We start from the raw sequence: 61,109 nt of genomic DNA, 5'->3' as shown, positions 1-61,109 counted from the left end.
TTTTTGGCCCACGGTATGACATCACAATCGGATCTGAGTATTCTGACCCATTAACAAAAATGGTTCGCTCCTACAGACATTGAATCCCGTGGCTGTGGCTTGCTATATAAAGCAGGCAGACAGGTTACTGGGTGTATTTGGTGTTATTTTCATGAAATAAAGTGATTTATTAAACAGATGATTTAAAAATGTAATAAAAAAAAGACTGCATGGGAGCTTTAATGTCTGAGGAAAGCAGAAACCCAGAAAGTCCAATACACTGCTAAAAAAAATAAAGGGAACACTTAAACAACACAATGTAACTCCAAGTCAATCACACTTCTGTGAAATCAAACTGTCCACTTAGGAAGCAACACTGATTGACAAATTGCACATGCTGTTGTGCAAATGGAATAGACAACAGGTGGAAATTATAGGCAATTAGCAAGACACCCCCAATAAAGGAGTGGTTCTGCAGGTGGTGACCACAGACCACTTCTCAGTTCCTATGCTTCCTGGCTGATGTTTTGGTCACTTTTGAATGCTGGCTGTGCTTTCACTCTAGTGGTAGCATGAGACGGAGTCTACAACCCACACAAGTGGCTCAGGTAGTGCAGCTCATCCAGGATGGCACATCAATGCGAGCTGTGGCAAGAAGGTTTGCTGTGTCTGTCAGCGTAGTGTCCAGAGCATGGAGGCGCTACCAGAAGACAGGCCAGTACATCAGGAGACGTGGAGGAGGTCGTAGGAGGGCAACAACCCAGCAGCAGGACCGCTACCTCCGCCTTTGTGCAAGGAGGAGCACTGCCAGAGCCCTGCAAAATGACCTCCAGCAGGCCACAAATGTGCATGTGTCTGCTCAAACGGTCAGAAACAGACTCCATGAGGGTGGACGACGTCCACAGGTGGGGGTTGTGCTTACAGCCCAACACCGTGCAGGACGTTTGGCATTTGCCAGAGAACACCATGATTGGCAAATTCACCACTAGCGCCCTGTGCTCTTCACAGATGAAAGCAGGTTCACACTGAGCACGTGACAGAGTCTGGAGACGCCGTGGAGAACGTTCTGCTGCCTGCAACATCCTCCAGCATGACCGGTTTGGCGGTGGGTCAGTCATGTTGTGGGGTGGCATTTCTTTGGGGGGCCGCACAGCCCTCCATGTGCTCGCCAGAGGTAGCCTGACTGCCATTAGGTACCGAGATGAGATCCTCAGACCCCTTGTGAGACCATATGCTGGTGCGGTTGGCCCTGGGTTCCTCCTAATGCAAGACAATGCTAGACCTCATGTGGCTGGAGTGTCAGCAGTTCCTGCAAGAGGAAGGCATTGATGCTATGGACTGGCCCGCCCGTTCCCCAGACCTGAATCCAATTGAGCACATCTGGGACATCATGTCTCGCTCCATGCTTTAGTCCAGGTCTGGGAGGAGATCCCTCAGGAGACATTACATTACATTTTAGTCATTTAGCAGACGCTCTTATCCAGAGCGACTTACAGGAGCAATTAGGGTTAAGTGCCTTGCTCAAGGGCACATCGACAGATTTTTCACCTAGTCGGCTCGGGGATTAGAACCAGCGACCTTTCGGTTACTGGCACTACGCTCTTAACCACTAAGCTACCTGCCGCCACCTCATCAGGAGCATGCCCAGGCGTTGTAGGGAGGTCATACAGGCACGTGGAGGCCACACACACTACTGAGCCTCATTTTGACTTGTTTTAAGGACATTACATCAAAGTTGGATCAGCCTGTAATGTGGTTTTCCACTTTAATTTTGAGTGTGACTCCAAATCCAGACCTCCGTGGGTTGATAAATTTGATTTCCATTGATCATTTTTGTGTGATTTTGTTGTCAGCACATTCAACTATGTAAAGAAAAAAGTATTTAATAAGATTATTTCATTCATTCAGATCTAGGATGTGTTATTTTAGTGTTCCCTTTATTTTTTTGAGCAGTGTATATTTTAGTGCTTCACTTCGAGAGTAGTTTTTACTTGATCAATGAAATTAGGTATCAAGATTCCAACCCCGTTGCCCTTCTGTAAATAAGCTGAATGAAATGAATAGAATAAGACACAAGAATCAAGCATAGATTAAAATGAAAGTTTTGTTTGAGGCGTTCTGTTCGTCAACAATTGATTCAATCTTGTAGGACTCGTAGGAAATTATTTAACTTGACATTTTCTAATAGTTGGTTTGTATCCAAATGGAAGTCAAATCATACTCCCTCCATTTTGCTAATTGCTGCCGAGTTGCCATGTATGGTGAAGGAGGGCGCCAAAAGGTGTAGGGTGAAGTTGCCCATAGACGCTGATCTTGGGTCAGATTTGCATTTCCCCTCTAATGATTAAGTTTAGGATTGTGGCAGAGGCTGATGCTAGATCTGTACCTAGGGGAAACATTATCCAGGAGTGCTCAAAAACAGAAACATGAAGCATGCTGGTCCTAACTAGCCTGAAATCCAAACTGACATTCTGTTTATCAGTTTGTTTTGCAGTCTAGATTCTAACTGCTCACTGAAGACTAAAACTTGTTGGTGGTAGCTTGAAAAACTCAAATGCTGGTCTGCTGTTTGAATGGAGTGCTTTTATATGCACCGAGAGTGTGTAGTCTTTATATCGAAGATATATATTTTATAGAATGTAATGTAACATTTTATTTTATTTATCTTAATACACTTAAATGAAGTTCTCGATGGATTTTATTTTATTATTGTTGTCTACTGTTTTCATTGTGTTGTGCAATAAAGTGGTACTTCTGCTAAATTAATTCCAAGAGCACAAATCTCACAAGATGAAAGGGTGATTCCAAAATTATATTTAGAGTTATTTAGCACAAACTTTCCTGTTTGTTGTATTTCTTATGATTAATAGAATGGAGGTTGGGGCGTCTGCGATTTGACCCTTTTATCAAAGGGGTTCATCACCAGCTCTGTAGCTCAACTAGTGGTATAATAAAACAAGGCACTGGAATAATACATGCGTCATTTGGCAATATAAAACATGGACTGGACTGGTTCTCAACATTACATCACAAAACATAGAAAACAGGACATTGTTCATTAAAAAGCAATGTTTCCAGTTGTATGCGTTTTGGTAAATGGACTGAATTTGAATTTAAAATATTTTGACCTGAAGGGGACCATGATGCAAGGGAAGTTGAGGTGCAAACTAGTGTGTTTGTCTGTTTTGTAGATATTAATTTACCTCTGACATTTGCACTAAAAGAAGAGTACCATATTTCCCTGCAGCACCATCTTTATTCTGGTTTTAAAAAACGACATACAGTATCATTAGCAAACATAACCAATGACAGAAACAACAATTTTCTTGATTTTAAACATATGGCCTCAAAGTGCACATTTCCATCCGCCCGGGGCTTAATTTCGATCTTCAAACTGTGATTTGTTCTTGAGAAGGAAGGCTGCTAAGAATTCAATAGGATTTGCAGGTCTGAAAGAAGACAACATGGAGAAAGGCACATCTTTAAAGTCTGGTAGCTTGACAGTTACTTGAAACTCAAATGCTCTTCCCTTTTCATAGTACTGCCTGTTCTATACATTTTTGACAAATGCATTGCCAAACATGTCACTCAGAAATGTGAATGGGGAAAAAAATCTGAACCCCTGCACAGACATTTTCAACATACCTTTCCTTGGCCAGCACAGATAAGCCTTGAAGAAGAATGGGCACCACTGTCTGATCCAAATATGCCCTGGTGGGGAGCGACTGCAGATCCACCTTCTGTTTGGAGACCTTCTCTGTGTTGGCTTTCTCATTTTCAACTATTCTCTACACAATGAGGTGGTGAAAGAGGAAGCAGAGATACAGAAATGTCAACAGTTACCACTACTCAAGCCACTATCCATGTATGTTAGCATCTTAAAAGTGTACTGTAGTGTCTAAACAATGTATGACTTTGCTGATGTTTGCAAATGGTGTGTTAGAGGAAGTTGACTCAGCTTGAGGAAGCATCTGGAGAGCATTTCTATAGGGGCACCCTAAAACAGAGGAAGTCTGTTAGGTGGCGTCCTGGGATTGGTCTGTAGGGGAAACCACCCATATCATGTCACAGATTATAAATACTATGGTTGGGACAAAGGAGGGGGGTAACAACATATTAGAGATTGGGCCAGTTGTTCTCCAGATGTCTGCAGAAGTCTGTAAATTGGCGCTGAAATCTTCAAATGTAAATAAACTATTATAATCGAGGACAGTGTCAGCGGATTCCTTGTCATCACAGCATAATTAGCATCATTATTTAGGTACCACAGAATGGCGACGAGGACCTTTGGGACGTGTTGAGTCTCTCCAGCGTTCCATTCATGAGCTACGAAGTGACACCCGCTCAAGACGCCGGCACATAAGGTGAGATTTCTCACAATTTTGTGCGCTGGTCGGTTCGTTTGCTTATGTGGGTGTGTGCGCTGAGGAGATGTACCGTTTGAAAGACTTATGTGTGCACTTTGCTGTTATTTGCTGTGGGATAAGAGTCCGTTCTAAATTTGTTTGCGCTGGAAACAACGCAAACAGGGGGGAGTGTCTATAGGTATTGATAATACTGGACACAGGGATATTTTGCTTGAATAAAATTCAAAAAGAATACAATGAAGGAATAAGGCCAAGGAAAATGTATACAAATTAGGACGTCGTTGATCTATGGTAAGCCCTCAAACGAGGCGATCATTAGGATGGGCCGAAAATCCTGAAAACTCACTAGGTTAATTTTTGAGGTCAGTTCTGGGGACTGGTGTTTGTGGTAGATACATTCGGTTGCAAGTTACCTCTCGACTTATAGTTGACGAGGTATATGTTCGATGTAACCTCTCATTTGAATATCTGCAAACTCGAGGTAGCATAAATTTGGGAAGGAACAATGAGAAATAAGGAACGACGGTAGCATGCTTTAGAGGACCGTAGGAACGGATACAAGACTCTTGAATTGTGTGTGTGGAAGAGAGCCTGAGTGTGTGTGAAAAAATAATAAAAATAAAGACGTCTCTGTTGTGTTTAAACTGTGTGTCGACTCATGTTAGGATAAGATTTATGTTAGAGATATATACATATATATATTTTGGTTGAGAACAGGGTTTTTTGTTTTTTGTAAGGAAATATGTAAGTTAAGGTTAAAATCTTATGAGTCTCCGTTGGTGAGAACGTTAATAATTGTTAACTATATATGAGCCCCCTGGAAGGATGTTAAGGTTAAAATATTAGGAGTCTCTATAAAAAAGAGAACGTTTAATAACTGTTAGAAGATCATGAGCCTACAGGGAGGAGTTTAAAGAGTGTATAGAGATGTTTTGTAATGGATAAGAAAATAACTATAAATCTGCAGATTAGGATAAGTGAAGTTAAGAAACTTCAAAGTAGGATTTGTGTTCTGTTTTGTGTTGGTTTGTGAGTTCTGTGAAGTGTTACTGTTTGTCTGTGTTGGGGAAATAACGGAGGGACAGCTGGTCTGTCTACTTTCTGTTGTTTAGCTTGGAGAGAGCTGCTTGGGAGCTCTTCTCACTCTGAAATCGCACTGGTGAATGAACTGCGCATGTGTGGGATTTTATGAGTTTAGAGTTACGTAGAGCAAATATGCCACTCCCCTGCCTGCACTGAGCTGCTGTGACATGCAGACAGAGAAGAAGGGGGAGACTTACACACAAATAAAGTATTCTGTTTGTTAAATCGGTTGTTGCTTAACGATGAAACTATTTGATTGAGATCTATTGAATTGATAAATGAGAGATATGTTGACGGATTAAAAATAAATAAAATAAATGTTATTGAGCTATTTATAATATTCCTGAGTTAAGCTGTTTGCTTATTTCTTAGCGCGAATGTGAACAAAGGGTATTGCATGGTTGAAATAACCCAGTGAGTGCATAAAATACTAAATTCTTGTCTGTTCCTTTGTTCTTCTGTCATATGAGAGACGAGAAGGAGGAGACAGAGAGAGAGAGAGGAGGTGCTGACAAGTGCGTCACGCGACAGTGTGGGCTGCAACGGATCCAGTCTAATTAAGGCCAGTACTGTTCTGTTTACAAAACTTACCTTCCCATACAGGATATTTTGTGTGCCTAGCATATTTCATGTTGTGACAATTTGACAGAGACTTGGCAACAGACTGATCAATTGATGTAATTGAGAATTGCATATTGGAGTTTTTTGTGCATGAGTTGGTTTGATTAGAGTTGTGTTGGAAATCCAGCACTGACATTATTCTGTAAAATTAAGGTAAGTGGGTGCTTATTAAGCAATTGGTTTGTGAGTGCTGTAGTGTTGCTGGATTAGAGGTCTTTCTTTTTTGGATTGCTCTGAAGTTGACTACTTTCCTTTACTTTTCCTGATCGGATGTGGTAAGATTGCCACTAATTAATAATTTGGTAAAATAAATAAAAAATAAATACATATATTGATTGATTAATTAATTAATAAAAAAAATAAAAAAAGGGGGAGGGAACCATAAGCTACATAGTCTAAAATAATACAATAATTCACAAGAAGATTTTTTGAAGCAGGCTAAGAGATGGGAGAAATTTATTGTGGCAAATATGCCAGATGTGAGGCTTCCGGAATATTCATTTCATTGTACGCTCAAGTATTTCAAGAATGCTGCCCATTCGAACTCAGAGGAATGGTTGAGTCATCAACCAAAGAAAGTTCAACTCAGCTCATGTTGCATAATTTTAGGACCACAATGAGCAGCTATGAAGATAAACACAGACGATTATAGGCCACATGTGACCTAGTTGGTTTCTGAAGGCTATGAGCAGAAGCAAATAGGAGAAATTATGACAGAAGCAGAGAAAGCTGTTTTCGTACCGATGAAAGAGAATTTGGGGGATTTGGAGGAGTGAAGATCAGCGATTTCTCAAAATAATGATTTCGGCTCAAGGAGAGCCACAAGCTGTACGGATGACACATGAATCTATTTGCAGTGTGAAGATGGATTCAGACCCTATGAAAGAGGAGATGTTGCAACAAGTTCAAGAATGTTTGTTGTCTTTGGAGAAACCATGAGGGGTTGATAGTAGCGCCTCTAGACCTATTAGGTCTGATGATTTAGGAAGCTATGGGTTAGCTCATCTTGCAAGGGGGGAGGTTAGGAGAAAGATCACAAAGGAGTATGGTTTTTGGGCACCATATTTGCTTGAACAGGTTGACTATGTCATAGGCAGGTGCACAATCTGTCTAAAAAAATAATGTTTACAGGGGTGTGACTATTATTCTTGGTTACATTCCTACACCAAGAGGTGCATAGGATGTCAAACTAAGCTAAAATATGCTCAATCGTTTGCCAAGTTCTTGTGTAAAGAAGTCATAAGGGCGGCAGGTAGCTTAGTGGTTAAGAGCGTTGTGCCAGTAACCGAAAGGTCGCTGGTTCTAATCCCCGAGCCGACTAGGTGAAAAATCTGTCGATGTGCCCTTGAGCAAGGCACTTAACCCTAATTGCTCCTGTAAGTCGCTCTGGATAAGAGCGTCTGCTAAATGACCAATTATTATTATTATTTTTATAAGCAGGTGGGGATTATCCGATCGAATATCCTCAGATAATGGGAAGGAATTTGTGGATAAATCAGTGAAATTGATGTTGCAAAAATTGGGAATTAAGCAACGTCTTGGAGCAGTTTATCACCCACAAAGTCAAGGGATTTGTGAAAAAATGAACGGTGTCTTGAAAAATCGCATTGTCAATTTGTCAGCATACGGGTCTAAACTGGATAGCGCCGCTTCCTTTAGCATTAATGGTGTGTCGCTCAAGTGAGTTGCGTGATCTACGTATGACACCCCATGAACTGGTAACAGGAAGAAGGATGCCTACGCCTTGTTTGCGAACAAGCGGAAAGGGTCCAAGCTTGGCTCTTTTGGAAGATGAAATGAGAGCGTACGTTACATATATGGCCAATTTCCATAAAAAGTTGTCCACATATGTTTCTGACAGGCAAAGAAAAGAAGAGGTGCAGGAGGAGCTTGATGAGCAAAAAAGGAGTACAGTGCAACCTGGGGACAAGGTGTTCGTGAAGGTATTTAGAAGGAAGTGGTATAACGAACGTCGTGAAGGACCATTTGAAGTTGTTCTTAGTACTGGAACAGCTGTCCAGGTTAAAGGGTCTCCAACGTGGTATCATTTGTCACATTGTGTTAAAGCGCCTGGAGAAGAGGTGCCACGCGCAGAGAGACAGGATGTTGAAGGCTCAAGAGAGCAGGATGGAGATAGGGGAGAACAGGCAGAAGGTGAGATGCATGACAATATCCAGAGTGAAAACCCAGAAGGAGAGATTGTCCATGTTGTGGACAACGTTGATGATAATGTTTACACTTCTGATGATGCCAGAGATGACTCTGCAATGGATGGAAAGGAAAGGAGATTTGGGGACATTGATTTTCAATACGTCCCAGAAACAACAGGGAATATTTCAGTGGAATGTGAAGCAGCGGAGATCACCAAGGGCAACTCTGTTACAGGAGAAGCTGGTGATTCGGTTAGACAAAGTAGGCCCAGACCAGTTAGAAGAAAAGTCAGACCAAAACGTTACGAAAACTAGGGTTGAAGTAACTCTAGGACGGTCAGCTCAGCTCCCATGTAAGTGCACGAGAGAGAACAGTGGTGAAGGGAAATTTAGAGTTCAGTGGGAAGATAGATATGGCAGGAGTTTAGATCTGTTAGGAGCAGTTGCATTGAGAAAGTATGCGTTGCTGAATGATAAGAGAAGAATGAAGATTGAGGGTGATTGCAGTCTCTATGTGTACAATTCCCAGCAGGAGGATCAAGGTGATTATAAATGTATTTTTTATAATCAACAGTTTGAAAGTGAGGGATTGGAGTTGGGACTGAGAGTTAATGTAGTGACACTAGTGGTGATAGATGGAAATATAAGTAAAGAGTTCAAAGCTTTAGGGAAAATAGATGAATCAACAACAATGACATCAACACTTCAGCCTATTACAACAACAGTGAGAAGCAATTCAACTCTTTCAACATTGACAGTTATTAAAGCTATAAATGTATCACATTTGATTATAATGGAGCCAATCGCTCCAACACCAATTTTAGAGGAAAAGACTGTCATTAGGGTTAGGATGGGTGGTACAGCTCATCTTCCTTGTGAGAGGAGGAGGGTGGGTGGTGACATTCCTCCCACGTGGAGAGATAATTATGGAGAAGTAGAAGCTGTGCCCCCTAGTCAGAGGAAGTATATTTTGTACAACGATATGAAGTGGAAGAGGGTTATGAGTGATTGCTCACTTATTTTGCGTAATGTTACATGGAAAGATCAGGGAGAATATATGTGTACTTATTTGGTGCAAGCATTAAAATTTGTTCTGGTTAAGAATTATTGGTTAAAAGGCTATGTAACTCGTAAGGTGACGCTTAAGTCTGTTGAAGCTTCCACAGTCACCAAAGGAGTTAAGGAGCAATATATTACAGTAGCCACTCCAACAGTAAATAATACACAGAGGACATCTGTCACTTTCCCACTGGAAATAATCAAGAGTGTTAATACATCAACTAAAGCAACTATTTTAACAGTAACTTTGAAAGAGATTAATGTTACGACGGCAATAACAAATTTAGGGAATGTGAAACAGACACCAACAACAACTTTTCTGAAAATAAAGGATGTAGTAAGAGTGACTCAGGAGTTTATGATACGGATGGAGAGTGCTGTGAATGGTAGTAAGGATAGTGTTGAAATAGGAGAGCAGATGGTAGTAGAGAATGATGTAGATTCATCTGAAATAGTGCAGAATACTATCATGGAGGTACAGGATGAGTTCTTTGATTTTGATGGAAGACAAGAAGATATATCTGATCAATACCGCTCGTTAGGGAAGAGAGAAACTAAATGGAAGGCATATGGATTTGATTCTTCTGTTTTGCAAATTAAAGATGGATGGGCAGGTAGGAATCTATGGTTCCAGCAGTTAACTCATTCTGTAAGATCAGTGAGGAATCTTGAGGGTCCATGTCTGTTGAGAATTCCAGCACCAGGCACATGGGGTTCAATCTTAGAGACGGTGGCTCAACCTCTATCATGTCCGTGTCAATCTTATGCTTTATCATGGCTGTTGTATCAGCAACAATCATTAACAGATACAATAATGTCGTTGTCGAAGCATTTGTTTAGGCCTAGGTTTAAGTGTTCTTGGTTAAATGAATTACCCTATGTGAATTAGTTAGATCGGAAGGAAAATCAGTTAACAGCGATTCCTGAAGCATTGGAGGTGAAACCTGTGAGGGCTAAAAGCTGTTTTTGTTCAAATAAAACATATGATGGAAAGGGTATGTTTATGGGAATATCAGATTGTGATGATTATATGATGACTTTGGGTAAGCATGAACATAAGGTTAGTAATGAGAAATATAATGTAACTTTTTATGTTCCAGTTAGTAAGAAGAGCAGGACTTTGATGGTGAAAGATCAGCTTTTGCCTGGTAATGTGACTATTGGGAATTTTAGAGATATTTGGTGGGTTTGTGGTGATAAAGCATATATATTCTTACCCTATGGATGGACAGGATGTTGTTACATGTCGACGTTGAAGCTTCCATATTAGGTTTTTACCATTAAAAGAGGGGAAGCACCGGACACAGATAAATCGGATTCTAGATTTGGAAATAGGGTGAAAAGAGACATGGCGAAGTTTCATAGTCTGGAAGCCTACCATTGGAGGATAAGTCTAGGAGAGAAGTGGGGACTTGGACTTTTTCCATGGTATGGTGTAACATTTTTGGCAGATCACATTGATAATATTACCTATACCTTGCAGGGTTTTACAAATGAAACGATAAGAGGGTTTAACCTTCTGTCAAATACTCAAAGAAGTCACAGACTGACGCTGTTGAAACATGACATGGCTCTTGACTATATTTTTAGCAAAACAAGGTGGCTTATGTTTGGCTATGAATTTGACGGGGGATGATTGTTATACTTTGATCCCCGATAGTTCCGATAATATCACTAGTGTTATAGATGCATTGAAGAATATAAGGGATGCGTTTGGTAGATCTGAAGGAGCTGGATGGTCAGCGAAGGCTTGGTTGCAAGCTCAGTTAGGCCCAGTGGGAGCAGTGATAGTTCAGATTTTAGTAGCAGCTCTTATAGCGCTGTGTGTGATGTTTTGCTTTTGTACTTTGTTATTGACTTTTACGAAGGCTATGATATTGAGATGGGTTGGGGTTGTGATGCCTGGAGAAAACACTCAGATGCCGTTGTTAACTGTTACTGATCTAGATGGAGATGAACAAGTGGGACTGGATGGAGTATTGATGGATAGATATCCATTTTGAATATCCGATCATTTTCCACATGTTTTTACATATATTTTGCATATATTACATATATTTTACATATATTTTGTTATGAATCAAAGGGGGGAAATGGAATGTGATTCATTTTATATATAATTTTTATATTATTGTTTATATTGATGTTTTAATTTGCATGTGTTGTTTTGCAAAAGATACTGGTTGGTGTTTTCTTTTCTTCCAGAAGCATATGGGGGAATGTGTAGAGGGGATTCAAATACTCAAACATGGACAATATGAATGGACTGGAGGAAGTGGAACAAGGAAGGTGTGGAAATGTTCAGATTACATCATCGACGTTTCATTGAAAGTCGACACTGCTGAGGAGATGCAGTGTAGTGGACTACATTCCAGTGTCTGCAATGATATAGACATATTTGCATGTGTAATACATAATTTGTGTCATATTCTTTCTGTATTAATTTTTGAAGAATTATATTTGCTGTTGTTGGGTACATGTGGGGATCTCAGATGTTTTTGTTTATTTCGTGGATGCTTAGGGATATTGGGTCTAGGCAGGGACAGAGAGAATCCACAGGAGGGTCCGATGGGTCGACCAGCCTGAATGTGGACATTTTTTGATTGTATTTTGTTTTCTGAGGCTTTCATGTGTATTCAATTGTATCATAGTTAAAAATGCATTGATAAAGATTTATGAATTGATCTGGAGTACTTAGGTGGTCGCCTGGGGCAGAGGGGCCGTGAGAGAATTTTACTGTCTTGATTGATTGATGGATATTTGGAAAGAAAGCTGCCAGACAGGTTTTTCGCTCTCACACTCCATAAAGATTTGTTCATATTTCATAGAAATGTATTTACACTCCATAGAAAAATGTGTTTACTCTCCATACATTTTGGTTTATTGTTAAAGTTACTCAATAAGAAAAATTGTTACTTGTCATAATCCTATTCTTTTTGTTTTCGAGACTTAATTAGTCTCGAAGGGGGGAAATATGTAGTGTCTAAACAATTTATGACTTTGCTGATGTTTGCAAATGGTGTGTTAGAGGAAGTTGACTCAGCTTGAGGAAGCATCTGGAGAGCATTTCTATAGGGGCACCCTAAAACAGAGGAAGTCTGTTAGGTGGCGTCCTGGGATTGGTCTGTAGGGGAAACCACCCATATCATGTCACAGATTATAAATACTATGGTTGGGACAAAGGATTGGGCCAGTTGTTCTCCAGATGTCTGCAGAAGTCTGTAAATTGGCGCTGAAATCTTCAATGTAAATAAACTATTATAATCGAGGACAGTGTCAGCGGATTCCTTGTCATCACAGCATAATTAGCATCATTATTTAGGTACCACAGTACTCTGAATTGCAATCTCATGCTTTTGTACCAAAAAGCAGAGTTTCACACATTAGTGCCTGCTATGTTAGAGAACTGTGCATAAATTGCTTATTCAGTAGACAATCAAGGTTACCATAACTCTCACAATTCAGTGTGATAGTTTGAGTCTTTGAAAGGACCCCCTTTTCATGGACATGATTTTCTGAAAGGCACATTTTGCATCCAGAAAAATAATCGTATTGATTGTCATACCTGGATGTTTTCTGTCAGTCCAAATTCAGAATGTGGGTTTTCAGCAATCTAAAAAGGAGCAGGAATATGTATTTATTTAAATTAGTGTAACTATCAAACACGACATTTAAAATCAAGAGAACCACTTAAAATCCCTAACTACATTTGTATTAGACTTACTGGAGTGTGCCCCTCCATAGATTGGTCTGCGTCCGTGTGATCTGAGAGAAACATACATTAATGTCAGCTACCTACATTCTAGGCAACATGAAGAGGATAGTCAGTCAGTTAACGTAAATGTCTTCAGAATCATTCGGAGACAGATCAGCAGCAATATCAAAACGTCAACAACCGCAAGGACGGTGGTTCTGCCATCGTTTATCTATAACGTAAAATACACACACTTACTCCAGATTAAGTTCAGGTAGCTAACTACATAGTATGACCATCCATTCTTCAAGTCCATCCATTCTTCAAGTCAAATAAGGTACCCTACATGTAGGCTAGCTACAGTAATGTCGAATGAATATATGAATTCAAGTGGCGGGTTAACGAACGTTACTTTAGCTACTTGACTAGCTAACGTTATCATGTTAGCAACGACCTTCCACTGTTAACCACGGACTGTTACCGAGATAACAGACTGGATTAAACTAATTGTTGGGATATAAGAAAATATTTCAAGCTAAATGTACCACTAAAATTGACAACAACTATACTAGAACGTACAAAAGTGCCAATAAACGAACCACATTTCACTTACCATCCGCCATGTTTGTTGTTAGTATTTACGCAATGTGCGTGGTCTCTACGTAAAATCTTGGTTGCAGTTACGTACTGTCTCTGATAGGACAAGAGTGCGAGTGCCCCTCCTCTCTTACCCTTTTGTTAATTTGGTAATCGCCCCGTCCAATTTGATCAACATTTGGACCACCATGTCGGAGAATATGTGGCAATTGTAGACGCTGCAAAAGTTGAGAGGCAACCCAAGCAAAAGGCAAGACCGTTATGTTATGGATACGATAGCGAGTCGTCGGGTGAATGAGTTCTCCAGGAGGAAGAGGCAGCAGAAAGAAGCGAGGCCCTGCAGGGTCCCCGCCCGACGGAGGGGACACCTGCGACCAGGTTACACGATATAAACGAAATTTGTACTACTTCTCCTACCCACTGCTGGCGTTGTTTGCAGTGCTCCGTGTCCTCGTCTTGCATTTTGGCGTACTCTTCGCCTGGCTGTGCGAGCGGCTGTCTCGTGCTATGGCTGCGAGACACAAACAACGGGCAGCAGACGAGCATGGGATCAAGGTGTGCGAGCAGGACAGCGGCGAGCAGATCCAAAACCACCACAAACAAGCATTCGAGTACATCTCAGTGGCTCTGAGAATTGACGAGGATGACAAAGGTATGCTATTTGCAGCAGCACCACTGACTGTTGGCTAGCTGGGCTTAGCTTTAGTCACTTTACCTCTACCCACATGTACATATTACCTTGACTAACCTGTGCCCCCGCACATTGACTCTGTACCGGTACCTCTTGTATATAGCCTCGCTACTGTTATTTTACTGCTGCTCTTTAATTATTTATACTTTTTCTTATATATATATATATTTTTTTTTTTTACTTAACACTTTTTTTTTTCTTAACTGCATTGTTGGTTAAGGGCTTGTAAGCATTTCACGGTAAGGTCTACCTAGACCTGTTGTATTCGGTGCATGTGACAAATACAATTTGATTTGATTTAACAGCAGTTGTCAAGCTATCAACTGTTATACACCCATGTGTGGATAATGCAAACAAAGATACTACTGTCAATACAGATTGAAACAAAACTTGTTCAATTTAACTAGGCCTATTGCTTCAAACACAGGCTCTGTACCCAAACAGCAAAGCAATGGAGCATGTCAAAATATTATGACGTTCTAAATGCAAACCAGGAAGTAAAGAAAGAGAGAGGTCTGTTTTCTTACTAGTTCAAGTTGTGATTTTCTGCATGATGAAAGGTGTGGTTGTCAAAATTGTCAGACTTCAGCCACCCTAGTCATAGACTGTTCTCTCTGCTACCACACGGCAAGCGGTACCGGAGTGCCAAGTCTAGGTCCAAAAGACTTCTCAACAGCTTCTACCCCCAAGCCATAAGACTCCTGAATAGCTAATCATGGCTACCCAGACTATTTGCACTGCCCCCCCACCCCATCTTTTTACGCTGATGCTACTCTGTTAATTATTTATGCATAGTCACTTTAACTCTACCCACATTGTGACGACCCTCCCACTCTGTCTGCCGTATTCTCTCTTTGTTCTTGTTTCCTTGTTAGGATGCCGGTGGGCGGAGTTGGGAGGGTCGTCAGCTACATGGGAAACACCTGGGCCGGGTGTGTCCCAGGATAAATGGACCTCTTCCACATTCATTAGAGAGACTCTCTCCAGGCAGTTACTTTGATTTTGGTTGGGATATTTTTGTGGCCTTTTTTGGGTTGTTTGCTTTGGCACTTATCAACACTTTTCTATATTACATTTATGCAAGCAAACACTCACTTACACTACTGATTACTGATTACACACCCCATTGTTATTTCAGTTAGTTACTTTAATTAATAAATATATACTTTGAGTACTCCTTGTCTCCACGTGTCTCCCTTTTGTTACGAACTTGAGCCGGTTCGTGACAACATGTACATATTACTTCAACTAGCCGGTGCCCCCCTGTATATATAGCCTCCCAACTGTTATTTTATTTTACTTCTGCTCTTTTTTTCTCAACACTTTTTTGTTGTTTTATTCTACTTTTTTATTAAAAATAAATGCACTGTTGGTTAAGGGCTGTAGTAAGCATTTCACTGTAATGTCTGCACCTGTTGTATTCGGCGCATGTGGCCAATAACATTTGTTTGATTTGGTGCTGAAGTGTTGATCCCATGACATGTTGTGTATTTATGGGGATTTCCATAGAAACCACCACATAGTTTTTATAAAGTCATCATGCAGACAAAGAGAGAAAAGTTGTTCTGTCAATGACATTCAGTCTGCAATCACATACCGATATTAGCTTATTGGACTACAGATACATATCTGTCCATTATACCGCCACACTATTACTACAATAGCTTACTGTTGAGCTGGTTGACAGAGTTATGCAGACTGTTCAATATGGCTAGGATAATGTGCCTGCCTACTCAAGCTAGGTCTCAGACTGGCTGAATGCAGTCAGGCATATGGTAGGCCCAGGGGCGAAAGGGGCCAATAAGTTAGCGGCTAAGTGCGGGGGACAGCCACCAGTAGACCCAGCCCACTATTTTTTTTTTGTTATCATGATGATCTAGTCTAACTAGCCTGCATAAATTAAGGTGCCAATGAATATTTTACAGTTTGTTAAAAAAGGAAAATAAGAAAGATGGGCAATAATGGATATGCAAAAACCAGCAAATAAGTATGGTTGGTCCTCCTTCGTGCCACCGTGTTTTGGAAACCAGGACGGTTCACATTCCCAATATACTGTTCACACACACACACACACTGTAGCCTATACAATACAACAGCAGAGCTACTGCCTATCTGCATGTGCCTTGCTCCAATCTGTGTGATCCCAGGGGATCAATAGACATGTGCTGGGATGATGTGAGCCGACATTAATTGGTATCGTCAGCAGGGTGGAAAATGCCATCCGATTCCCTCTCCTCTCAGAGTTGGCCGTGTCATCATGCATGGGTGAACAGAATGAATCAAGTTCCTTACTGACTATTTACAATGTTCCAATGTACTGTAACTGGGGTGTAATCATTAGTCCAAACAGTTGGAAAAAGGAAGGTTTTGCAACTAAAACAAGAGTTTCTATTGGACAAATTCAGGTAGGTCCCTCCCCGTTCCGTTTGTTTGCGTTTAAGAAACTCTTCCCCTCAATACACAGGGGCCGGATGGCAGAGAGTAGGAAAACAGGCTACAGTCAGTGGGGCCTCTTGCTATGTTTTGAAAGGCCTAGGCTATTCTTTCGTCAAGTTGGTGAGTTTGGTTAGTTAGACCCACGTTTTCAATGCACACACCCAAAATGTATTGATTATGTTTCTCCCAGACTCCTAGGTCTGTCATAAGCTAACCTCGTCCCCTATTGAGCACAGCAGTGTATTGAGTCAGGCTATAGATAAGCCAAACCCTTACTGTGCTGAAGGCAGAATTTTAAGACATCTGATCATCTGCTTTAGCATAGTAGTTGGAGTCCAGCCTAATCTTCCAGCCCTGGAAACCCCCTACATCTGCATCCTCGTCTTCTCTGCCAATGTTCGATTGACCTTCTGAACTGTCTGGAGCGACGTGCCAAGGGGCTTACTGTACTCTACCGCTATACTGTACATCCTCAGGTTTAGCCTAGTGCACACAGTCACACCAGTCCCAAACCATTGCATACATTCAGGGGTTGACTGTATATTGTATATTTCTACCACTCAGTGTTTTTTTCGAGTAGGCTTATACTGCAGTGTTGGAAGCCTCTTGTGCTCTTTTCCAACTAGACCACTCCTGTATCAGACATCCAGTTTCCCTGTGTAGCACCATTGTGATGGCATGGGGAGAGAAAATGGTTTTGGGATCACGGAACAAAGGGCCCGATTCAACCGAGGGCCTTGGACTCTTTTGTGAGGCTTTTGTACGCTTAGCTCTCCCTCTGCCATCACTTTGAACACGAGTCCCCCAGTATGCCGCACTGTTGGCCCACATCTTTTGAAACAAACGAAATTTAGGTTTGTTGAAATCTAGGTTTGTTGGTTTGTCTCACTTAAAGATGGGGCATTCCCAGTCCCTGTCTTGGTCTATCTAAATGTCCTACTTTGTTTTTACCATGGTTGGACATTAGCTTATATATGGAATTAGATCTGGAATCTTTTCATATCTTATCATGAGTCATGACCTTTTCAATGAAGGCTAAGCTTATATCACATCCATCTATTTATTAGCAATAAAAGGCTCTGGCCTATATCATGCCCCTAAGTAACCTAAATCTGTAGAGATGAGTGGTGATTTGAAGTGAAAGTCGAAAATCCATCTTAATTATTTATTTATATATTGACATGGGGAGGGCCAGAGTGGCAGCTATCATTGTCCTTAAATGGCTAGAGAGGATACAATGACAGTTCGCATATTGCTAAGATCCCAATAGAAGCAATACATAGGCCACAGCAGAGTCTTGTTCATCAGGGCATACAACTTAATAAAAAACCAAAACATTTTGCAATGGAAAAACTAAAATCAGCGATTCTTATTCGACAATTCCTCCCTGTTTCAGCCTGTTTTCTCATTTTAGTGCCTAATGAACACAACTCAGCTGAACCCAGTTGAATTTTAGGGCCTGTCTGACTGCCTTGGGGATTAGGGAGCCCCGGTCTCAAAAATACTCAGAATCACTCATGAGGAGTGGATATCCTGTATATTCTCACAGCTATGAAAATCAGTCCCATGACTTGACACTGCTCCAGGCCAGGGGGGTTTAAGAGACTGGGTCAGTCATGTGAAATGATTCATTATAGTTCACTTCATTATGGTTTACACACTGATTGATCCATGAGTCTCTGTCGCTTTGTTTGAGGTCATGACTGTCTGTTATGCCATGCAAATGTCTGTTTTTACTACACTTCCCATGCCTCTTGAGATGCTATACCTTTAGGCAACACATAAAGCATGTAAAATATGTAGCCTAAAACATGAAGGCCTAATGCATGGCAAATATGTATTGTAGACTAAAGGATGCTTAGCCTACTGCAAAAGTACTAAATAGCCTATCTCATGCTTTTACATTGGCTTTTGTTGGATCTTATTTGACTGTGAGCAATTTCTTTGTATGTACTCTAACCTCCAAATGCTATTTTTCTGGGCCTGTCTGACCTTGTGGTTTGTGTGTTACTAGTGCACAAGGAGCAGGCAGTCCAGTGGTACAAACGCGGAATCGCAGAGCTCGAGAGGGGCATCGCGATCGAGGTAGCTGAAAGCGGTGAGTGACTGTGCATACTTTGCTGTATTTTGTATTTCCTAGGACCTATAGTGCAGATTTCTTCAACAACTCTGCTCCTGGAGAGCTAGTGATGTAAAGGGTTTTGTTTCAGGCTAGCACTAACACACATTGTTCAGCTAATCGTGGTCCTGATTGAAAACCATGCTCAGCTGATTATTTGAAACAGCTAGTGTGTGGCTGCTGGGCTGGAACAAAAACCTGCATACCCAGTAGCTCTAGGACCGGAGTTGGAGACCTCTGCTATAGCAACAAAAAAAAACAGAAGTGGAAAACAAGGATGAAAACTGCTATTTTACTTATTGATTTGTTTTTAATCTCTCTTCTCTTCCAGGCGAGAAATGTGAACGTGATAAACGTCTACAGGCCAAGATGATCACCAATCTGATCATGGCAAAGGATCGCCTGGAGCTTTTAGGTGAGAATCATTAGGACAATTTTCGAATGTCTTGCCTCCGTGTCCGCATTGATACCGCATGGCACCTTCTGACCGGCTACATGCATGTTGAATGCGTGGCAGGACATTGTTTGATTGTGTGACATAATGTTTGATTGTGTGAAATTTGTTGCTTTTCATGCTAGCTTAGATACAGTACATCTGTTAGCTTTGTATGGAGTGATTTCAGTGCCAACAGAAATTGTATTTGAAATCCATAATTTTGAATTTGTAATGCACAAATTTAATCATTGAATTCATAAATTGAACTTGTATTTCAGGATTTGAAACTGAATTGAATGAATATTGCATTCAGTTTTAAAATTCAATTTCAATTTGATTTAATATTAAAATTCAATATTTTAATCAATTTTTAATTGTCACATGGTTCGTATACAGGTGTAGACTAACAGTGAAATGCTTACTTACGGGCCCTTTCCAGCAATGCAGAATACAATAAAAAAATGTTAGAATGATAGCTCAATTGGTAGAGCACGGCGCTTGTAACGCCAGGGTAGTGGGTTCGATCCCCGGGACCACCCATACGTTAAAATGTATGCACACATGACTGTAAGTCGCTTTGGATAAAAGCGTCTGCTAAATGGCATATTATTATATTATAATTTATTTTGTAAACGAGGAATAAATACACAATGAGCAATGATAGCTTGGTATATACGTGGGGTACCAGTACGAGTCGATGTACAGGGTTACGAGGAAATTGAGGTAGATACTGTATTTACATATAGGTTTGGGTAAAGTGACTAGGCAACAGGATAGACAATAGACAGTAGCAGCAGCGTATGTGATGAGTGTGGAAGTGTGTGTGTGTGGGGCGAATGTGTGTACGTGTTATGTGTGAGGTGAGTGTGTGTGTGTTGGAGTGTCAGTGTAAGTACTGTATGTGTGAGTGTGTGGGTAGAGTCCAGTGTGTATGTATAGAGTCAAAGTTAGTGCAAAAAGGGTCAATGCAGATAGTCTGGGTAGCTATTTGGTTAACTATTTAGCAGTCTTATGGCTTGGGGGTAGAAGCTGCAGGAGGCTTTTGGTCCCAGACTTAGCGCTCCGGTACCGTTTGACGTGTGGTAGCAGAGAGAACCGTCTATGACTTGGGTGGCTGGAGTCTTTGACAATTTTTAGGGCCTTCCTTTGACACCGCCTGGTATAGAGGTCCTGGATGGCAGAGAGTTTGACCCCAGTGATGTACTGGGCCGTACGCACTACCCTCTGTAGCGCCTTGCCGTCGGATGCCGATGCAGCCAATCAAGATGCCCTCAATTTGAGGATCTGAGGGCCCATGCCAAATCTTTTCAGCCTCCTGAGGGGGAAGAGGTTGTCGTGCCCTCTTCACGACTGTGTTGGTGTGTTTGGACCATGATAGGTCCTTAGCGATGTGGACACCGGGAAACTTGAAGCTCACGACCCGCTCCGCTACAGCCCCGTTGATGTGAATGGGGGCGTGTTTGGCCCTCTGTTTCCTGTAGTCCACTATCAGCTTCTTTGTTTTGCCCACATTGAGGCAGAGGTTGTTGTCCTAGCACCACACTGCCAGGTCTCTGACTTCCTCCCTATAAACTGTCTCGTTGTTGGTGATCAGTCCCACCACCGTTGTCTGTGGATTAATCATCGGAGTAGTGCGCTCCAAAATTATTTGGACAGTGATATTTATATATATATTTTGGGCTCTGTACTCCAGCACGTTGGATTTGAAATGATACAGTGACGGAGGTTAAAGTGCAGACTGTCAGCTTTAATTTGAGGGTACAGTGAGGGAAAAAAGTATTTGATCCCCTCCTGATTTTGTACGTTTGCCCACTGACAAAGAAATTATCAGTCTATAATTTTAATGGTAGGTTTATTTGAACAGTGAGACAGAATAACAACAAAAAAATCCAGAAAAACGCATGTCAAAAATATTATGAATTGATTTGCATTTTAATGAGGGAAATAAGTATTTGACCCCTCTGCAAAACATGACTTAGTACTTGGTGGCAAAACCCTTGTTGGCAATCACAGAGGTCAGACGTTTCTTGTAGTTGGCCACCTGGTTTGCACACATCTCAGGAGGGATTTTGTCCCACTCCTCTTTGCAGATCTTCTCCAAGTCATTAAGGTTTCGAGGCTGACGTTTGGCAACTCGAACCTTCAGCTCCCTCCACAGATTTTCTATGGGATTAAGGTCTGGAGAGTGGCTAGGCCACTCCAGGACCTTAATGTGCTTCTTCTTGAGCCACTCCTTTGTTGCCTTGGCCGTGAGTTTTGGGTCATTGTCATGCTGGAATACCCATCCACGACCCATTTTCAATGCCCTGGCTGAGGGAAGGAGGTTCTCACCCAAGATTTGACGGTACATGGCCCCGTCCATCGTCCCTTTGATGCAGTGAAGTTGTCCTGTCCCCTTAGCAGAAAAACACCCCCAAGGCATAATGTTTCCACCTCCATGTTTGACGGTGGGGATGGTGTTCTTGGGGTCATAGGCAGCATTCCTCCTCCTCCAAACACAGCGAGTTGAGTTGATGCCAAAGAGCTCGATTTTGGTCTCATCTGACCACAACACTTTCACCCAGTTCTCCTCTGAATCATTCAGATGTTCATTGACAAACTTCAGACGGGCATGTATATGTGCTTTCTTGAGCAGGGGGACCTTGCGGGCGCTGCAGGATTTTAGTCCTTCACGGCGTAGTGTGTTACCAATTGTTTTCTTGGTGACTATGGTCCCAGTTGCCTTGAGATCATTGACAAGATCCTACCGTGTAGTTCTGGGCTGATTCCTCACCGTTCTCATGATCATTGCAACTCCACAAGGTGAGATCTTGCATGGAGCCCCAGGCCGAGGGAGATTGACAGTGTTTCTTCCATTTGCGAATAATCGCACCAACTGTTGTCACCTTCTCACCAAGCTGCTTGGCGATGGTCTTGTAGCCCATTCCAGCCTTGTGTAGGTCTACAATCTTGTCCCTGACATCCTTGGAGAGCTCTTTGGTCTTGGCCATGGTGGAGAGTTTGGAATCTGATTGATTGATTGCTTCTGTGGACAGGTGTCTTTTATACAGGCAACGAGCTGAGATTAGGAGCACTCTCCTAATCTCAGCTCGTTACCTGTATAAAAGACACCTGGGAGCCAGAAAAATCTTTCTGATTGAGAGGGGGTCAAATACTTATTTCCCTCATTAAAATGCAAATCAATTTATAACATTTTTGACATGCGTTTTTCTCGATTATTTTGTTGTTATTCTATCTCTCACTGTTCAAAGAAACCTACCATTAAAATTATAGACTGATCATTTCTTTGTCAGTGGGCAAATGTACAAAATCAGCAGGGGATCAAATACTTTTTTCCCTCACTGTATTATCATCCATATTGGGTGAACCGTTTAGAAATGATAGCACTTTTTCTACATAGTCGCCCTATTTAAGGGGACCAAATGTATTGGGACAAATTAACATATGTGTATTAAAGGAGTACAACATTTTGTATTTGGTCTCATATTCATAGCACACAATGACTACAGCAAGCTTGTGACTCTACAAACTTGTTGAATGCATTTGCTGTTTGTTTTGGTTGTGTTTCAGATTATTTTGTGCCAAATAGAAATTAATGGTAAATAATGTATTGTCATTTTGGAGTCACTTTTATTGTAAATAAGAATAGAATATGTTTCTAAACACTTCTACATTAAATGTGGATGCTACCATGATTACGGATCATCCTGAATGAATCGTGAATATTGATGAGTGAGAAAGATGGAGGCACAAATATCATACCCCTAAGACATGCTAACTTGTCACCATTACAATAACAGGTGAGGTTAGCAGTTTTGAGGGGGTACAATATTTATGCCTCTAACTTTCTTGGTAACACCAAATGGTTAAAACGCTAGAGCCAAATTCATAGGAAGAAAATAAATTAAACATGCCACACTGGCTTTAGAAACAACCAGACGTTTCTATTTTCCACAGAGAGCGTTTGATTCTATCTGTTCTCCTCTACCATTCCTGGCTGGCAAAGTACCATGATGTTGTCTCTGGTTTTGAATTTTAATTTAGAGGGCTGAATAAAAAAAAAGGAATCTGAATGCATCTGAGAAGTTGAATATCTGAAACTTTGATAAACTTGAAATGATAGTTTGTAAACTTGATATACAAGATAATGAATGCAATATTTACCACATTGAAACTGAATGTATAAATATTGAATTTGAACATTCAATTGAATTTTAAAATAATTAATTACATTAGGGGCGGCAGGTAGCTTAGTGGGTAGGAGCGTTGTGCCAGTAACCGAAAGGTCTAATGACTAAAATGTACATTTGTGATGTACAAATTGACAAATTCAAAATGATTTAACTGAAATTAAATGTCCAAATACAAATTAAAAATGATGGAATTCAAATACAGTTGCTGTTGGCACAGAAATCATTCCATAGCTTTGTATCTCTTGGAGAAAAAAAAACATGTAGGGCCTGTATACACTGAGTGTACAAAACATTTCCATGACATAGACTGACCAGGTGAATCTGGTGAAAGCTATGATCCCTTATTGATGTCATCTGTTAAATCCACTTCAGTCAGTGTAGATGGAAGGAGGAGACAGGTTAAATAAGGATTTTTCAGAGAGACATGGATTGTGTATGTGTGCCATTCAGAGGGTGAATGGGCAAGACAAAATATTTAAGTGCCTTTGAACGGGGTATGGTAGTAGGTGCCATGCGCACAGGTTTGAGTGTGTCAAGAACTGCAACGCTGCTGGGTTTTTCACGCTCAACAGTTTCCCGTGTGTATCAAGAATGGTCCACCACCCAAGGGACATCCAGCCAACTTGACACAATTGTGGGAAGCATTGGAGTCAACATGGGCTAGCATCCATGTGGAATGCTTTTGACACCTTGTAGTCCATGCCCTGATGAATTGTGGCTGTTCTGAGGGCAAAAGGGTGTGCAACTCATAGTATATTTCCGCATACATACTTTTTGTATTGACATTACTTGACTTCCAAACTACAATGTACTTTATGCAATAAAGTGATTAGGCCATAAATACTCCAGTGCCCCCCAAAAAAAAATATTAATATAAAATGTCATCCTTTAAATGACAGAATTAGTAAGTTATGGTATAAATCCACTCAGTGGTCCCCCAAAGCTGTTTCAGAAGCTTCTCATCATTCCACAGCTGGCTGCAACATTATCCTGAGTCATGTTCATTAGGCACCAAACCTAAGATAACAAACCTAGACTTGTCCAATAAGAAACGCTCATTTTCCTTTTGCGTTGCAGAATGTTTTAAATCATTTCCCTAATGAACACAACCCTACTCTTTGTGTTTGATTCATCCTGGTTAGAAATGGCTGCTATGTTTGGCTTTGCTGCCTAAGAAACTGAAATGTTGACAATCCTCTCTGTCCTACCCTATATGCCTCATTCTTGGATGTGGCATGACAACTTAACTTAGGATCCATCCCAAAACATTGCTGTTCATCCCCCATTCAAAGAATCCTGGCGTAGGCACCCCTTATTTTATTTGTTTATTTTAAGCATAATTTCCTTTTCTTCTTTTCCCTCCCTTCTCCGATTCTCCTATTCCCTTTCCCAACCTCGTTTTGTTGTTGTCGTTGTCATTCCTGTTGTGTAGCAAAGCTGCGTTCAGGGCCAGCTCAGAGAGACATCTATACAGAGAGCTCAAACCAGTCGTACCATAACGGGCATCTACGCTCAGGTGGGTGCTACCGGGAATCTTAAAAGTGTTTTCAGGGGTGTCATTGTTCCTGAATATTCAGGAAGTATTCTCTTCATACATCATTGAAATTGATCTACCTCCAAACCAATATCCTACTTTTCCTGACCTTTCCTGGTTTTTCCATTTAATCTCTGAATGCCTATGTACAGTAAGCTCCCTTCAAGTTGTGTTACCGATTTTTATTTATTTTACTCTTTCTGCTGCTTTGTCTGTGTATTTATCAATATGTTATTCACACTGACACTGATAGCTACCTCAAACTACAGTCATATTTCTCACACATAGAAACACTGCTGGCGGATGTTTATCCAGCTTTGTCCAGTGACTACATGGACTTGAAGTGTATTTAACCTGTTCAGATTCACACAGTCTAAGACTAAATCAGGCCTGGAGAATCATATGCCTCTACTGAAGGGACACTAGCTCACACACAGCTTAATTAAATGTCCTAACCTACCATACTGATAAATAATCGATAATGTATCTTGATGGTTCTAAATGTCTCCTTGCTCTTGGCAGTAAGTGGAGCCGTACCCAAAAAGAGGGACTCCCTGACTACTCACTCCAGTCACTCCCTCCCACGACCAAAGCATACGCCAAAAAAAACCTTGACGGCAGGCCACAGGGGCCACCAGCACTCCCTCAGCTTCAGTGGGCCCTCTAGTAGTCACACACAGCACAGACCGGCCCCCCAGTCCAACAGCAACAAGGTGAGACCCAGATTGTCTTTCCTCAACTAACTCCACATCTAGCCAAGAGTCCAGGGCCCATATTGATAGTGTATCAGAGTAGGAATGCTGATCTAGGATCAGTTCCTCCCTGTCCATGTAATCTTATTAATTATGCTCTAAAAGGAATAGCTAGACTAGCACTATAGCCATGGACTATAAAGGAGCTGGAATAAAAAACGTAATGCTAATAGAATCTCTCCAGACTATATCCATTTTTAATGAAGGGAAGACAAAATAGGAGAATTTCCAATCATCATTCCAAGAGATTAGCTTGTTTAAAATCGTAACCAAATCTGATGTCATTGTTCTTTTGTTATAGGGTAAAGTGGGCAACCGGCAAAACTGTAAACCCACCACTCCCACATCCATGTCCCCACTGAAGAAGAGGGACGTGAAGAACTTGAAGAATGTGGACAGCAAGCTTGCCAACCTCATCCTCAGTGAGATCATAGACAGGTGAGAGACAATAATTTGGAGTGTCTTATAAATAAATTCAAGGTGTCTCAGTTTGGAACACAATAGATGTTGACTGCTTGACCTGGGTTGTGTTGAATAGGGCACACCGATGCAACACTTTTTATAACGTTCTGACATGGAAAAGTCCTGCCTGCCTGTTTCAGTCTATCTTTGCTGCCTAATGAACACAACCCAGGCAGAGTTGAGTATGTCTATATTTCTGTATGGGAATGACCACTCAGACCAGTCTCGTGTGTGTGTTTCAGTGGCTCATCAGTGAGGTTCGAGGACGTTGCTGGCCAGGAGCTGGCTAAGCAGGCCCTACAGGAAATAGTCATCCTGCCTGCACTGAGGCCAGAGGTGAGATTGGAGAGGAACAGCAACTCAATGGATCATGGAGTGATGTGAATATGGCAGTCTTTTCACAGGCTACAAAGTATCACCTGTCAGTAACGTCGTCAGTAAAAAATTTGAGCAGCAACTGTTCATGTGGGCAGTCCTAACATAATGGTCTGTATTTTTTTTATTTAACCTTTATTTAACTAGGCAAGTCAGTTAAGAACAAATTCTTATTTACAATGACGGCCTACAAAAGCGTAGGAGTGCTGATCTTGGATCAGTTTTGCCTTTTAGATCATAATGAATAAGAGGGGGAACCGTGGATACGAACACATGTGTTCAAGCTTCATAGGAGAGCCTATTTTGCTGTTCAACATGTAATGTTTATATTGGAGCACCAGTGCACCTAGAAAAATAGCCACCCGAGCCACGGCCTGTTCACCCGCTACCATCTAGAAAGCAGAGACTGTACAGGTGCATCAAAGCTGGGGCCGAGAGACTGAAAAACATGTTCAATCTCCAGGCCATCAGACTGTTAAACAGTCACCACTAGCCAGCCTCTGCCCAGTACCCTGCCCTGAACCTTAGTCACTGTTCAAGCCGGCTACCACCTGGTACTCTACTCTGCACCTTAGAGACTGCTGCCCTATGTACATAGTCATTGAACACTGGTCACTTTAATAATGTTTACGTACTGTTTTACCCACTTTATACTGTATGTATACAGTAAATGTTAAATAGGCTATGTATTGCTCTGTAATTTTGAACTTCAGGACTATGTACTATGAAACATAAGTGCTGAGTAGATGTTGTTTTTTTCCAGTTGTTTACAGGCTTGAGGGCTCCAGCACGAGGCCTTCTCCTCTTCGGTCCTCCTGGCAACGGAAAGACGATGCTGGTGAGTGTGGTGCAGTACCATTTGGTAGTGGCAAGAGACCAAATGAGAAATGACTAGTTGGAGTGGGTCTTGGTTAGGCTCACAAAGACCACAAGTGATCATGAAATAGATTAACAATTTTCATAGAAAAACGCACAAAACGAAACATTTGTATTGTAAAATCTTTATAATACAAGACTAATATAATACTTATAATATAGACAATGGACAGTCCTTTCACTGGATTTGCTGGTTTTGACATCCTCTAACTGTGATGCTTTGTTCAAGAGTAGAATTGGTTTAGGTCTTATAAGTATTTTATGTTTTTACATGGTGGTACTTTGACTGTAGAGTACTATGACCGATGACACAGAATGTATGGGTAGGCTAAATCCCGGGGAATTTATATTTAGTGTTTTTCTGTCATACAAAATTGCATTATCCATCATGAATGTAGTTTAGCCATCATTAATGTACTCAATCTCCCAAAATGTGTCTGAACTGCATTAAAAACAAATGGTGATTCTATAGAGCAGGAATATGGGTATGCTGTAATCAAATGTAAAACAAAGCGAACCAACAAAAAAAAAAGTGAATTTAAGGATTATAGAGCATTTAGTTGAAAGTATCTCCAAAATAAGGATAATGTTCTGCATTTTAAATTTTAGCTCATCTTTTTTTACTGATAGGCTAAAGCAGTGGCCATGGAGTCCAACGCCACGTTCTTCAACATAAGTGCAGCCAGCTTGACCTCGAAATATGTGAGTACATTATTAGCGGAACGATCTCTTTACACTTTAATTTGTTCCATTTTACATTTCTTTGTATGTTAGTTATTTAGCAGATGCTCTTATCCAGTGCGACTTAGTCAGTGCATTCAACTGAGTTTAGTAGAAAAACATATATCAGTCATTTCAAGTAGACCCTTGTAGAAAAAGAGTAAACTCACTATATTCAGAGTAAACTCACTATATTCAGAGTAAACTCTCTATTCAGAGTAAACTCGCTATTCTTTTGGTCTTTCCCTGTAGGTGGGGGAGGGAGAGAAGCTGGTGCGAGCTCTGTTTGCCGTCGCCAGAGAACTGCAACCCTCAATCATCTTCATAGGTAACTTTTACTTTGTTAGATAAACCAAGAAGAATACGTAACTGCAATGAACTGGTCAAGGAAGCACATAACGATAATGTTTCATTACCTGCAATCTAATAATAAGCACAGATATTGTATGCAAGAAAGTTGCATTATAGCATGTTGGGAAGAATTTTCTATTTAATAACTGATGGAAACAGAGAGTGCGACTATGCATAGACTACTAGGATAATGGGACCCTTCCATTCAGATTGTGACTACTGTTACTTACCCCACACAGATGAGATCGACAGTCTACTCTGTGAAAGGAGAGAGGGAGAGCATGATGCCAGCAGACGTCTGAAGACTGAGTTCTTGATTGAATTTGATGGGGTAAGGAGGTCTCCCCCGTGTGTGTTTCTACGCATGCACACGTGTGTTCCAGTGTTAATTCTGTCACCTGTTTTTAATTTTCTTTTATTGAGTTAATGAGCGCGTGTACACGTGTGTGCAATGTTTGTCCCTGGAGGGATTCTGTCTGTTTTGGCCACATCCTGCATCCTGCCATGTCTTTTTAGGAGCTAGTAACACAAGAATTTCGCTGCACCTGCTATAACATATGCTAAACTGTGTACGCGACCAATAAACTTTGATTGGATTTTTTGTCTTGTCCATATCCTGCATGAAGATTTGGCCTCTTCCACATTAAATCTGTCCAAGAGATACAGCGCCTTCAGAAAGTATTCAGACCCATTGACCTTTTCCACATTTTGTTATGTTAGCAATCTACACACAATACCCAATAATGACAAAGGAATTTTTTTTTTTTTAGAAATGTAAAAACAGAAATACCTTATTTACATAAGTATTCAGACCCTTTGCTATGAGACTCGAAATTGAGCCCCGGTGCATCCTGTTTCCATTGATCATCCTTGAGATGTTTCTATAACTTGACTGGAGACCACCTTAAATTCAATTGATTGGACATGATTTGGAAAGGCACACAACTGTCTATATGAGGTCCCTCAGTTGTTAGTGCGTGTCAGACCAAAAACCAAGCCATGAGGTCGAAGGAATTGTCCGTAGATGCTCCGAGACAGGATTGTGTTGAGGCACATAACTTGGGAAGGGTACCAAAAAATGTCTGCATTATTGAAGGTCCCCAAGAACACAGTGGCCTCCATCATTCTTAAATGGAAGAAGTTTGGAACCACCAAGACTCTTCCTAGAGCTGGCCACCTGGCCAAACTGAGCAATCAGGGGGAGAAGGGCCTTGGTCAGGGAGGTGACCAAGAACCCGATGGTCACTCTGACAGAGCTCCAGAGTTCCTCTGTGGAGATGGGAGAACCTTCCAGAAGGACAACCATCTCTGCAGCACTCCACCAATCAGGCCTTTATGGTAGAGTGGCCAGACGGAAGCCACTTCTCAGTAAAAGGCACATGACAGCCCGCTTTGAGTTTGCCAAAAGGCACCTAAAGACTCTCAGACCATGAGAAACAAGATTCTCTGGTCTGATGAAACCAAGATTGAACTCTTTGGCTTGAATGCCAAGCGTCACATCTGGAGGAAACCTGGCACCATCGCTACAGTGAAGCATGGTGGTGGCAGCATCATGCTGTGGTGATGATTTTCAGTAGCAGGGACTGGGAGACTAGTCAGAGACGAGGGAAAGATGAATGGAGCAAAGTACAGAGAGATCCTTGATGGAAACATCTCTGGAGAGACCTGAAAGTAGCTGTGCAGCAACGCTCCCCATCCAACCTGACAGAGCTTGAGAGGATCTGCAGAGATGAATGGGAGAAACTCCCCAAATACAGGTGTGCCAAGCTTGTAGCGTCATACCCAAGAAGACTCAATGGTGTAATCGCTGCCAAAGGTGCTTCAACAAAGTACTAAGTAAAGGGTCTGAATACTTATGTAAATGTGATATTTATTAATCTGTAATACATTTGCTAACATTTCTAAACCTGTTTTTGCTTTGTCGTTATGGGGTATTCTTTGTAGATTGATGAGGGGGAAAAAACAATTTAATCAATTTTAGAACAAGGCTGTAACGTAACAAAGTGGAAAAAGTCAGGTCTGAATACTTTCCGAAGGCACTGTCTGTGTTGCTGCCAATAATATTTATTTTGGTGTGTGTTTAGGTGCAATCTGGTGGTGATGAGCGGGTGTTGGTGATGGGTGCCACCAACAGGCCTCAGGAGCTGGACGAGGCTGTTCTTAGGTACTGTAGGCCAGTGTGGTTGGGGCAGGGGATGCCCAGTTTGTACCTCCCTACCTGTTTCATACATTTTTGTGTGCCTACTGAACACAACCCAGGTTTACTTTTCAGTGAGGTCTCTCTGCCAAAAGGTAGCACTGTTAAAGGGCAACTCCGCCACATTTAACATTTGGTTTGTTATTATGAAGTATTTAGTGATGTCATACATACCGTTTTAGTGTAATTTGATGATTTCATGGCTATTGACTGTTTAGTGATGTGCAAAACTGGAAATTGCTTCTCAAGTAGGATGCCTGAGAGAACTAATAAAATAAATGATGGAAAGTCATTTTCAGCTATCTATATAACATGTCTATAGTTTCCTGATCATATTGGAATTCCCTGCTATATGTTGCTCTGGTTGTCTTCGTCTAATACAGCGATGGGCAACTGGCGGCCCATGCCCCCCCTTTTGTAGGCCATCGGACCAATACATTTTTTATTTTTTTATATATAATATATTTTGGGGGGTCTCAACTCACTGTTGAGAGTTAGAATAATATACTTTTTTTATTTGGTTGTGCATCAGCAGTCACTCAATTAGTCCATGTCAGCTAAAATGTTTTAGATTGGTAAGTTAGGATACAAGTTAGGATACAAGTTAGGATACAAGTTAGGATACAAACTAAGGATACAATATGATTAACAACAGCATGGCTAACACTCGCATAGAGTTCTCCTTCATGCTCGCTAGCAAGTTAGCTAGATAGCTTACTGGCAAAAGTGAAAGCTAACTGGCTATCTTCACAATTCAGCAATAAATACTTACTTTTTGTTGTCCGTAAAGAACCTTGTTTGTAACTGAGACATGTCTCTTCTGATGTTGAATACTAACTCTTTAAAACTGCTTCCTAGACTGCGTTGCTATACACATCAAGCAGTACGTCATGCCATGTGGTTCAGAATCAGCGTGCCTGCGTGAGCTGTGGCAGACATATTAGTGGATCACAGAAAAGTCAAAACTCCTACTCCTCTAGTAATGTATTGGGGGGTGGGTAGGCCTAAACATAAAATAGTTTTTTTTGTCCTGAAAGCAGCCATCGAGCACCCCTTAGCATATTTAGGGACATTTTCTGGCCATACACCTTATATTATAGACGAGATGATAGCCAGCAATGCATGTTAAAAGGCCTTTTCACACTGCATTGTTCCTAACCCCAGGCTATCTAAGAATGGCTCTACGCTAGCATATCCAGTGTTCACACAAGCGTTTGTTAACCCTGGGCTAAACTCAGCCCTCAGCTGATGATTTACACTTGTATTCCAAAGCCCTGGGCTTACGGACAAACAGATTTGTGACCAATGTTAAGCAATAAGGCATTCATTAACATTCTTTCCTCTTGCTTCTAAATCAAATCAAATGTATTGGTCACATACACATGGTTAGCAGATGTTGAAAAATGCATGCACTCACTAAAACTGTAAGTCGCTCTGGATAAGAGCGTCTGCTAAATGACTAAAATGTAATGTAAATGTAAGTTATTATTATTATTATAAGTTAGTCTAGCAGCCAGCTATCTAAACTTGTAGTAAGCATGATCAAATTACCGACCGGGGTGCGGCCCATTGATCATCAGTTATCATATTAAAAACTGCAAACATTTGCCTCCACCCTATGGCAAAATGTGTAGAATTGAAGGAATTTAGCTGTAAAACTGCACATTTTTCTCTCCGCCCCATGGCAAAATGAGTAGAATTGCATGAAGTGAGTTACAAAATTGCAAAATCTTCTCTCCTCCCCATTGCGAAATGTTTAAAATAGCAGAAAATGAACTTTAAAACGTAAATGTTTCTCTTCGCTGTCATGAGCGAGGCTGCTAAAATGTTTTGCTCGCAAGGTGACGCTCAAAAACCTATAGAATGATATTTATAGTCTGCGTACTCCAATATTTTTCTGTTGTTCAAGGCTCATTCGGCAGAACCACTCCCACCATCACTGATGAAGTTGCAGCTCCGGCGGCCATTGCGCCCTTTCCAAATAGCCTATATTTTCGTAGTGAATTACTTGTAAACTTCATACTTTTTATTAGTTCTAATAGGTCTACAGTGTAGCTGGATGGTTGCTTGGACAGTCGCTAAGGCTGTATTTTGCTGTTAATGTTGAAAAACACTTTTTCAGATGCAGCAGGGTTAGCTACTTAGCTAGCATTGCTAATGTTTGCACCAAAGATACAGGCTTCAATCATGAGACTAGGATTCCATAGTGATTTGCCTGTAAATGTCATAATAAATGTTGTTCTAACAGGCCTACATGTTGTTTGGACATTTGTTTAAGACGGTCGCTAAGATTATGACAGCTGGTAGAGCACGGCGCTTGTAACACCAAGGTTGTGGGTTCGATCCCCGGGACCACCCATACACAAAAAAAAAATTTATGCACGCATGACTGTAAGTCGCTTTGGATAAAAGCGCCTGCTAAATGGCATATTATTATTATATTATTAAACTTGACTGTTATTGTTGGAAACACTTATTTTGGATGTAGAAGTCAGGCTAGCTAGCATGCTAGCTAACCATCAGATACAGTAACTTATGGTTAGCATTCGTTGGCATCTAAATTAGAATATATTTTGAGTGTAATGCAGTTGATTGGTGATAATAACATTAACATATATTCAGAATGATATTCCAGGAAGCATTACAATATATGATTACAACCCAAAAGGAATGGGAAATGCACTTAACTTATGACATAAGCTTCGTCTTGGCTTGCTAGCCAGCTAAGCTAACTGCAGACTGGGCAGAGCATTGCATCGTGGGAGGTGAAATGTACCCTGGGAATTGTTTACTTTTTTTCGTACTTTAGTTTATTTCTATATTTTTTAGCAAATATTTTCTTACTTACTTTAAAATAAATTCTGCGTTGTTGGTTTAGGGCTTGTAAGTAAGCATTTCACTGGAAGGTTGTATTTGGCACATGTGACAAATAAAATGTGATTTGAGTATACTGTAGACTAGGGCAATGCAGAAGCTTAAAAAATGACAAACTAGGAATCGTGCAGTATGACTAACAAAAACTATAAAACATCAAAATGTGTATCAAATCGTACAGTAGTTCATATACACCGAGAGTCCTTTGGTCTAAGTTGCACACACTTTTGCCCTCAGAACAGCCTGAATTTGTCAGGGCATGGACTCTATAAGGTGTTCCACAGGGATGCTGGCCCATGTTGACTCCAATGCTTCCCACAGTTGTGTCAAGCTGGCTTGATGTCCTTTGGGTGGTGGACCATTCTTAATACACACGGGAAACTGTTGAGCGTGAAAGACCCAGCAGCGTTGCAGTTCTTGACACAGACAAACCGGTGCGCCTGGCACACACTACCATACCCCATTCAAAGGCACTTAAATATTTTGTCACCCTCTGAATGGCACACATACACAATCCATGTATTTTTTTGTCTCAAGGCTTAAAAATCCTTCTTTAACCTGTCTCCTCCCCTTCATCTACACTGATTTTAAGTGGATTTAGCAAGTGACATCAATAAGGAATAAAAGCTTTCACCTGGATTCACTATGTCATGGAAAGAGCAGGTGTTTCTAATGTTTTGTACACTCAGTGTATCCTAGCAGCATAATAACTGGTTATAAAGTGGTGGAATTGTCCTTCAAATCTTCAAGGCCTACCCAATGGCAACACGTTCTCAAACTGTTTCTATTCACAGACGTTTTGCAAAACGGGTGTACGTGGCTTTACCAACAGAAGAGGTATGTTAAGAAACCTATTAATTCCATTTACAATTGTAGCCATACAGTAAACAAATCACATTCCCCAATGCAATTTCCCTGCAAAAATGTATATAATTGTGTGTCGTGTATAGACACGGCTAAAACTGGTCAAGAACCTTTTGGGGAAGCACGGGAATCCTCTCGCACAGAAAGAACTGTCCCAGCTCGCCAGGTAAATTGAATTGGAAACCTACCTAATATGTTATGTACTTTTAGATATCCTTTACCATGGTTTGAATGAACTTTGTACAATAGGTAGTTGATCGAGCTATAGATAATGATATCCATCTATCTTTATAATTATATAATGTTTTGTCTCTGTAATCCTTTCAAAATGATGGATAAATAAAGAGATACCAATAGATATATTGATATATAGAGATGAATAGAGACATAATGCTCTTTATGCTTTCAGAATGACATACAGATAAAGAGTTAGTGATAGGTATAGAGATATACAGTCACGTCTAAAATGATTGGCAACCTTGATAAAGATGAGCAAAACTATATTATTGTATACTAATACAATTACTCAGAGAAAGAGATTTTATTTAACAAGTAATCTAAAAAAGAGACACTACCGGTCAAAAGTTTTAGAACACCTACTCATTCAAGGGTTCTTCTTTATTTTTACTATTTTCTACATTGTATAATAATAGTGAAGATGTCAAAACTATGAAATAACACATGGAATCATGTACTAACCAAAAATGTGTTAAACAAATCGAAATATGTTTTATATTTGAGATTCTTCAAACAGCCATCTTTTGCCTTGATGACAGCTTTGCATACTCTTGGCATTCTTTCAACCAGCTTCACCTGGAATGCTCTTCCAACAGTCTTGAAGGAGTTCCCACATATGCTGAGCACTTGTTTGCTGCTTTTCCTTCACTCTGCCGTCCGACTCATCCCAAACCATCTCTATTTGGTTGAGGTCGGGGGATTGCGGAGGCCAGGTGATCTGATGCAGCACTCCATCACTCTCCTTCTTGGTAAAATAGCCTGGAGGTGTGTTGGGTCATGGTCCTATTGAAAAACAAATGATAGTCCCACTAAGCCCAAACCAGATGGGATGGCATATCGCTGCAGAATGCTGTGGTAGCCATGCTGGTTAAGTGTGCCTTGAATTCTAAATAAATCACAGACTGTGTCACCAGCAAAGCACCCCCACACCATAACATCTCCTCCTCCATGCTTTACGGTGGGAACTACACATGCAGAGATCATCCGTTCACCCACACCGCGTCTCAGAAAGACATGGCGGTTGGAACTAAAAATCTCAAATTTGGACCCCAATATTGGACCCCAATCAATAGTTACATATCGGGATATTATTTTTGACGATATATCATATTGTACCGGTTTGACAATGTCGCAATATGTTTGTGCTAGTTGGCTGTAACTGCACCAAAACTCCAGTATTTTTCCTTCATAGCTTGTTCTCCATCTTCTTTTTAAATAGGGAGCCAATTTGTTTTCAGCACTTTTATTTCCATGACTGATCAAAATGTGTTTTCTCATGGCTATCTCCTGTCACTCTGCAGCAGACATGTGGTGAGCAATATGTTTGGACCATGGAATCTCAATAAAATCACAGTATTGAATCGCAATACATGTAGAATTGTGACAATCGCAATACATATCGTCGACACCTAATTATCGTGATAATATCCTATTGTGAGGTGCCTGGCAATTCCCAGCCCTAGTAGGTATGAAGTTATTTTCTTCATATGCATCCTTCTTTCAACGCCAAGCTCTATTTTTGTGTCATCTGACCAGAGCACCTGTTCCAATCCAAGTGCCAATGCCGTTTAGCAAACTCCAGGAGTTTACATTAGTTGGTTGCTCTTTCTGGCAACCCTTCCAAAGAGCCTATTGGCATGGAAGTGGCATCTAATTGTAGATTTGGAGACTTGGTGACCCCAAGATGTGACCAAGTTCTGTAATTTTCCAACTTTGGCCCTTGAATATTCTTTGCCTCGCAAACTATCTTCCTTACTGTGTGTGGGGACAATATACACTTGTGTCCAATACCAGGCAAGTTTACCACTGTTCCAGTGGTTTGAAACTTCTTAATTGATGCCCTAATAGTTGTTCTTTTTTTAGCAATTTCTTTGTACCCATTGCCTGATTTATGATGTTCAACAACCATTTGTGGCTTTTTGTTTGCGAATTTTCCCATGGTGATGGATAACTGTCACAAGTGTAGAGAGGAGTAGGCAGGAGGCAGTCGCAGGTTTAGAACTACTGAATTTATTAAAGCACCATAGCTTAAAGCGGGACGAAACCCACAGTGCAAAATATAAAGTACTCAGGAAATAGTAGGAGAGATTCCTCTCAGGAAAACAAGCAACATATACAATGACCGACCGACAAAGACAAATGACAGAGGGGGTATATATACACAGTGATAGCGTGGGGATTGGAACCAGGTGTGTGTAATGATGACAAGACAAGTCCGGGGTTGATGAGTGAAGGGCGTTTGCCAGCAGCAGGTTCGGCCGAAGCTAGAAGGCCGGCGACGCCGAACACCTGAGCTGGACAGAAGGGGGAGCCAAAGCGAAGGCTGGTCTAACAATAACAAAGGGATTTTACATGCGTGTTACCTCATTGTTATACCCCAGTGAAACAGGAAGCCAGGGAAGGCAACAATACAGTTCCTTAAAATGAGATCAACTTAAAATAGTAGAATGTAAATGCAGATAGAATATTTAGGGTTGCCAATCATTTTGACACCTGTCTTAAAAATTATATATATATTACTTGTATGACTTGTTAAACAAAATCTATTTATCTGAGCAATTATATTAGTATAATATAAATAAATAACAATTGGAGCATACAATATAGCTCAGTATTTGTATTATTTATTTTAGTCGTTTTTGCTCATCTTTATCAAGGGTGACAAGAATTTTGGACCTGACTGTATAGAGATCTAAGAGATGTAGATAAAGATATTGTGGTATAATGGAAATGCTTGGTATATGTGTAATCCTTGCAGAATGACAGAAGGCTACTCTGGCAGTGACCTGACCTCACTGGCCAAAGATGCGTCCCTCGGTCCCATCAGAGGTAAGCGGCACAATTAATTCAAACCTTTTGGATCGGAACAGTAATTGGTCTCTTTACAAATGTGTCTATTTGTTTCCTAATGCAATCTCTTTCAATTCTCAGAGTTGCGTCCAGAACAAGTCAGGAATATGGCCGCAAACGAGGTACGTTTACACTATTCACTGTATACATCACACTAAAGCTGAATAATAAACCAAACGCTTTGACCAATCGACCGCTTGTCAATATTCCAAACCCATTTGCGAGCATTGTCTCCTTCTGCGACCTGTTTTAGTACACTTATAAAAACTAAACGGCATCTCTCTACTCCAGCACAAAAAAGCACCAAAGGAACTCGCCAGTGACTTCATAAGCTGAACTTAGCCTGCCTGTTCATAGTGCCTGCTAGCTAGTTCTAACAGCTAGCTTCACTGACAAACACAGGGATGGAACTTAACAAGCTAGTGATTTTGGGCACTGATAAACAGCGTGTAGCTTGTCCTTTATTTACAGCTTGCTGATGAAGTTGTGTTCTCATAAATCAGTCTGTAGAACCGCATGTTTCTCTAAACAGTGTCGGGTCAGCTGAACGCAACAGCTGCTGACTCTATACTGCACTGACTAGTTTTCATGCACTTTTCATGCACTAAAAGCATACTACTCTTTCAAGCACAAAATACCTTAAGTAAAATTGCACGACTAAGACCTCAGCAAATAATTAAACATAAATGATTATCTTAGATTTGTTATGACTATTTTGAGGGCAAAGTAGTAGTGGCCATGTTGTTGCTAGGTAACGGGTTAAGATTCATGGGTAGAAGTTGCTGCCAGGGGCGCCGAGTCGGCACAGGATGCCCACTCGGTTAAGAGGCTGCTGAAGGGTGCAGTGGAGGCCTCATAGACTTGACAACTAGCCATTGAGATTGACTCGTGAACGCGCATATTGAGTGATAGTGTTCGGTTTGAGATTCAATGGCTAGTTGTTGAGTTGTTGACTGCACCCTTCGGCAGCCTGTCTACAGAGTGGTCATCCTGTGGCAACTTGGCGCCCTTGGCAGAAAGTTCTACTTATGAATCTTGGTGTGTTATTTATAAGAGCATATTTGGGGTTGGGCGATATTAAACACTAAACAACCTTAATACAACATCTAGAGATCTCACCTTAACCTTTTGGTATACTAATTTTTGAATTAGTCGCAGGGACTAGGGTTTGAGTTAATAAATGCTGGGGTTGAGTGTGCTGACTCTTTGACACAGACGCGACCAGAGCAGACGGAGCGTTTGATAGATTTCCCTCAAGTTGTTAGATGCAGGGGCTGGGGTGGGAATTGACCCTTCACTAAGCCCGCCCCAGAATTTTGTGCAACCAATCGCAGCTATCCATTGAATAGCAACCGTCACTAACCAGACTCCAGTCCGACCATTTCACATTTGAAATCCAAGGAAACCGATGACGGCAGTGGCAAAATCAGAGTTTTCATGAAAAATGTATGGTTTAAATGGCTAAATAATTGATCAGTGCACCAGGGGTGATTCCTGAAATGCAGAGCCTGTTGGACTAGTTTTCGAATCCAAAAGTATACCTTTGTTCCATTGTTTGCTAGCTGGTTAGCTAGCTGCACTTGCCACCATTGAAAACACTGCTAACGCTAGCTAGCCAGTTAATTATAACTTGTTTTCTCCAAATGTATGTTAGCTAGCTAAGTTAGCTATATTATGAATATGCTTTGAAGTGCTTTGAACGGCTGGTCATGGCTCACATCAACACCATTATCCCAGAAACCCTAGACCCACTCCAATTTGCATACCGCCCCAACATATTCACAGATGATGCAATCTCTATTGCACACTGCCCTTTCCCACCTGTACAAAAGGAACACCTACATGAGAATGCTATTCATTGACTACAGCTCAGCGTTCAACACTATAGTGCCCTCAAGCTCATCACTAAGCTAAGGACCCAGGGACTAAACACCTCCCTCTGCAACTGGATCCTGGACTTCCTGACGGGCCGCCCCAGGTGGTAAGGGTAGGTAACAACACATCTGCCACGCTGATCCTCAACACTGGGGCCCCTCAGGGGTGCGTGCTCAGTCCCCTCCTGTACTCCCTGTTCACCCATGACTGCATGGCCAAGCACGACTCCATCACCATCATTAAGTTTGCCGACGACACAACAGTGGTAGGCCTGATCACCGACAATGATGAGAGCCTATAGGTCAGAGACCTGGCTGTGTGGTGCCAGGATAACAACCTCTCCCTCAACGTGATCAAGACAAAGGAGATGATTGTGGACAACAGGAAAAGGAGGACTGAGCATGCCCCCATTCTCATCGACAGGGCTGTAGTGGAGCAGGTTGAGGGCTTCAAGTTCCTTGGTGTCCACATCACCAACAAATTATCATGGTCCAAATGCACCATGTCAGTCGTGAAGAGGGCACGACAAAGCCTATTCCCCCTCAGGAGACTGAAAATATTTGACATGGGTCCTCAGATCCTCAAAAGGTTCAACAGCTGCACCATCGAGAGCATCCTGACTGGTTGCATCACCGCCTGGTATGGCAACTGCTCGGCCTCCGGCAAGCAGTACCGGAGTGCCAAGTCTAGGTCCAAAAGGCTTCTTAACAGCTTTTACCCCAAGCCATAAGACTCCTGAACAGCTAATCAAATTGCTACCCGGACTATTTGCGTTGTTGGAGATTTTTGGTTCCAACCGCCGTATCTTTGTGAGACACTGTGTGGGTGAACGGATGATCTCTTCATGTGTATTTCCCACCGTAAAGCATGGAGGAGGAGGTGTTATGGTGTGGGGGTGCTTTGCTGGTGACACTGTCTGTAATTTTATTTAGAATTCAAGGCACGCTTAACCAGCATGGCTACCACAGCATTCTGCAATGACATGCCATCCCATCTGGTTTGGGCTTAGTGGGACTATCATTTGTTTTTCAACAGGACAATGACCCAACACACCTCCAGGCTGTGTAAGGGCTATTTTACCAAGAAGGAGAGTGGAGTGCTGCATCAGATGACCTGGCCTCCACAATCCCCCGATCTCAACCCAATTGAGATGGTTTGGGATAAGTCGGACCGCAGAGTGAAGGAAAAGCAGCCAACAAGTGCTCAGCATATGTGGGAACTTCTTCAAGACTGTTGGAAAAGAATTCCAGGTGAAGCTGGTTGAGAGAATGCCAAGAGTGTGCAAAGCTGTCATCAAGGCAAAGGGTGGCTGTTTGAAGAATCTCAAATCTCAAATATATTTTTATTTGTTTAACACTTTTTTGGTTACTACGTGATTCCATATGTGTTATTTCATAGTTTTGATGTCTTCACTATTATTCTACAATGTAGAAAATAGTAAAAATAAAGAAAAACCCTTGAATGAGTAGGTGTCCAAACTTTTGACTAACCTGTGCCCCCCGCACATTGACTCTGTACAGGTACCCCCTGTATATAGCCTCGCTACTGTTATTTTATTGTTGCTCTTGAATGATTTGTTATATATTTTATTTTATATATATTTTTTACTTCAGTTTATTTTAGTAAATACTTTCTTAATACTTATTTTTCTTAACTGCATTGTTTGTTAAGGGCTTGTATGTAAGCATTTCACTGTTGTATTTGGCGCATGTAACAAATCAAATTTGATTTGATTTGAACTCTCATCTGCTGTCGACATCAGGATATAATTTGAACTGGAGATAGCGTCCAAGATGGCCGACCGTTGTTTTCAACGTAATCTACTCCCGTTCGCATATGCCATTTCGTGGTCGCTGCCATCTGTTTTACAGAGCCGATAACACCTGCGCATTAACACTCAGTGCGCACTCAGTGGTGGAAAAAGTACTTTACTTGAGTAAAACTAAAGATACCTTTATAGAAAATGACTCAAATAAAAGTGAAAGTCACCCAGTAAAATACTACTTGAATAAAACTTTTAAAGTTTCAAACATAAATGTAATTGCTCAAATATACTTAAGTATCAAAAGTATTCAAATTCCTATATTAAGCAAACCAGACAGCACCATAAAATAAAAAATAAAATAAAACGGATAGCCAGGGGCACACTCCAACACTCAGACATAATTTACAAACGAAGCATGTGTGTTTAGTGAATCCGCTAGATCAAAGGCAGTAGAGATGACCAAGGATGTTCTCTTGATAAGTGTGTGAATTTGACAATTTCCCTGTCCTGCTACAGTGAGGGGAAAAAAGTATTTGATCCCCTGCTGATTTTGTACGTTTGCCCACTGACAAAGAAATGATCAGTCTAATTTTAATGGAAGGTTTATTTGAAAAGTGAGAGACAGAATAACAACCAGAAAATCCAGAAAAACACATGTCATGAATGTTATAAATTGATTTGCATTTTAATGAGGGAAATAAGTATTTGACCCCCTCTCAATCAGAAAGATTTCTGGCTCCCAGGTGTCTTTTTTATACAGGTAACGAGCTGAGATTAAAGGGAGTGCTCCTAATCTCAGTTTGTTACCTGTATAAAAGACACCTGTCCACAGAAGCAATCAATCAATCAGATTCCAAACTCTCCACCATGGCCAAGACCAAAGAGCTCTCCAAGGATGTCAGGGACAAGATTGTAGACCTACACAAGGCTGGAATGGGGTACAAGACCATCGCCAAGCAGCTTGGTGAGAAGGTGACAACAGTTGGTGCGATTATTCGCAAATGGAAGAAACAACACAAAAGAACTGTCAATCTCCCTCGGCCTGGGGCTCCATGCAAGATCTCACCTCGTGGAGTTGCAATGATCATGAGAACGGTGAGGAATCAGCCCAGAACTACACGGGAGGATCTTGTCAATGATCTCAAGGCAGCTGGGACCATAGTCACCAAGAAAACAATTGGTAACACACTACGCCGTGAAGGACTGAAATCCTGCAGCGCCCGCAAGGTCCCCCTGCTCAAGAAAGCACATATACAGGCCTGTCTGAAGTTTGCCAATGAACATCTGAATGATTCAGAGGAGAACTGGGTGAAAGTGTTGTGGTCAGATGAGACCAAAATCGAGCTCTTTGGCATCAACTCAACTCGCCGTGTTTGGTGGAGGAGGAATGCTGCCTATGACCCCAAGAACACCATCCCCACCGTCAAACATGGAGGTGGAAACATTATGCTTTGGGGGTGTTTTTCTGCTAAGGGGACAGGACAACTTCACCGCATCAAAGGGACGATGGACGGGGCCATGTATCGTCAAATCTTGGGTGAGAACCTCCTTCCCTCAGCCAGGGCATTGAAAATGGGTCATGGATGGGTATTCCAGCACGACAATGACCCAAAACACACGGCCAAGGCAACAAAGGAGTGGCTCAAGAAGAAGCACATTAAGGTCCTGGAGTGGCCTAGCCACTCTCCAGACCTTAATCCCATAGAAAATCTGTGGAGGAAACTGAAGGTACGAGTTACCAAACGTGAGCCTCGAAACCTTAATGACTTGGAGAAGATCTGCAAAGAGGAGTGGGACAAAATCCCTCCTGAGATGTGTGCAAACCTGGTGGCCAACTACAAGAAACGAAACGTCTGACCTGTGATTGCCAACAAGGGTTTTGCCACCAAGTACTAAGTCATGTTTTGCAGAGGGGTCAAATACTTATTTCCCTCATTAAAATGCATATCAATTTATAACATTTTTGACATGCATTTTTCTGGATTATTTTGTTGTTATTCTGTCTCTCACTGTTCAAATAAACCTACCATTAAAATTATAGACTGATCATGTCTTTGTCAGTGGGCAAACGTACAAAATCAGCAGGGGATCAAATACTTTTTTCCCCGGTCTGTGTGCGTGTTTGTCTACTTTGTGTAGCCGTTAGCGATGATGCTAATGATGACGTCAACTGGTTGATGGAAATGCTTTCCCAAAAACCTTCTCAATTAAATGTTAACTACAAAGTAGCGTATGCCTACCTGGCAGAATGACATGATTATTTGCATCAATCCAGTGGCGATTTGTTTAGCAAACTGCAATCACATGTGCACTACAGAAACACTGCTAACCAAGTCTCTTTCTGGTGCTCACTTGAATTAAAGGGTGTATCTACCAGGGTTGGGATAAATTCTTGAATTCACTCATGAAGTTGAGAATTTACAGTGAATTAAATTCAAATGTAAAATATCTTAATGTTATGGAATTGGAATTAGACTGTTTAGACTTTTTGAATTGGAATTGTAAAAACATATCAAATTAACGTTTATTGGTTGCTTACACAGATTTTCAGATGTTATCGCAGGTGCAGTGAAATGCTTGTGTTTCTAGCTCCAACAGTAACTGTATTGCAGTAATACCTAGCAATACAAAACAATACACACATAATCCCAAAAGTAAAAAGAAAGAAATTAAGAAATGTCAGAACAAATCCAATTAACAACGCAAATAGCACTGTAACAGTAATCCAAATGGAATCTATACATACAGTGGGGGAAAAAAGTATTTAGTCAGCCACCAATTGTGCAAGTTCTCCCACTTAAAAAGATGAGAGAGGCCTGTAATTTTCATCATAGGTACACGTCAACTATGACAGACAAAATGAGATTTTTTTTCCAGAAAATCACATTGTAGGATTTTTTATGAATTTATTTGCAAATTATGGTGGAAAATAAGTATTTGGTCAATAACAAAAGTTTCTCAATACTTTGTTATATACCCTTTGTTGGCAATGACACAGGTCAAACGTTTTCTGTAAGTCTTCACAAGGTTTTCACACACTGTTGCTGGTATTTTGGCCCATTCCTCCATGCAGATCTCCTCTAGAGCAGAGATGTTTTGGGGCTGTCGCTGGGCAACACGGACTTTCAACTCCCTCCAAAGATGTTCTATGGGGTTGAGATCTGGAGACTGGCTAGGCCACTCCAGGACCTTGAAATGCTTCTTACGAAGCCACTCCTTCGTTGCCCGGGCAGTGTGTTTGGGATCATTGTCATGCTGAAAGACCCAGCCACGTTTCATCTTCAATGCCCTTGCTGATGGAAGGAGGTTTTCACTCAAAATCTCACGATACATGGCCCCATTCATTATTTCCTTTACACGGATCAGTCGTCCTGGTCCCTTTGCAGAAAAACAGCCCCAAAGCATGATGTTTCCACCCCCATGCTTCACAGTAGGTATGGTGTTCTTTGGATGCAACTCAGCATTCTTTGTCCTCCAAACACGACGAGTTGAGTTTTTACCAAAAAGTTATATTTTGGTTTCATCTGACCATATGACATTCTCCCAATCCTCTTCTGGATCATCCAAATGCACTCTAGCAAACTTTAGATGTGCCTGGACATGTACTGGCTTAAGCAGGGGGACACGTCTGGCACTGCAGGATTTGAGTCCCTGGCAGCGTAGCGTGTTACTGATGGTAGGCTTTGTTACTTTGGTCCCAGCTCTCTGCAGGTCATTCACTAGGTCCCCCCGTGTGGTTCTGGGATTTTTGCTCACCGTTCTTGTGATCATTTTGACCCCACGGGGTGAGATCTTGCGTGGAGCCCCAGATCGAGGGAGATTATCAGTGGTCTTGTATGTCTTCCATTTCCTAATAATTGCTCCCACAGTTAATTTCTTCAAACCAAGCTGCTTACCTATTGCAGATTCAGTCTTCCCAGCCTGGTGCAGGTCTACAATTTTGTTTCTGGTGTCCTTTGACAGCTCTTTGGTCTTGGCCATAGTGGAGTTTGGAGTGTGACTGTTTGAGGTTGTGGACAGGTGTCTTTTATACTGATAACAAGTTCAAACAGGTGCCATTAATACAGGTAACGAGTGGAGGACAGAGGAGCCTCTTAAAGAAGAAGTTACAGGTCTGTGAGAGCCAGAAATCTTGCTTGTTTGTAGGTGACCAAATACTTATTTTCCACCATAATTTGCAAATAAATTCATTAAAAATCATACAATGTGATTTTCTGGATTTTTTTCCTCAATTTGTCTGTCATAGTTGACGTGTACCTATGATGAAAATTACAGGCCTCTCTCATCTTTTTAAGTGGGAGAACTTGCACAATTGGTGGCTGACTAAATACTTTTTTTCCCCACTGTATATATATATATATATATTTTTTTTTCCACTAAAATAGTGCACTGGGCCTTTACTAGTCCTGTATTGGTGGACCAATATAGCCGTCTGTAGCACAGACATCTTCCCCCAAACATCTTCCCGCGGCTATGACTCTTCTGAACCTCTAGATGCCTCTGCACAGTGAGTAATGGTTCCTCTGACATAATGGATCCGAGTCCCGTCCTTCTTCAGACTCATTCCATCGTCCTTCAACTTGGCCACTTCCTCCTTCGACTTGGCCCCTTTGTCATTCAACTTGCTGCGGCGGTGGTGTGGCCCCTGCAGGACCGCTATTGGTTCCATTGCAACAGGCAAGCTCAAGTATTTGCAGCATTCAAACGTGCAGCATTCACAACGTTAAATATAGACATTTAATGAAAAACCCTACCTGTCATATATCGTCCCAATTACCGTATTTTGCGCACTATAAGGCGCACAGGAGTATAAGCCGCAGCAGCTAAATTGAATGATATTGAATGATGTGTACATATATAAGCCGCACTGGACTATAAGCCGCAGGTGTTTTAATGTTTAATTACCATATGTAAGGGTTCGTGCACAGGGGATTGTCGGGAAAGAGACAAACTGTCTCGCTCTCGTAATGTCTGTCTGTCTTGCTCTCGTTCTGTCTCTCGTACCACTCTCGGTTCCACTTTTACTTTTGCGCACTACCTGTCTCACTCTTTTCCGGCCTCCAGCTTTTCCTGCTGGAGCCCGCCGCTTAAAGGTGGGGGGCGCGGACCGGTCATAGAGCCCATAGAGTTAAAGTTGGTGGACTGTAACCTGTAAAATCCATAGATTTAGGAGGTCTTCTAGTGGCCGTTAGCTGTAAAAATCCATAGATTAGCCACACCGTTATATAAGCCGCAGGGTCGAAAAATTGGAAAAAAGGCGCGGCTTATAGTCAGAAAATTACGGTAGTTCTTAATTGATGGCCTGGTAAAATAAAGGTTACATTTTTTTAAAGAACTCTTAATGAGTGCAAAACTTTTATCTACAGAAAAAGAGCGCTTCTCATTGGACAGGTTCAGGTGTTCCCTCGCAGTTTCAGTCCGTTTTCTTCCGTTTGGTGTGAATGAACCACCCTGCTGTTGTTGCACTCTTCATCACTGTAGTGTTCTGTGCCCTTGTGCAGGTGAGGAATATCCGGTTCTCTGATTTCGTGGAGTCACTGAAGAAGATCAAGAGGAGTGTCGGACCACAGACGCTGGGCCTGTATGTGCGCTGGAACAAGGACTATGGGGACTCCACGGGTATATGAGACGAGAGGGGACACACGTACAGCCTCTGTCCTAAACCTGAACCTCCATTGAGGCAGTGGCTTGAAAAGTATTTTAAACAGAGATTTGTTTGTTATTTTTTGTTATTGTTTTACGTTAACTCTAAGGTCATAGGACTGTTCTAAGAAACAATGTATTGTGTGTTATGATACGGCTGTCTTCCAAACTATTATAGTCAGTGATTTTATAAATAAATATGAATATCCTTCAATTTGAAATGATTAATAAAACGGTACCTTGAGACAAGGCACATGTACAGTGCATTCTGAAAGTATTCAGACCCCTTTACTTTTTCCACATTGTTACGTTACAGCCTTATTTTAAAGTTGATTTCAATTGTTTTTTCCCTCATCAATCTAAACACAACCCATGATGACAAAGTAAAAACAAGTTTTTAGAAATGTTTGCACATTTATATTTAAAAAAAGAAATTTACACAAGTATTCAGACTCTTTACTCAGTACTTTGTTGAAGCACCTTTTGCAGCCTTGTGTCTTCTTGGGTATGACGTTACAAGCTTGGCACACCTGTATTTGGGGAGTTTCTCCCATTCTTCTCTGCAGATCCTCTCAAGCTCTGTCAGGTTGGATGAGGAGCGTCGCTGCACAGCTATTTTCAGGTCTCTCCAGAGATGTTTGATCGGGTTCAAGTCTGGGCTCTGGCTGGTCGTGGTCAAAAGTTTTGAGAATGACACAAATACTAATTTTCACAAAATCTGCTGCCTCAGTTTTGATGATGGCAATTTGCATAGACTCCAGAATGTCATGAAGAGTGATCAGATGAATTGCAATTAATTGCCATGAAAATGAACTTAATCCCCCCAAAACATTTCCACTGCATTTCAGCCCTGCCATGAAAGGACCAGCTGCCATCATGTCAGTGATTCTCTCGTTAACACAGGTGAGAGTGTTGACGAGGACAAGGCTGGAAATCACTCTGTCATGCAGATTGAGTTAGAATAACAGACTGGAAGCTTTAAAAGGAAGGTGGTGCTTGAAATCATTGTTCTTCCTCTGTTAACCATGGTTACCTGCAAGGAAACGCGTGCCGTCATCATTGCTTTGCACAAAAAGGGCTTCACAGGCAAGGATATTGCTGCTAGTAAGATTGCACCTAAATTAACCATTTATCGGATCATCAAGAACTTCAAGGAGAGAGGTTCAATTGTTGTGAAGAAGGCGTCAGGGCGCCCAAGAAAGTCCAGCAAGCGCCAGGACCGTCTCCTAAAGTTGATTCAGCTGCGGGATCGGGGCACCACCAGTGCAGAGCTTGCTCAGGAATGGCAGCAGGCAGGTGTGAGTGCATCTGCACGCACAGTGAGGTGAAGACTTTTGGAGGATGGCCTGGTGTCAAGAAGGGCAGCAAAGAAGCCACTTCTCTCCAGGAAAACATCAGGGACAGACTGATATTCTGCAAAAGGTACAGGGATTGGACTGCTGAGGACTGGGGTAAAGTCATTTTCTCTGATGAATCCCCTTTCCGATTGTTTGGGGCATCCGGAAAACACCTTGTCCGGAGAAGACAAGGTGAGCGCTACCATCAGTCCTGTGTCATGCCAACAGTAAAGCTCACTCTCAATTTTCCCTAAGAACACAGCCATGAATAAAGAATGGTACCAACACATCCTCCAAGAGCAACTTCTCCCAACCATCCAAGAACAGTTTGGTGACGACCAATGCCTTTTCCAGCATGATGGAGCACCTTGCCATAAGGCAAAAGTGATAACTAAGTGGCTCGGGGAACAAAACATCGACATTTTGGGTCCATGGCCAGGAAACTCCCCAGACCTTAATCCCATTGAGAACTTGTGGTCGATCCTCAAGAGGCGGGTGGACAAACAAAAACCCACAAATTCTGACAAACTCCAAGCATTGATTATGCAAGAATGGGCTGCCATCAGTCAGGATGTGGCCCAGAAGTTCATTGACAGCATGCCAGGGCGGATTGCAGAGGTCTTGAAAAAGAAGGGTCAACACTGCAAATATTGACTCTTTGCATAAACCTAATGTAATTGTCAATAAAAGCCTTTGACACTTATGGAATGCTTGTAATTATACTTCAGTATACCATAGTAACATCTGACAAAAATATCTCATAACACTGAAGCAGCGATCTTTGTGAAGACCAATACTTGTGTCATTCTCAACTTTTGACCACGACTGTAGACCTTTACAGAGAAATGCTTACTTACAAGCCCTTAACCAACAATGCAGTTTTAAGAAATACATTTAACAAAAAATTAAAGAGCAGCAGTAAAATAACAGTAGCTAGGCTACAGTTGAAGTCTGAAGTTTACATACACTTAGGTTGGAGTCATTAAAACTAGTTTTTCAACAAATTTCTTGTTAACGAACTATAGTTTTGGCATGTCGGTTAGGACATCTATTTTGTGCATGACACAAGTCATTTTTCCAACAATTGTTTACAGACAGATTATTTCACTAATAATTCACTGTATCACAATTCCAGTGGGTCAGAAGTTAACATACACTAAGTTGACTGTGCCTTTAAACAACTTGGAAAATTCCAGAAAATGATGTCATGGCTTTAGAAGCTTCTGATAGGCTAATTGACATAATTTGAGTCAATTGGAGGTGTACCTGTGGATGTATTTCAAGGCCTACCTTCAAACTCAGTGCCTCTTTGCTTGACATCATGGGAAAATCAAAAGAAATCAGCCAAGACCTCAGAAAAACAATTGTAGACCTCCACAAGTCTGGTTCATCCTTGGGAGCAATTTCCAAATGCCTGAAGGTACCACATTCATCTGTACAAACAATAGTACGCAAGTATAAACACCATGGGACCACGCAGCCGTCATACCGCTCAGGAAGGAGACGCGTTCTGTCTCCTAGAGATGAACGAACTTTGGTGCGAAAAGTGCAAATCAATCCCAGAACAACAGCAAAGGACCTTGTGAAGATGCTGGAGGAAACGGGTACAAAAGTATCTATATCCACAGTAAAACGAGTCCTATATCGACATAACCTGAAAGGCCGCTCAGCAAGGAAGAAGCCACTGCTCCAAAACCGCCATAAAAAAGCCAGACTACTGTTTGCAACTGCACATGGGGACAAATATCATATTATTTTGAGAAATGTCCTTTGGTCTGATGAAACAAAAATATAACTGTTTGGCCATAATGACCATTCTTATGTTTGGAGGAAAAAGGGGGTGCTTGCAAGCAGAAGGACACCATCCCAACTGTGAAGCACGGGGTGGCAGCATCATGCTGTGGGGGTGCTTTGCTGCAGGAGGGACTGGTGCACTTCACAAAATAGATGGCATCATGAGGAAGGAAAATTATGTGGATATATTGAAGCAACATCTCAAGACATCAGTCATGAAGTTAAAGCTTGGTCGCAAATGGGTCTTCCAAATGGACAATGACCCCCAAGCATACTTCCAAAGTTGTGGCAAAATGGCTTAAGGACAACAAAGTCAAGGTATTGGAGTGGCCATCACAAAGACCTGACCTCAATCCTATAGAAGATTTGTGGGCAGAACTGAAAAAGCATGTGCGAGCAAGGCCTACAAACCTGACTCAGTTACATCAGCTCTGTCAGGAGGAATGGGCCAAAATTCACCCAACTTATTGTGGGAAGCTTGTGGAAGGCTACCGGAAACATTTGACCCAAGTTAAACAATTTAAAGGCAATGCTACCAAATACTAATTGAGTGTATGTAAACTTCTGACCCACTGGGAATGTGATGAAATAAATAAAAGCTGAAATAAATCATTCTCTCTACTATTATTCTGACATTTCACATTCTTAAAATAAAGTGGTGATCCTAACTGACCTAAGACAGGGAATTTTTACTAGGATTAAATGTCAGGAATTATGAAAAACTGAGTTTAAATGTATTTGGCTAAGGTGTATGCAAACTTCCGACTTCAACTGTATATACAGGGTGTACCGAGTCAATGTGTGGGGACACTGGTTAGTCGAGGTAATATGTACATAGGTAGAGTTATTAAAGTGACTATGCATAGATAATAAACAGAGAGTAGCAGCAGCGTAAAATAAGGGGGGGCAATGCAAATAGTCTGGGTAGCTTTGATTAGATGTTCAGGAGTCTTATGGCTTGGGGGTAGAAGCTGTTTAGAATCTGGTATAGAGGTCCTGGATGGCAGGAAGCTTGGCCCCAGTGATGTACAGGGCCATACGCACTACCCTCTGTAGCGCTTTGCGGTCAGAGGCGAAGCAGTTGCCATACCAGGCAGTGATGCAACCAGTCAGTATGCTCTCGATGGTGCAGCTGTAGAATCTTTTGAGGATCTGAGGACCCATGCCAAATATTTTCAGTCTCCTTAGGGGGAATAGGTTTTGTCGTGCCCTCTTCACAACGGTCTTGGTGTGCTTGGACCATGTTAGTTTGTTGGTGATGTGGACACCAAGGAACTTGAAGCTTTCAACCTGCTCCACTACAGCCCTGTCGATGAGAATGGGGGCATGCTCGGTCCTCTTCTTTTTCCTGTAGTCCACAATCATCTCCTTTGTCTTGATCACGTTGAGGGAGAGGTTGTTGTCCTGGCACCACATGGCCAGGTTTCTGACCTCCTCCCTATAGGCTGTCTCGTCGTTGTCTGTGATCAGGCCTACCACTGTTGTGTCATCTGCAAAGTTAATGATGGTGTTGGAGTCGTGCCTGGCCATGCAGTCATGAGTGAACAGGGAGTACAGGAGGGGACTGAGCACGCATCCCTGAGGGGCCCCCTTGTTGAGGATCAGCGTGGCGGATTTGTTGTTACCCTTACCACCTGGGGGCAGCCCGTCAAGAAGTCCAGGATCCAGTTGCAGAGAGAGGTGTTTAGTCCCATGGTCCTTAGTTTAGTGATGAGCTTTGAGGGCACTATGGTGTTGAACGCTGAGCTGTAGTCAATGAATAGCATTCTCACATAGGTGTTCCTTTTGTCCAGGTGTGAAAGGGCAGTTTGGAGCGCAATAGAGATTGCTTCATCTGTGGATCTGTTGGGGCGGTATGCAAATTGGAGTGGGTCTAGGGTTTCTGGGATAATGGTGTTGATGTGAGCCATGACCAGCCTTTCAAAGCACTTCATGGCTACAGATGTGAGTGCAATGGGTCGGTAGTCATTTAGGCAGGTTACCTTAGTGTTCTTGGGCACAGGGACTATGGTGGTCTGCTTGAAACATGTTGGTATTACAGACTCAGACAGGGAGAGGTTGAAAATGTCAGTGAAGACACTTGCCAGTTGGTCAGCGCATGCTCGGAGTACACGTCCTGGTAATTTACATTTACATCATTTAGCAGACGCTCTTATCCAGAGCGACTTACAAATTGTAATCCGTCTGGCCCTTCGGCCTTGTGAATGTTGACCTGTTTAAAGGTACAGTGTATAACCAGCCAGCTGTATGTTATTCTTGTCGTCGTTCAGCCACGACTCGGTGAAACCAGATATTACAGTTTTTAATATCCCGTTGGTAGGATATACGTGCTTGTAGTTCGTCCACTTTATTATCAAGCGATTGTACGTTGGTCAATTAGTATCGATGGCAAAAGCAGATTTGCCACTCGTCGCCAGCTCCTTACCAGGCACCCCGATCTCCTTCCGCGATATCTCCTTTTCTTTCTACTGTGAATGACGGGGATGAGGGCTCTGTCAGGTTTCTGGAGCAAATCCCTCTAGTCCAACTCATTTAAATAAACATGATTTGTCCAGTTCAAGGTGAGTAATCGCTGTTCTGATGTACGGAAGCTCTTTTCGGTCATAAGAGACGGTAGCAGCAACGTTATGTACAAATTAAATTACAAACAATGTGAAAAAACTAACAAAATAGCACGATTGGTTAAGAGTCTATAAACGGCAGCCATCCCCTCCGGCGCCATTCTCACTCCTGCGTTGTCTTGGCTGTGTGCTTAGGGTCGTTGTCCTGGTGGAAGGTGAACCTTCACCCTAGTCTGAGATCCTGAGCACTCTGGAGCAGGTTTTCATCAAGGATCTCTCTGTACTTTGCTCCGTTCATCTTTCCCTCGTCCCTGACTAGTCTTTCAGTCCCTGCTACTGAAAATCATCACCACAGCATGATGTTGCCACCACCATGCTTCACCGTAGCGATGGTGCCAGGTTTCCTCCAGATGTGACGCTTGGCATTCAGGCCAAATAGTTCAATCTTGGTTTCATCAGACCAGAGAATCTTGTTTCTCATTGTCTGAGAGTCCTTTAGGTGCCTTTTGGCAAACTCCAAGCGGGCTGTCATGTGCCTTTTACTGAGGAGTGGCTTCCGTCTGGCCACTCTACCATAAAGGCCTGATTGGTGGAGTGCTGCAGAGATGCTTGTCCTTCTGGAAGGTTCTCCCATCTCCACAGAGGAACTCTAGAGCTCTGTCAGAGTGACCATCGGGTCCTTGGTCAACTCCGTGATCAATGCCCTTCTCCCCCGATTGCTCAGTTTGGCCGGGCGGCCAGCTTTAGGAAGAGTCTTGGTGGTTCCAAACTTCTTCCATTTAAGAATGATGGAGGCCACTGTGTTCTTGGGGACCTTCAATGCTGCAGACATTTTTTGGTACCCTTCCCCAGATCTGTTTTTTCAACTGTGGGACCTTATACAGTGGGGAAAAAAAGTATTTAGTCAACCACCAATTGTGCAAGTTCTCCCACTTAAAAAGATGAGAGAGGCCTGTAATTTTCATCATAGGTACACGTCAACTATGACAGACAAAATGAGAAGAAAAAAAATCCAGAAAATCACATTGTAGGATTTGTAATGAATTTATTTGCAAATTATGGTGGAAAATAAGTATTTGGTCAATAACAAAAGTTTCTCAATACTTTGTTATATACCCTTTGTTGGCAATGACACAGGTCAAACGTTTTCTGTAAGTCTTCACAAGGTTTTCACACACTGTTGCTGGTATTTTGGCCCATTCCTCCATGCAGATCTCCTCTAGAGCAGTGATGTTTTGGGGCTGTTGCTGGGCAACACGGACTTTCAACTCCCCTCAAAATATTTTCTATGGGGTTGAGATCTGGAGACTGGCTAGGCCACTCCAGGACCTTGAAATGCTTCTTACGAAGCCACTCCTTCGTTGCCCGGGCGGTGTGTTTGGGATCATTGTCATGCTGAAAGACCCAGCCACGTTTCATCTTCAATGCCCTTGCTGATGGAAGGAGGTTTTCACTCAAAATCTCACGATACATGGCCCCATTCATTATTTCCTTTACACGGATCAGTCGTCCTGGTCCCTTTGCAGAAAAACAGCCCCAAAGCATGATGTTTCCACCCCCATGCTTCACAGTAGGTATGGTGTTCTTTGGATGCAACTCAGCATTCTTTGTCCTCCAAACACGACGAGTTGAGTTTTTACCAAAAAGTTATATTTTGGTTTCATCTGACCATATGACATTCTCCCAATCCTCTTCTGGATCATCCAAATGCACTCTAGCAAACTTCAGACGGGCCTGGGCTTAAGCAGGGGGACACGTCTGGCACTGCAGGATTTGAGTCCCTGGCGGCGTAGTGTGTTACTGATGGTAGGCTTTGTTACTTTGGTCCCAGCTCTCTGCAGGTCATTCACTAGGTCCCCCCGTGTGGTTCTGGGATTTTTGCTCACCGTTCTTGTGATCATTTTGACCCCACGGGGTGAGATCTTGCGTGGAGCCCCAGATCGAGGGAGATTATCAGTGGTCTTGTATGTCTTCCATTTCCTAATAATTGCTCCCACAGTTGATTTCTTCAAACCAAGCTGCTTACCTATTGCAGATTCAGTCTTCCCAGCCTGGTGCAGGTCTACAATTTTGTTTCTGGTGTCCTTTGACAGCTTTTTGGTCTTGGCCATAGTGGAGTTTGGAGTGTGACTGTTTGAGGTTGTGGACAGGTGTCTTTTATACTGATAACAAGTTCAAACAGGTCCCATTAATATAGGTAACGAGTGGAGGACAGAGGAGCCTCTTAAAGAAAAAGTTACAGGTCTGTGAGAGCCAGAAATCTTGCTTGTTTGTAGGTGACCAAATACTTATTTCCACCATAATTTGCAAATAAATTCATAAAAAATCCTACAATGTGATTTTCTGGATTTTTTTTTCCTCGATTTGTCTGTCATAGTTGACGTGTACCTATGATGAAAATTACAGGCCTCTCTCATCTTTTTAAGTGGGAGAACTTGCACAATTGGTGGCTGACTAAATACTTGTTTTCCCCACTGTATACAGTAGACGTGTGTGCCTTTCCAAATCATGTCCAATCAATTGAATTTACCACAGGTGGACTCCAATCAAGTTGTAGAAACATCTCAAGGATGATCAATGGAAACAGGATGCACCCGAGCTCAATTTCGAGTCTCATAGCAAAGGATCTGAATATTTATGTAAATAAGGAATTTCTGTTTATAATAAAAAATTCAAAAAATCTGTTTTCGCCTTGTCATTATGGGGTATTGTGTGTAGATTGATGAGGGAAAATTGTATTTAATAAATTTTAGAATAAGGCTGTAATGTAACAAAATGTGGAAAAGGTCAAGGGGTCTGAATACTTTCCGAATGCACTGTATATAACGATCCCATTGTACACAACGTTTGTGCGTGACGTCCCTCCAACGAGCGAGGCCTTAGTCGTGTGCATGGTAGCATGGATCTGTGCCTTAGTTTTTTGGTTTTCACAACACAAAATGGTGCTTCTTCCCTTTTCTCTGGCCATTCACCTCACAGTGACAGCAGCTCTTACAAAAAAAGATTGCTGCAGTAAAAGTGCAGTAAATGCAGTCGACTGTGGTATTTTGGACTAAGTAATTGCTGAATAACTGCAGCATAATGCAGTTATACTGCACTCTAACTGCAATCTTTTTTCGTAAGGGAGGGTTTTTAAAATGGACACTGCCTTTTGACTGAGATGCATTGGAATAATGTGCCAATATGCTTGACATCAAGACTCCAATTAAATCAATGACAGATAGGGATACCAAAATGTGGCTTCTCTCTGAATGTTAACACTGTTACAGGTGTGGTTTGGCGTCAATATAGAACAATATCCGTGAAAACAGCTCATTGGGGTATTGATTTAAACTTGATTCAAACTTCCGAAACAGCATAAACATTCTGAATTAATCCCCAATGCAATTTAACTTTATCTGCAACTGATTTAAAGGGGTCTTGTGTTTCCTTTGTGTAAACCAGCTTAAACTGTTTTGAGTAGTATCCCACTAGGCACACATTGGTTGAATCAACATTGTTTCCATGTCATTTCAATGAAATTATGTTGAACCAACGTGGAATAGACATTGAATTGACGTCTGTGCCCAGTGGGATACTTTTACGATGTCAAACATAAATCAGGGCTTTTGTAATGCATTTGTGTAAAATAAGACCGGGTACCCCACTTTACAAATGATCTGTTTCTGCGTATAGAAGGATTTGCTGTGAATGATTCTAGCTTCTTAGTAAAAAAAAAAAATATGTTGCAACCAGTTGCTTGGTTAACTTTTTTTGCAATGCTTGTTCCGCTTGATAGTTATGATGCAGCGCACCACTACATTATTTGTTGCTTGTTTACGCTGTACTGAATTTGATTGTTACATTTGGACTTCATGGTTTGAAGTGAATCGCCTATTCCCCTCAAACTCAATACTGGACCACGAAGCCAGTGCCACTGCATTTTTCATTGTTCCCCTCTAATCAGGGACTGATTTATACCTGGGACATCAGGTGTGTGCAATTAATTATCAAGTAGAACAGAAAACCAGCAGGACCTTATACATGTCACACATACAGGACCTCATATTCAGGCATGCTTCATTCACAGCAATGCGTTGCACGTCACTGAACGATATTACTATTTAAATTATGTGTTGACTGTAAATTAATGTTTCTTCAATAGCAGTTTGGAAATGTAAAGCTGGAGTGTCTGTATAAATGATTTCCTCCTGTTTTTTAAGGAATATTTACTGAAGTGACTTGAAAGAAGTAATTTATATGTGTGGGAGTGCGTGTGGGAGTTTAATACAATTATTTCCATTTTTTTTTATGTGTGTTTTGTTGTTTGCCCTGCCTTTTCAGCATATTCACCATTAACACAACTTCTGGAGATATTGAGTTGCACCCTCCCAACCCCCGGAAAACTGTTGAGTGTGGAAAAACCCAGACGCGTTGCAGTTCTGAACACAAACTGGTGCACTTCAAACCTATTACCATACCCCGTTCAATGGCATTTAACATTTTTTGTCTATTATTCCACTATTTGGATCAGTTTCAATGGGGGACTTTTATTTTGAAGGTGAAGTGCAAATTACACTATCGTGGTTAATCCTTATTTTGGCTAGCTTCACACAGCAAAGACAACAAATACAGCCTGAATCAAATGTGAGAAATCTTGTGCCTGTTGCATGAACTGTTTCAAGGCAGGTTCCTTAAAGACAGGGCAGCCCTGTCAAAATGAGGATGGGACTATTTAATGTTAGATCGCTCTAATAAATCTTAGTTACAATATAGTAACTAGTAATCTTAGTCACAATATAGAACTATATGTTTCTAACTGAAACTTGTCTTATTGAAGCTTCTCCCCGAAATATAGTTTTGTCATTCTTTGAGACAAGGGAAAAAAAGGGAGAGGGGACAGTCACTATTTTTCGAATGCTCGAAATGGCAGGGACATCTCTGTCGGTCACTTAAGTTCCTTTAAACATTATGCTGTATTGTTAAAATGTCAACCATCTGTCCTTGTCGAAACCCTCTATAGACCACCAAAGCCATGTCCCACTTGCTTAAAAGATTTTTCAGAATTTCTGTTCATCATTCATTCAAATTATAACAAAATTGTGATCTCAGGTGATTTCAATTTAAATATACAGTGCCTTCAGAAAGTATTCACACCCCTTGACTTTTTCCACATTTTGTTGTGTTACATTTGATTAAATTTGTTTTTGTCACTGGCCTACACACAATACCCCATAATGTCAAAGTGGAATTGTTTTCTTTTTCTTTTTACAAATTAATTAAAAATGAAAAGCTGAAATGTCTTGAGTCAATAAGTATTCAACCCCTTTGTTATGGCAAGCCTAAATAAATTCAGGAGTAACAATTTGCTTAACAAGTAATATAAGTTGCATGGACTCACTCTGTGTGCAATAGTGTTTAACATCACTTTTGAATGACTACATCATATCTGTACCCCAAGCATACATTTATCTGTAAGGTCCCTCAGTTGAACAGTGAATAATTTTAAAAAAATACATTGAATATCCCTATGAGCATGGTGAATCAATACACCCAGTCACTACAAAGATACAGGCGTCCTTCCTAACTCAGTTGCTGGAGAGGAAGGAAACCGCTCAGGGATTTCACCATGAGGCCAACAGTGACTTTAAAACAGAGTTTAATGGCTGTGATAGGAGAACTCAGGATGGATCAACTATGTAGTTACTCCACAATACTAACCTAATTGACAGAGTGAAAGAAGGAAACATGTACAGAATACAAATATTCCAAAACAGGCATCCTGTTTGCAACAAGGCACTAAAGTAATACTGTAAAAAATGTGGCAAAGCAATTCACTTTTTTTCCTGAATACAAAGTGTTATGTTTGGGGCAAATCCAATAACACATTACTGAGTCCCACTCTCCATATTTTCAAGCATAGTGGTGACTGCATCATGTTATGTGTATTCTTGTAATCGTTAAGGCCTGGGGTGTTTTTCGGGATTAAAAATAAACTGCAAAATCCTAAAGGAAAACTGGTTCAGTCTGCTTTCCAACAGACACTGGGAGATTAATTCATATTTCAGCAGGACAATAACCTAAAACACAAGGCCAAGTCTACACTGGAGTTGCTTACCAGGAAGACCGTGAATGTTCCTGAGTGACCGAGTTAGTTTTGACTCAAATGTGCTTGAAAATCTATGATAAGACATGAAAATGGTTGTCTAGAAATGATCAACAACCAATTTGACAGAGATTTAAGAATTTTGAAAAGAATAATGGGCAAATATTGTACAATCCAGGTGTGCAAAGCTCTTACGAGACATACCCAGAAAGACTCCTGTAATAGCTGCCAAAGGTGATTCAAATATGTATTGACTTAGGGGTGTGAATATTTATGTAAATGAGATATTTCTGTATTTTATTTAAAGCAGGTCTACAAAAATGTCTAAACATGTTTTCACTTTGTCATTATGGGGCATTGTGTGTAGATGGGTGAGAAAAAAATATATTTAATCATTTTGAATTCAGGCTGTAACACAACAATAAGTCAAGGGGTATGAATACTTTCTGAAGGCACTGTAGATAATCAGACCAAAACTATGACGTTTTTGAGTCTATTGAATTCAATGGACCCACAACCATGGCCATACTTTGGACCTAGTGAGTACACACGGGCTCAACATTCAAATATCCTCTTGTTGATGTAGCTTTGTCTGACCATTACTGTGCATTTTTCACTGCATTGACTCCCACAATGCAATATGTTAGAGAGTATTGTTAAAAAGCGTTGTCTTACCTCTGAAGTAGCTAAGAGGTTATATAAATGATATGCCACTGCCTATTCTACCCTCCTCTTGTGATGATCTAGTAAGTTACTTTTATACCAAGTTAAATGTAACTGTTGCACCAATCAAATTAAAAAAGGTAATCCCTAAACGGAAACCTCCCTTGGAGGAATGAGGATATAAATCAACTCGAGAAACTTTCGAAAGGCTGAATGGGTATGGAGGAAGTTGAAATTACAGGTCCACTTTGATATTTTAATAGAACACATTGCTAATTAAAATAAGGCAATTTGAAATGCTAGACGAGCTCATTTCTCCATATTGATATCGGAAAATCAGAATAATCAGAGGGTGCTTTTCTCAACTATTGAGAGCCTTATTAATCCTGTCCCCTCTACCCCTTATGATCTGCTTTCCACTTCTAAATGTGAAGAGTTTGCAGGGTACTTCAGAGATAAGATGTCGTCAATGAGGTTTTAGCTTAGGTGGACAATGTGAAAGGCACTTTAAACGGTCTTAGTGAATCCACTTCTTAAGAACAGCACACTAGATCTGTCAGCCCTCAGCAATTATAGACCAATTTCTAACCTCCCTTTTCTAAGCAACATTTTTAAACAGCTCAATGACTTCCTCAGTGATAATTCCAGAAAAATTCCAGTCTGGTTTTCGCCCCACCACAGCAGACGGCACTTGTCAAGGTAGTGGACGTCTTTAGGATTAACACTGATGCTAAAAAGCTCTCTGTCTTTGTACTCCTGGATACTGAAGATCATGGTATCCTCTTGGACAGACTACAGAATAGGGTTGGCCTCTCAGGCTCAGTACTGAACTGGTTTAAGACATATCTGACTGACAGAGAATATTTTATTGCCCTGGGTGACCATGCATGAAAAGTAGAGATCTAATGTGGTGTCCCTCAAGGATCGATTTTGGGCCCTATACTGTTTAGTTTAAATATGTTACCCCTTGGCAGCATTATTAGGAAGAATGGTGTTAATTTCCACAGCTACGCTGATGATACACAGCTGTACACGGAGTGTACAAACCATTAGGAACACCTTCCTAACATTGAGTTTCACCCCCTTTTGCCCTCAGAATAGCCTCAATTCATCAGGGTATGGAATCTACAAGGTGTCGAAAGCGTTCCACAGGGATGCTGGCCCATGTTGACGCTAATGCTTCCCACAGTTGTGACAAGTTGGGATGGTGCCTAAGTTAAGTTGTCTTGCCACATCCAAGAATGAGGCATATGGGGTAGGGCTGAGAGGATTGTCAACATTTCAGTGTCTTCGACAGCAAAGCCAAACATAGCAGCCATTTCCAACCAGGACAAATTAAACACCAAGAGTAGGGTCGTGTTCATTAAGGAAATGTTTTAAAACGTTCTGCAACGTAAAATGAAAATGAGCATTTCTTATTGGACAAGTCTAGGTTTGTTATCTTAGGTTTTGTGCCTAATGAACATGACCCAGGATAACGTTGCAGCCAGCTGTGGAATGACGAGAAGCTTCTGAAACCACTTTGGAGGACTGCTGAGTAGATTTTTACCATAATTAACTAATTCTGTCATTTAAAGAATTAAAACATGTTTTGGGGTGTCCATTATGGGTATAATAAAAAGGCACTGGAGTATTTATGGCCTAATCACTTTGGTGCATAAAGTATATTGGTAGTTTGGAATTCATGTGATGTCAATACAAAATGTATGTATGCGAATATACACTGTGTACAAAACATTAGGAACACCTTCCTAATATTGAGTTTCACCCCCTTTTGCCCTCAGAACAGCCTCAATTCGTCAGGATATGAACTCTACAAGGTGTCGAAACCGTTCCACAGGGATGCTGGCCCATGTTGACTCTAATGCT

General features: G+C 41.4%; 2 protein-coding genes across 4 annotated transcripts; one reads left to right on the top strand and one right to left on the bottom strand.

Moving 5' to 3' along the window:
* Positions 1–3,215: 3,215 nt before the first annotated feature.
* LOC121572385 (protein dpy-30 homolog) lies at positions 3,216–13,667 on the bottom strand. Of its 2 annotated transcripts, none has more exons than XM_041884441.2 (5): positions 13,567–13,667; positions 12,984–13,024; positions 12,825–12,872; positions 3,625–3,767; positions 3,216–3,428 (listed from the first exon to the last, which is right to left on the bottom strand). In XM_041884441.2, the coding sequence occupies exons 1-5, from the start codon at positions 13,574–13,576 to the stop codon at positions 3,356–3,358; spliced, it is 315 nt and encodes a 104-aa protein (XP_041740375.1). In that variant the 5' UTR covers positions 13,577–13,667; the 3' UTR covers positions 3,216–3,355. The 2 variants fall into 2 exon arrangements, with proteins under 2 accessions (XP_041740375.1, XP_041740376.2); XM_041884442.2 differs by lacking the exon at positions 13,567–13,667 and adding an exon at positions 13,212–13,304.
* Positions 13,668–13,834: 167 nt separating this feature from the next.
* LOC123483070 (spastin-like) lies at positions 13,835–47,110 on the top strand. Of its 2 annotated transcripts, XM_045212513.1 has the most exons (17): positions 13,835–14,202; positions 18,692–18,775; positions 19,128–19,211; positions 24,858–24,941; positions 25,482–25,672; positions 26,013–26,149; positions 26,416–26,509; positions 27,312–27,386; positions 28,055–28,126; positions 28,397–28,472; positions 28,735–28,826; positions 30,580–30,659; positions 34,361–34,403; positions 34,517–34,596; positions 37,426–37,496; positions 37,599–37,639; positions 46,659–47,110. In XM_045212513.1, exons 1-17 carry the CDS (start codon positions 13,845–13,847, stop codon positions 46,782–46,784), a joined length of 1,788 nt encoding a protein of 595 aa, XP_045068448.1. In that variant the 5' UTR covers positions 13,835–13,844; the 3' UTR covers positions 46,785–47,110. The 2 variants fall into 2 exon arrangements, with proteins under 2 accessions (XP_045068448.1, XP_045068449.1); XM_045212514.1 differs by lacking the exon at positions 24,858–24,941.
* The last annotated feature ends 13,999 nt before the right edge of the window (positions 47,111–61,109 follow it).

The sequence above is a fragment of the Coregonus clupeaformis genome, unplaced genomic scaffold (assembly GCF_020615455.1).
Source record: "Coregonus clupeaformis isolate EN_2021a unplaced genomic scaffold, ASM2061545v1 scaf0018, whole genome shotgun sequence".
In the NCBI taxonomy this organism is placed as follows: Eukaryota; Metazoa; Chordata; class Actinopteri; order Salmoniformes; family Salmonidae; genus Coregonus; species Coregonus clupeaformis.
The sequence above is the reverse complement of the archived record's forward strand: the minus strand, read 5'-3'. Positions and strand labels throughout refer to the sequence as shown.

Coding starts and splice junctions, on each gene's coding strand:
- LOC121572385 (XM_041884442.2), bottom strand. CDS start 13,269: ATGGACTTGAAGAATGGATGGTCATACTATGTAGTTAGCTACCTGAAC. Junction 13,025..13,211: donor CTACCTGAACTTAATCTGGA/GTAAGTGTGTGT, acceptor TGTTTCTCTCAG/ATCACACGGACGCAGACCAA. Junction 3,768..12,824: donor GACTGACAGAAAACATCCAG/GTATGACAATCA, acceptor CTCATTGTGTAG/AGAATAGTTGAAAATGAGAA.
- LOC123483070 (XM_045212513.1), top strand. CDS start 13,845: ATGAGTTCTCCAGGAGGAAGAGGCAGCAGAAAGAAGCGAGGCCCTGCA. Junction 18,776..19,127: donor GATCGAGGTAGCTGAAAGCG/GTGAGTGACTGT, acceptor CTTCTCTTCCAG/GCGAGAAATGTGAACGTGAT. Junction 37,497..37,598: donor GTCCCTCGGTCCCATCAGAG/GTAAGCGGCACA, acceptor TTCAATTCTCAG/AGTTGCGTCCAGAACAAGTC.